The sequence below is a fragment of the Populus euphratica genome, unplaced genomic scaffold (genome assembly GCF_000495115.2).
Source record: "Populus euphratica unplaced genomic scaffold, PopEup_1.0 scaffold25.1, whole genome shotgun sequence".
In the NCBI taxonomy this organism is placed as follows: Eukaryota; Viridiplantae; Streptophyta; class Magnoliopsida; order Malpighiales; family Salicaceae; genus Populus; species Populus euphratica.
The window spans coordinates 1,385,794-1,450,611 of record NW_011499851.1 but is presented as its reverse complement, the minus strand read 5'-3'; the positions used below and the strand labels follow the sequence as shown (position 1 = coordinate 1,450,611).

Sequence of the window (64,818 nt, the reverse complement as noted above, 5' to 3'; positions counted from 1 at the left end):
AAAAAAAAGAAGGTTTATATTAACTTTTTAAATTTCAACAAGTTATCAAAGAAATTCTAGAACGTAGATGGCCAACCGATCCTCTGTCCCCAACCAGATTCACAGGTGTATTATTTTGTGTTCCCACATGACGGGAAAAGGAGCAGTGCAGGATTTTATAAGGTTTTGTTGACAAAGTTGCAGACATTTTATGTTGAATAAATGGTCGTCCAGTATCCACAAACTCACCTTGTTTGCCAGCGCCACCGGAACCAATATTAATTACTAACAAAAATTAAGGGGCTTGTCCATATTCATTGTGTTTTATTTTTATTTTTTTTTGTTATTGAATTTTTTCTATGTTTTTTTCTAAATTTGTTACTTAGTAGTAGCTTAAGAGAAAAATGTTATTAAATTTAACAAAATTCACGTACCTATTAACATGTTTGGTTATTTGATCTACATGCCCTTAAGAATTTAATTTTTTTAATTATTTTTTAATTTTATCATTACATATTTGGTTAATTGAAAATTTAATTTTATATTTAATTTTTTTTATTTTTTATAAAGTTATCATAATTTAAAAAAAAATCTAGGTATTTGGTTGATGTTTGAATTTATAATCGTCTATTTTTGTTATTAGATAATTAAATAAAAAAATAATTTTAAAAATATATTATAATCTCAGTGGAGTTAATAACCTGATTTATAGGTTTGATGTACTAACTTGGGCTACTCAATTCATAGGTTTGACGAGCTTACCCGCTAACCGGATATGAGTTTTTTGTTTTTGGTTTTTTAATTGTTTTTTCTTTGATTTTATTTTTAATTTTATCCTTTAATATTGGATTGGTTGTAAAATAAACTACATGGTTTATTTTTGTTTAATTTCTATAGGGTTATTGTTATCTCAAATAAGTGTTTATTTCAAGTCATTGCTCAATTTTTATAAGCATGTATTTTTATTATATAATTAGATAAAAAAAATTATTTAACTTAACAGATCAAGATTGTAGGGGACCGATATCGATCTAATCTATAATTGTTTCAATATTTTTAAAAAAATATAAGTTTTTTAAAAGGTTAAGTTCTATAATTATTTCAATATTTTTTAAAAAATATAAGTTTTTTAAAAGGTTAAGTTATCTGAATTCATGAAATTAATTAATTTAAATTAGTTAAATTTTACATGACTTAATTAAAAACTTGAATTAATTAAAGAAGTAAATTTAAAAATTTGATGAAGTTTAATAATATTATTAAAAAAAAAACCTTTTAACGCGCTTAATATTTTTTTTTTGACATTTTAAAAAAAGTAATTAGAGTACTTCAGAGCGCGGTACATGGTAGTAGTATATTTGCTAAATTATAGATCGGTGAGAGACAAGTTAAGCACTTACTATCAATGGTCAGGGAACAGGCAAGAACGTAGTTGGTGGTCTTCTACATGTGAAACCGAGGAAAGTTAAGTCGGTCATACTGTCCTGTATTTTCCAAGCAGAATCATTGAATCTTTCTGACAAGTATCTGATCTAGTGTTTTTCGAGTTCTAGAAAATGGGCACTTTAATTTTTCCTCCATTTATAGTTGAACCAACTGTCTTGTTATTATAATCATATTTCTATTCTCGAGATCAGATTTTCTTCCATGTGTAATACTTGCAGATCTCTTGCTGTCGACTCGAGTTTAGAGATCTATTTTCTAGATTGTTCTGAGTCGGCACAATAATAGTAGTGGAGAAATGCTGTCATCAGATGAATTGGTAGGTTCACCGACTAATTATATGTGGAGCAAAAACCTTCCAGTAAAAAATATTTTAAAAAATAATAAATACTACAAAATCAAGGAAACAGCTCGCCGGTGTATTGCCGTTTCTTTTAATTGTCTTCTCGAAGGCGGTGGGAGGGGAATCATGCTTGGTACGAACGAGAAGACGGAAAATAAAAATGCGGTGGATACTGTGGTGGCCGGTAAGGTTAAGGTTTGAGACTTAAGAAACCAAGACTATGGCCATTAAGCCAAGTTTACTATTAGCTGCTCTACAATGCAATACATAACAAGGCAGTGCTTAGTAAGCAACGCCAACGGTGTATATCAATTTCTTTTCAATTAATGTATAGGATAAGAAACTACGCATTAATATTCACATTTAACAGCCTAGATTCGGCAATAAGGCGTAAGAAATTAAAAATTTTTAATTTGGAAAATCATATGAGATATATATTTTATTGTTAGGAATATAATCAAGCAAGCTGCCTGCCCTTCAGCTCAAATGTTGGTTAATGAACCTAAAAAGACAGGAATATACACACAAAGAGAGAGAAATATTACTCATCAATATTTTATTTTATTTTTTTAAAAAATAAAAGATATGATGTACTCACAATGCATCATATTATGAAATATTATTCATTGCAATAACTTTTTTCTTTTTATCTTTGGTTTTTTTCTTCAAGAAAAATTATATTTTTTATTTTATTTTATCTCGTAGCATTTGATTTATTAGAAATGAAATATCATAATTTATTGAGATATGTTTTTTATGTAATTATTTTAGTTTCATGATCCATATTGCAGGTTTAGCAATTTGATCACATGACTCAATTTTTCTAAAATTATTTTTTAATTTTATTTTTGAATATTAGATTGATTAAAGATTAACTTCATAATTTGTTTTAGTTTATTTTTTATAATGTTATCTTTGTCTTCTTATCTAGATCACAAGTTTTACAGGTTAACCTAGATTTACTTGAGTTATTTTATTATGTTATTTTTTGAATTGAGAATTTTTTCAATTTCACTATTCAAAAATTGGTTGATTGAGAATTGTGCTTAATAATTTATATTAGTTTGTTTTATATAAAGTTATTTCAGTCTCATAACTCGAGTCGTGAGTTTAATAGGATAATTCAGGTTAAATCAGGTTATTTCTTTTGTTGCTTTTTAAAAGGTTATTCTAATCTTATATGAATTTGGTGAGTTAACCTTAACTGATTTAGATCTTTTTTTTTTAATATGATTTTTTTCTAGTTTTATTCTTTAACATTAGGTTGATTGAAAATTAAACTTTTTAATCTATTTATATTTATTTTTTTATGGGGCTAACTTGATCTTATGACTTGGTTCATAGATTTGACAAGTTAACTCAAATTGACTCTAGTTATTTTTTTTTTTCAATTATATCCTTCAACATTTAATTGATTGAGAATATGATTTAATAATTTATATGTATTTATTTCATATAGGGTCATCATAATCTCATGATCAAGGTAATGAATTTGACTAGTTAATCTAAATTAACTCGAGTTGATTTAGTATGTTGTCGTCTTTATACTTTTTTAAAAAAGATTTTATCTTAAGATTTTTTTAACCAAACTATAATTTTATTAGTTATTCGAGTTGTTTTTAGATTTATCAAGTCCATCTAATTATATCATAATAATCCCTATATGATTTAAATTTTTGTTATTGACTAGAAAAAATATTAATAATATTTAAATATTTTTTAATATTAAAAAAATATTATTTCATCCACAGCGAAATTAGCAGGATATCGATCTAAAGATTCACTAAATAGAATAAAAAAAAAAAAGGCATTGGAAAGGCTTGGTTTGGCATATTGAACTGCATATTTCAAAGATGCACAAGTGAATTGAGGATAGCACTTGGCTGTTGAAACGAACGCGTACAAAAGGATGACACAAATTAATATATCTCATTAATTTTTTTTTTAATATAAATGCGTACAAAAGGATGACACAAATTAATATATGTCATTAATTTTTTTTTTAATATAAATGGACTTCTTCCTCTAGCTTGCTAGAGACCAAAGAGTTGTTGGGTATCCCCAGTTAATATGAGATCTCTAGCTTATTTTTTAAGAGAAGCAACCTCTATATACTATTAAATAAATCCTTATAGAATTTTTATTATTATTATTTTTGTGAGGAAAAGTTACCTCCCAAGCTAAACTAGGAAGCAACGGTAACCTCATGTTTGTTTAAAACATATCTGCTTGGACTCAAGGCTGCTATATAATGGCATGAGGGAGGGTCATGTATTCCATCCCACGAGACAGAGATCAGGTAGAGATAGAGAGAGATCAGATGGAGAGCAAAAGCAAAGTGCTCGTTGTAGGGGGGACTGGGTACCTGGGAATGAGGCTGGTGAAGGCAAGTTTAGGTCAGGGTCATGAAACATACGTATTGTATAGGCCAGAGATAGGTGTTGATATTGATAAGGTTCAAATGTTACTGTCATTCAAGGAGCAAGGAGCCCGTCTTGTGCAAGGTTCCTTCAATGATCAGCGAAGCCTTGTCGACGCGGTTAAGTTAGTTGATGTAGTTATCTGTGCAGTTTCCGGTGTCCATATCAGGAGCCACCAAATCCTCCTCCAACTCAAGCTTGTTGATGCTATCAAAGAGGCTGGAAATGTTAAGGTAGATCAACTTGTATGTATACATGAATCGCCTGTTCTTTCTTTAATGATAGTAGTGTATTATCTTTTGTTATTTCCAACTTGTATGTATACATGAATCCTAATTTCCTTCTCTCTGTGTGGCTTGACCACTTCTCAATCATCATTAATGTTGTATAATTAAGCACAAACATTAAATTGAAGGGTGAAATGTGTCGCAGAGATTTTTGCCCTCCGAATTTGGCACTGACCCTGCAAAAATGGAGAATGCTATGGAACCTGGACGGGTTACATTTGACGATAAAATGGTAGTTAGGAAAGCAATTGAAGATGCTGGAATTCCTTTTACATATGTTTCTGCAAACTGCTTTGCTGGATACTTTCTTGGAGGTTTATGTCAACCTGGACACATCATCCCTTCAAGGGAACAAGTATCCATACTGGGAAACGGGGAAGAAAAAGGTACCTTGATAAAAAGGATGGTTAATTACTACATAGCTAGGTTGTTTTCTCTTATAATTTGTGCTTAATAGAAAAGAAAATTATGTTCTAATCTCTTTTCCTACGTGTATTTGATTCGACAGCAATTTATGTTGATGAAGATGACATAGCCACGTACACTATCAAGACCGTAGATGACCCTCGGACCCTGAACAAGACATTATACATTAGGCCACCCAAAAACATACTGTCTCAAAGAGAAGTAGTTCAGATATGGGAGAAACTCATTGGGAAAGAGCTGCGTAAATCTACAATTTCCTCGGAAGAGTTCCTGGCTGCCATGAGAGGTAGGGGTGTTTGTTTGTGTGGTTTTTCGTGATTTTTTAGAATTTTTTTATTTTTTTAAATTATTTTGATATATCGGTGTTTTATTTTTTAAAATTATTTTGATATATAGGTGTTAAAAATATTTATTAAAAAAATTATTTTTGTATATTTAACTAAAGGTAACAATCAGTAATTCGAATAAATTATCCTTGTATGATTAATGCCTAATCAACTTGCTTGTTTTGTCTCCTTGAAACAAAAATGAAGAACAAGATTATGCTGAGCAAGTTGGATTGACACATTACTACCATGTTTGTTACGAGGGATGCCTTACAAATTTTGAAATTGGTGGTGAAGGAGAGGAAGCTTCGGAGCTTTATCCAGAAGTCAAGTACACCACAGTGGAGCAGTACATGAAACGCTATTTATAATTCTCCAATTTGTATATTCGTAATTCTGTGTTTTTTACTTCTTAAGATGACGAGAGCAGGATTCAAACTCAAGGCCTGCTTCTTCTTCTTCTTCTTCCATGCTTTTCAAGAGTGAACAACCATAATTGGAAACCTGTGTAATTTATTGCTATAATTAACGCAAAGTACCTTTGTTTTGTGTGTTTGGAAGACATGGTGACTAGAAGGCGACTTGCTACTTGTGTTCCCAATTTTAAGTTAAAGATACTGTTTGAGAAGAAATCTCACTAATGAAGCAACAACATTTGATTTCTGTTTGTTGAAGGTGACACGATCACCTTTTCTTTTTCTTTTTCTTTTTTTTTCTGTTTTTTTAATACCAAGGTATCCTATCCTCATTCTAGTTTTTGGACATTGATGGTGTGTTTTATTTACGTGGCTATACCGTGTATTTAAAAAAAAAATTAAGTTTTTTAATTATTTTTTTATTTTAAAATTATTTTAATTTATTCATATAAAAAAAATTAAAAATTAAAAATATTATTTTAATATATTTTTAAATAAAAAACTTTAAAAAACAACCATTACTACAATAATAAATACTACCCAGTAAAATTTCCAAGCATATTCTAGTTAGTTTTTTCATGCTCATGTTTAAATAATTAATTTGATTATGTTGCAGGGGATTTGTGTGTATATCTTCACATATATCTATATGTTGGTGCAAAAAAAAAAAAATACAAGGAAGTGAGGGATAAAAATGAGAGGATTAAAAACAAATTAAAGAGCTTAAATAAAAAAATATTCTTTATCATTCTTTTATGGGACCAAATGCGATTTTCTAGTACTTATCGGATTTTAATTATCATTGTTTTTAATGAGCTGTGCTGAATATGTTTTTATTTATTTATTTTTTGTGTATTCTTAGCTAGTGTTGTGTTAAATTATTTTCCATCTATTTTGTTTAGTTTGAGAATTTTAAAATATTTATATATAAACAAAATTATAATTTAGATCAACTTAAAATAATCTCAATGGTGAATAAACTCAGTTAGCAATAAATTCTCACAGAAACATATGGTGATATATATATATATATATATATATATATATATATCTTAAGTATAATAATTAGAGATGACAAATGAGTATTTGCTTGTTAGGTTTTTGCTATACTCATACAATATTTATTATTAACTAGATAAGAAACTTAGATATTTATATCTTATTCATTGAATTTCTTGAATCTATATGAGCATCAATTACTCGAGTATTATTTATCATTTAAAAAGTAATATATATTTAGGGTTTGTGTATCATAACAGAAATAAAAAAGTAATATATATTTAGGGTGCGTGTATCATAACAGGAGTTTGTTTTGGAATTCATATTGAATTTAACAATATTTATATTATATTTATTATTTATTAGATAAGTAATTACCTATCATCTCGATCAGGGTATGAGTCGATTAAGTTTGGGTTAATAATAATTTGCAAAAGGCAGGTTTTGATCACCATGGATTTGCAAAATCTTCACTTTGTCCCTTTTAACACATCGCTTACCATCCAATTAAGTATTGCTATTGTTATTTACTTTCATACATACATTGTTCAATTGTAAGGTTACTAGCCATGTGCTCGTGCTGAAATAGATAAGTATTTTTATTTTATTTTCTTTTATTAATCGCTAGTGTTATGTTTAGATTATTTCCAATTTATCTTGTTTAGTTTGAGAATTTATTTTAAGATATTTATATATGAATGAAATTATAATTTAGATCAACTAAAAATTACTTAAGTTTGGTAATTAGGAATGACAATCAATACTTATGCGTCAGTTCTCTAGTAAATCCATACCCTATATTTATCAATTAGATAAAAAATTTAGATATTTATATTGTATTCTTTAGGTTTTAGATATCTATTCAAGTATCCATTACTCAACTATTTTTAATCATTTAATATAATATAAAAGAATACACACACACTTTCAATAGCAAATAACCTAAGTTAGCAACAAATTCTTACATTGCACAAGCATGTGCTGATTGCTTAAGTAAACTAATTAGAAATGACAATGAGTATATACGAATCGGGTTTCTAGTATATTTTTACCCTTATTAGTTGGATAGAAAAACATAAATATTCATATTCTATTCATTGGATTTTAGTTATTCATTTGAGTATTATTAGTCAAGCAATATTTATCATTTAATATAAAACAAAAGAGTAATATGCAAACACACATTTGCGCACACCTTGATTATTTATTTTATTCATACATGTATGTTACTTCAAAGCAATTTTTGGTCAAGCAATATTTATCATTTAATATAAAATAAAAGAGTAATATGCAAACACACATATGCACACACCTTGATTATTTATTTTATACATACACGTACGTTATTGCAAAGTCATTTTTAAAATCTATTTTAATTTAATTCAATAACAATCAAAACAAGTATTTATAAGAATTTTGATGATTTTAATTATAAAAAAAATATTTATTCCATCTCAATAAACTAATTATGATTAATAGAATAGATTAAAAAAAGTTATTATTTGATTTTATAATAACTAAAAATCTTATCTAGTATTTAAGAAATTCAGATAAAATGTTAATTATGCTAAAAAAGGTATGAAAATATCCTAAAATATTTAATCTAAGATAAATTCCTTCGTACTAATAACATGTTATTAGGATCTAAGGAAATGATTTGGAATTTAATTCCGATAATAAAGCCTAATCCAAATATGGGAATTAGAATGAGCGGATGGTAAAAAATAAAATTAATTGGGTTTGGCCCATTCTTGATCATTTTCAAAACGAATTTAAAGTACATCACTCATACTTGATGGGCTTATATGGCTTGGTATAGATCCAACCCAAATTTGCTTGCTGCATCATAAAAGGATATTTCAAAATAAACACCTAAAGATAAATTCACACATGTCATTAACATTAAAAAACCAAATTCAAATAATAAATAAATATATGTTTTTGTATTTGTTTAAATATAGTAAAATCAAATCCACTCATGTTAGCTAGCTAGGCAGGCAAGTACAAGTTGCAAACTGAGGGCTTCGAACTTTGCAGTCACAGTCTACATCTCAATAATTCCTCCAGTCCCGTCACCATTCATTAGCTCTGGCTTCTATTCTCCTCTCCTCTCCTCTCCGATAGCATGCATTAGGTATCTAGATTCCCAACAAAACAAAACCAGACAGCTTTCACTAAATAAAACATGGGAATGGGACGTGATATCTATGCACCTCTGCAACCTCCTCAATAAACGCAATTACCACACTACCCTCGTTCTCTCTTCTACCCTCTCCTCTGCCATTCCTCCCTCTTTCGGTCAAAACCCACTGGCCACCATCGCCCAAATCGCACCCTCATCTCGACCATTACCTGGATCCGACCTCTTAAGCCACAAGCTGCCGAGGACCTCCGTGCCCACCTCTCCAACAGGTGCGGGGTTCCTGATTTGCCCCTGCCAATCTGTGCCATCATTGATTTCCAGTTGGGCTGGACGGGACAAGTTTTCCGGAAATTCAGTGTTCCGGTAATTGGGTTGTTTACTTTTGGCGCGAGTGCTGCTGCCATGGAGTGGGGTGCGTGGAAGGTCCAGGCTGGTGAGACCCGTCTAGTTCCCGGGCTACCGGAAGAAATGGCCATCACTTATTGGGATCTCAAAAGAAAAGCACTTGGGCCCACAGGCGGGCTGGGCCGGATACCTGGTGGAGGCGGCCCCCCAGAGCCGGGTGACAAACCTCCATGGGTCTCAGAAGTTGAAGGGTCGGTGGGTTTGATGTTTAACACGTGCGATGATCTTGATGGTCCATTTATTAAATACATGGAGAGTCAAATGGGGATGCGGACATGGGGTGTGGGCCCACTGTTACCCGAGAAGTATTGGCAATCGTCATAGTATGATCAGCGATCCTGTGATTAGAGAGCAAGAGGGTGGGTCAAATTTGAGGGAACAAGAAGTGATCCAATGGCTGGATACAAAGCCACGTGGGTCAGTTGATGAATTTAAGCAACTGGCAGATGCTTTAGAAGATTGGAGCCGACCGTTTATTTGGGTTGTTCAACACGACAAGGACCATCGTCCCGATCCGGGTTTGCAGAAAAGAGTTGGAAATAGAGGTTTGATAATATATGGGTGGGCACCACAATTGATGATACTGAGTCATGAATCAACGGGTGGGTTTTTATCACACTGTGGATGGAATTCCACGATGGAAGCGATCGGACGGGGGTTCCCTCTTTTGGCATGGCCCATTAGAGGCGACCAATACTACAATGCCAAGCTGGTAGTTAATTATCTGAAGATGGGGGTATAGAGTGGCTGATGATTTGTCAGAAATGGTCAAAAGGGATGATATAGTCAAGGGATTGGAGAGACTTATGGGTGATGAAGAGATGCGTGATCGGATGGCAGGAATGAAGTCAATATTTGAGAATGCAACCCCGAGGCAGCGTTCGATTCCTTCGGTGACTTGGTTAACCAGAAATTAAAGCCTGTTTGATTTTGCATGTTTTAAAAAAAATTCGAATATATTTTTTATAGCAAAGCTTGTTGTTATTTTGATGTTAAAATAAATTTCGTAATACTGAACGCTATAAATAATTGATAGGTGAACTTTAGCCGTAAATAAGCTTGTTATATTTTGTATTTGGATTCCTCGTAACTTGTTCTTCCAATTTATTAACGATTATTTACCCCCCCACTCCTCTTGTTGTAACTTGATAATAAGGGTGGCATTGCTTTTGAAGACATAAGAATGTTCAGCAAATATTGCTAATATTATGTTTTATTTTTTAAATATCCACTGATATTCAATTATTCAATATTTTTCAAAAAATATTTCGAAAATAAATAAATAAATTATTATTATATAAAATTATCATTAATTTGTTAACTTCCCAGTTTATCAGCATTTCTCCTAGTAGCCAAATAATAGCTAATTGTTAATATAATATTTTTAATAATTTATAAATATAGTTTTTTATCTTTTTATATACAATTTAATAATAAAAATTATTTATAAAAACTAATTATATTTTAATATATTTGATACATAATTATTGTAGTAATAATATAATATGGTTTGATTTTTAATTAACATGGTATTAAAGAATAAAATAAAAAAATAATTTAAATTAATATGAATAAAATTGTCAAACTCATTATAACATTAAGATAATTTTATATAAAACAAAAAAAATATAACTCTAAAAATATTAAATATATATATATATATATTACACTAAATAATATTTTAATATCTTTTAAAAATAATATTTTTACAAGAAAAATAATAAAATAACATTTTAATATCTAGATATACTCGCGCAAGTGAAAACTATTGTCCGAAAGTTGATCTTGTCTGATCCACCCTTCCTTGCTCGTGAATTGATCTAGCTAGCCACGATCGTACGATTACACCTTAGAAAATTAAAACTACCTTGTCTGAAATTTTTCAACCAAAACACCGACACGGTTGGCTTCTGAGAAACCTCAGGTAGACAGTCAGCCTCGTTCCCAACTACCATGTTTTAACTAACAGTCAAAACAATCCTTTGTTAGTCCATTTCTTTCTGATTAAGTCTTCTTCTCCTTCTTCCTCTATAAAAAGCTAGCTGCGAAGGAGTTAGATTTTCAGGTAAACAAAAGAAACCAGGATTATCAGTCATGACTCAAGAGATATGGGTTGTTCCATTTTTTGGGCAGGGCCATCTCCTACCAAGTATGGAACTTTGCAAACACGTGGCATCAAGAAACTTCAGAACCACCCTTATCATTCCCTCTAACTTCTCCTCCGCTGTCCCCTCCTCTATTCACCAATATCCATTACTTGAAGTAGCTGAATTACTCTCTTCTCCACCACCTTTGCAGCAGCATCCAGGACCCGACCCGCTTCTCCCTCCCCACAAGCATCACAACCAGATGGCACAAAGCCTTGAAAACCTCATTTCAACCCGATCACTGAACCCGGTGTCAAGACAACCCGCTTGTGTTATTGTTGATGTTATGATGAGCTGGACTGCTGAAGTTTTTGCAAAGTTTGAGGTTCCAACCATTGGGTTCTTTACATCTGGTGCGTGCTCGGCAGCCATGGAGTATGCCATGTGGAAGGCCCACCTGGATGACTTGAAGCCTGGAGAGATCCGTTTACTTCATGGTTTACCGGAGGAAATGGCTCTTACACACTCCGACCTTAAGAGGAGGCCCCACGGGCCTCCGGGTGGTAGAGGAGGTCCACCTGGCTTGGGCGGACCACCCGGTCCAATGGGTGGTTTTCCTAGACCACCAGGTGATGTGGGCCCTTCTAAAATGATGGGTCCACCCAAACCCGGTGCACCACCACCATGGTTGGAGGAAGTGAAGGGCTCGATTGCATATATGATCAATACATGTGATGATCTTGAGCACCCATTTATTCAATATCTAGTTGATCAAGTTAAGAAACCAGTTTGGGATATTGGTCCATTATTACCCGAGCTATATTGGAAATCGTCTGGTTCACTTCTTCATGACCACGAAATTCGAACCAGCCGGCGGTGTAATGTCACCGAAGAGGAAGTGATAGCATGGTTGGATTCAAAACCACCTGGTTCGGCAGTATATGTGTCATTCGGAAGTGAAGTGGGTCTTGAAATGGAGGAGAATCGGCATTTGGCAAACGCACTGGAAGCATTAAACCGGCCATTTATTTGGGTGATCCAACCTGGTTCGGGGAGACCAGGTCCACCACCAGGATTACCTAGTGCTGATACTGAAGAAGATTATTTTCCTCGTGATCTAGACAAAAGAGTAGGTCAAAGAGGCATGATAATACGTGGATGGGCACCACAGCTGTTGATACTAAGCCATCCATCAGTCGGTGGATTTTTATCGCATTGTGGATGGAATTCTACCATGGAAGCTATTGGACTTGGTATCCCAATTTTAGCATGGCCTATCAGAGGTGACCAGGACTATAATGCCAAACTGATAGTGAAGCATCTCAAGGTTGGGTGCATGATTTCTGATGATTTCTCACAATCGATCGAGAAAGATGATATAATCAAGGGAATAGAGTGTCTAATGACAGACGAAGATGTCAAGAAGAGAGCAGCTTTGCTTAGTGCTAAATTCAAGCATGGGTTTCCAGCGAGCTCAGTGGATTCTCTAGATGCCTTCAGAGATTTCATAAACCAAAGGGGCAGTCGTTTGAGCTCAGCAACTTGATCTGGCTATGGTTAATAACCTTATCCGCCATGTGCTGTACAGAACATGGCTGGCATGCGTGTCTGCTACATAGAAAAGAGTTCAAGAATTGTTGATCGGTACTTCCGCTGTGCAGAAATATGCTTATAGTTTTTTCCTTCTTTCAGTTGAATGCCTTCATATTGAATCTCCATTCTGTTTTATAGCCTTTTTACTTCCATTATTAAATTTATTTATTTTTCCAGTACTTTTCCATCGACAATTGTCCAAATCTGAATGAGGAATTTGGACAGTGCAATCTTTGAGCTTTAAGCACGTAAAGGAATGTGATGGTATAAGCAGAGCTGCAGGTGCACGGATGATCCAACGTTACTAAAATGCTAGACCGCTTTTGTTTTTCACTTTTAAATTGTATTCCAATCTATTGTGAAATTTGTCTAGGAATACAGTAATATTATCTATATATACTTTTTATTTTTTAATTTTTAAAGCTTTACTTGAAGGGAGAATGTTTTTGAATGCCCCTAATTTATTGTTCTTCATTTATTTGGGGCAATACTATCTTCTTCTTTTTTTAAAATAATAGTGTCATTATTATATTGTGGTGTATAATAATTTTAATTTCATCATAAATAATTAAATTACAGAAATATTTTTACTATGCAAATTTATTAGACTTGATTTCAAGGGGTAGATTTTTATTTTTTAATGTTTTTTTATTATTGTTATTTATTCCTATGAGTATTTCTTTTTTATAATCTTAGGAATAGTTGAATTGCTTCGTTACTCTTGCTATTGAAGTTTTCTAGACTTTTTATAATAACTTGGTTGTAATTATATAAGAATATTTATTTTTATTATTATTATTTAGTTATAGAGGTATTTTTTATTTTATACACACAAAAAAATTATTGTCAGTCATTTCACCTTTTTTGACGGCGCGTGTAGCTAGCAATGGTTGAAATCAAATTTCTATCATATTATTTTATACATCTAGATTCTCTTTTTCTCCCTTGGTATAGTAATGTGGTTTGCTTTAGTGCTAATTGATTTTTTTTCTTTTTCCTATTCTTTTCCTTATTTCTCATTCTTATATTGCGTATTGATCATATAAAAAATTATATCAGTCTTTAATTTTTTTTTATTTTGATTCGATCTTTTTTTTTAATTATAATTTTTTTATTTATATTGATTGTTTCTAATTGAATTTTATTTTTGATTTTATCTCTGATTATTTGATTTTGTTAGTTTTTTTATTAAATTTAATCATCTTTTTTTTAATTGTTATTTTTTTAATTATTTTCTTGATTTATTTGTTTTTTTTTTCAATTTCATCCTTGATCATTTTTTTTCATTGGAATTTTAAGTCAAGTTTGATGCTAATTCTCTTAATTATTATTTTTTTAATCATTTTATTCATTGATGTTTTTTCAATTTCATTAATAAATATTTAATTTCATTTAAATTTCCCCATAACATTTAGTTTTATTTGGTTTGTTTCAAATATTTTTGAAAAAAAATATTTGCTTCAAATTAATTTTTTTAATATTTTCAAATTGTTTGGATGTAATGATGTGAAAAATAAATTTAAAAAAATATTATTTTAATATGTTTTTATATAAAAAATATTTTAAAAAATAACTATGAATATATAACATGATTTTTTTATATCACTTTTTCAAAACAAAAAATTACACATGACTTGAAAGTGCCAATGGAACTCAAACACGAAAGGCAACACAAATTAAGACCCCACCAAATTGCTTATAGATAAAGTTGACCTTCATATTGGGGAATAGCTCTCAAAATTACTGCTTTAGATAAAGTTGACCTTCATACTGGGGAACAGCTCTCAAAATTGCTGCTTCGTTTGTATCAATTTAACGAATAAACGCTTATAAATCTTAATCTACGTTTGCAAAATTTAATATATTCAACAAAATTGGATTAAATTTCTTCAAATTGTAAGATGATTGGCAATTATTCAAATAAGTTTAAGAAATAATAATTTTCCCAAGGAAATCTTCGAAAATGTTTATGGAATAAAAAATAGAAAATTCTCTTACATTTTTTATAATTTTTAAGGAAAAAAATTAATTTTATAGGATATTTTAAAATCATTTAAGAAATAAAAATATTCTTATGCTTTTATACAGATTTTATAATATAAAAATTTAGCAATCCAATTCGGGGTTGAATCAACATTTTACAAATGCATGATGAAGTTTGAACAAAGGCTTCCCTGGCAAATTGATACAAACAAGGGCATTTGTGACTTTTAATAATGACATTGATTCCATTACTAAATATAATTACAGCTTCGCAACATGAAAATACAATGAAGCAGAGAGTACTCGGCAGCAAAAATAAGAACCGATATTTTATACATCTAGATTCTCTTTTTCTCCCTTGGTATAGTAATGTGGTTTGCTTTAGTGCTAATTGATTTTTTTTCTTTTTCCTATTCTTTTCCTTATTTCTCATTCTTATATTGCGTATTGATCATATAAAAAATTATATCAGTCTTTAATTTTTTTTTATTTTGATTCGATCTTTTTTTTTAATTATAATTTTTTTATTTATATTGATTGTTTCTAATTGAATTTTATTTTTGATTTTATCTCTGATTATTTGATTTTGTTAGTTTTTTTATTAAATTTAATCATCTTTTTTTTAATTGTTATTTTTTTAATTATTTTCTTGATTTATTTGTTTTTTTTTTCAATTTCATCCTTGATCATTTTTTTTCATTGGAATTTTAAGTCAAGTTTGATGCTAATTCTCTTAATTATTATTTTTTTAATCATTTTATTCATTGATGTTTTTTCAATTTCATTAATAAATATTTAATTTCATTTAAATTTCCCCATAACATTTAGTTTTATTTGGTTTGTTTCAAATATTTTTGAAAAAAAATATTTGCTTCAAATTAATTTTTTTAATATTTTCAAATTGTTTGGATGTAATGATGTGAAAAATAAATTTAAAAAAATATTATTTTAATATGTTTTTATATAAAAAATATTTTAAAAAATAACTATTAGTATATAACATGATTTTTTTATATCACTTTTTCAAAACAAAAAATTACACATGACTTGAAAGTCCCAATGGAACTCAAACACGAAGGGCAACACAAATTAAGACCCCACCAAGTTGCTTATAGATAAAGTTGACCTTCATACTGGGGAACAGCTCTCAAAATTGCTGCTTCGTTTGTATCAATTTAACGAATAAACGCTTATAAATCTTAATCTACGTTTGCAAAATTTAATATATTCAACAAAATTGGATTAAATTTCTTCAAATTGTAAGATGATTGGCAATTATTCAAATAAGTTTAAGAAATAATAATTTTCCCAAGGAAATCTTCGAAAATGTTTATGGAATAAAAAATAGAAAATTCTCTTACATTTTTTATAATTTTTAAGGAAAAAAATTAATTTTATAGGATATTTTAAAATCATTTAAGAAATAAAAATATTCTTATGCTTTTATACAGATTTTATAATATAAAAATTTAGCAATCCAATTCGGGGTTGAATCAACATTTTACAAATGCATGATGAAGTTTGAACAAAGGCTTCCCTGGCAAATTGATACAAACAAGGGCATTTGTGACTTTTAATAATGACATTGATTCCATTACTAAATATAATCACAGCTTCGCAACATGAAAATACAATGAAGCAGAGAGTACTCGGCAGCGAAAATAAGAACCGAACCGCCACCGCTAGGCCAAGCCCCTCGGTGCGAACCGAATCAAACTTAAAATCTATTGACATGGACTAACACGAACCAATAGCAAATAATAGATTGATGGATGCTATGCTGCAGGCTAGATAAATTTTTTAAATTTTAAAATAGTAAATTTAGGTGACGATAATGTTTTTAAAAAACTATGTGAAATTCAAAATTTAAATTATTAACTTAACATAATCTAATAAGCTTGATTTAATTTGATAATATAAAAAAATAATAACAATAGTACACTAATCAAAAACAAATTTAACAATAATTAACTATAAAAAAATAGTTATTAGTAGAAAGGAAAAGAAAGAAAACTCGTCAAAAACTCAATGTTGCTTCGCATTGAACTCGCCAAAGTTATAAAAGAGAAGAAAAGAAAGGAAGCTTGTCGTAGACTCATCGTTGCTCCATCTTAGATATCACCCCACCATCCAAAAAAACTCATTAAGATGGTCTTACCGCTGCAAAAGGTTGCATAAATGACATTAAAAGAGTTTGTACACGCCATAAAAGCAACGAAACAGAAAGCAAACCAAACAAAATATCATGAAGTGAACATTTCATATCTATATTCAATCAATTAATTTAATTTAAAGAATTTATTTTATAAAAGTTAAATCTAACATAAAATGACAAATAAAAAGACTCAAGATAACCCATTTTATTTTTAAAATTAGTGAAAATCCTATATAAAGCAAATAAAAAAGATAGGGCTCAATCAGCAATAAAAAAACATGAGCTTTGACAAAAAGGAAAAACATCAAGCAAACTTGGTAAATTTTTTAAACCAGAGTTAAACTCCAAAACTTACAGTCTATGAAATCCTACACTTTAGAATCAAAAAAAATTAATCCACAACCAATTTAATATTTAAAGATGAAATTAAAAAAAAAACTTCAATCTAAAAACTTTAGCAAAGTAAAAAAAATAAAGATTATATCTAATAGATTAAAAATTTGAAGGAGGATGAAATTGAAAAAAAATTCTGATTATATAGATTATTTCAAATAAAATAAATAGCCATCAAAAGAATATAAATCAAAATCAAGAGAAAAAAATTGAAGGGTTACCTTGAAAAATTTGGGGGAGCATTTATGAAATTCAAAGAGAAGAGAGAAAACAATATGACAAAAAAAAAAAAAGTAAACGCCAAATTAGAGGTCATACAGGCATCACACATGTCATCCTAGGATGGAGGACCCACTGATAAAGGTCTTTTATTGATGTTAGACTAAGATACACGCAAAGCGACTAACACATGTAATGCACGTGTTGACAATCTTTTTTTTTAATGTTTTATATTTATTAAAATATAAACATGCCCCTTATTCCACCAAATTATAACATAAAAACCGTGATAAGAATACAAAAAGGCCCTTTTTAACCCAAATTTTTTTAAAATGATTTCAAGGATAATAAGATAATTTTATTGTTCAACATAAGGGTAATCATTTTCAGTTTGGTTCGGTTTTTACCCATAAAAAACAATCAAAGCAAAAAAAACCCGAAATCGAAACTGAACCTAAACTAGCCCAAACTGACTGGTTTTGGTTCTGTTTTGATTTGGTTTTTGCTGGACAAAACCAAAAAAACCTATATGTTATTTTTTGGCTTTGTAATGGGCTTTGTGATGGGCTTTTAATGGATTTCTGATTGGCTTGCAATTAATGTTGATATTGTCTAATTTTCTTTAAAGATTTCAAAGCATGTTTAATTTCTTTACCATGAAATATTAATTTGTATTAAATTGTTATTGTCAATGTTATGTTTATTAAGTATTTTTTCCATTGAATATTCATTTATATGAAATTATCAATGTCAATCTTGTGTTCAATATATTTTTTACCTTCCTAATATTTTTATGCTTTCAAAAAGTTTAAATAACACACATTCACAAACACACACCAATAAGTTAAAGTCCAAATTACAAATTATTGCCTTTAAAGGGCTTAAAGAAAAAACAACAAATAATATTATCATAAAACACTCAAAGCCAAAAAAAAAAATCTTTACTTGTATATCTTCTCAATAAAAAAGCACTTCAAGAACATTGTACTTTGATTCCTGAAATTTATAATCTAGAATTATAATATAATAATTTAAATTAAAAGATATATAAATTAAAAAAAATAGTATTTTTACCATTCATTTTCAATGAATGCATCATAATTTGTGAACTAATTATCATCCATTGCTATATGTAACTTTCCACCAAATTCTATAAAATAAAAAATTAAACATGTCAGAATAAAAATGTGTTAATTAATAAATAATAAAATAAAATATGTAAGTTTTTAAAAAACATTACCTGATTCAAGGTTTTCATAAGTTTCAAAATCATTCATCAAGATTGTATTATCAGTTGGAATCATACCATAATGCAACCAATGATGACAATAAATAAGTGCTTAAATTATTGCTAAAGATAGAGAACTTTAAAATTGATCAAGTATATGACCGCCTATGTTAAAGGTTGATTTAGAAGCCACAGTAAATATAGAAATAGTTAGAACACGTTGTGAAACTTTTAAAAGTATCTTATATTTTGAAGCATTAATCTTCCACCAACCTAAAATATCTAATTTATCATTATTAGGATCCTTACAACCATCAACCAAATACCTCTCAACCTTATTTCTATTTTCCACATTATCTTCCTTTTATAAGTGCCTTTTGAATTGAGCTAAAGTGTTAACATCCATCTCTACATCATCAATAGCATCATTAACATCTTGTTTATGCCTATTATCATTCACCACTTCATCAGCTTTCAAATAAGACTTATATAAAAACTCATACAAGCTCATCAAATTATCTTCTTTTTTTTTGTTAACAATTGTGCTTTGTTATAATCATACAACTCATCAAAGTAAAATTTCACATATTTCAACTTAAGATGTGGATCCAAAACTTAGCTACATACAATAAAAAATCTTGATTTGCTTCACAACCCTAATTCTTCTCAAATTTACCTATCATGTTCATCATCATTCCACTCAGAATATTATCTCTACTTTTACATAATAGCAACAAGGTTGTATGCATATAAATTAATTCTTTAAAGTAAGAATTTGATGTGACATGCAATAAGCCAAAAAATTTCAATGTAACATGTAAAAGATCTTTAAAAACTTCAGCAAAATTCTAACATTTTTTCAATCTTCCAAACTAGTTGAACCTATGTTTTTTTAATTCCCCTTTAAATCAACATCCAAAAAGTAACTCATATACCTAAGTTCACTTTGACCTAACCTCATAAAGACCTTTTCAATCCAAAAAGTAACTCATATACCTAAGTTCATTTTGACCTAACCTCATAAAGACCTTTTCAACAGCTTTTAACATAAGATAAGTTGAATTCTATCAAGTTACAATATCCAAACACAATAATTTTTTACAATCTATATGCAACTTTTCTGCATAATTCTTAAATGCAAGTAGCCTAGAAGGTGAACATCTTATAAACCTAATTGCATTTCGAATCTTAACAATCAAAACATTAATCTCTTTCAAACCATCGCACACAATGAGGTTTACAATGTGTGCACAACATCTAGCATGCAAATGTTCATTTAACAATATATTAATTGGCCAATCTTTCATCATATTCTTTAAATATGAAATAATAACACTATTAGAATTTGTATTGTCTACTGTAATAGTTAAAAGTTTATCAATCCCCCAATCTAACAAATAATTTTCAATAACTTGACTAATTGTCTCACCCATATGATTGGAAACTTTACAAAAATTCAAAATTCTTTTATGCAAATTCCACTCATTATAAATCTAATGAGTCGTTAAGGACATTTAGTTAAAATGAGTCGTTAAGGACATTTAGTTAATGTTTTGGATTGATGTCCACATATATATTGTTAAGTATAATCGTTGATCCTTAAGAGCTCTATTCAATCTTTCCTTCTTTTCAACATAAAGTTTCAAATAATCTTTCATAACAGTGAAATGAGAAGGAATGTTAAATCTAGGCTGCAAGTTTCTACAAAATAACCTAAATCCCTTACCTTCTATAAAATTAAAAGGCAACTCATCAATTATAACCATTTTTACTAGTGTATGTCTGTATTTATTATAATCATATCCTATTGCCTTAAGAGTTCCCACACTTTGATCTCCTAATTCACCCCCTACTTTATTAAGTTCTAATATCAAAATTTTTTGCTTCTTATTAACCGCAAAAGAAAGCTTTTTGCATACTTTTAAATGACTCCACATATTACTTGTCTCATTAATAATAGTATGACATGCATAATCCTTTCCACAATAATTACATTTAGCTCTAGGGGTTGTAGGATCACCATCAAGTTTGGTAAAATGATCCTAAATTTGTGATTTTTTTTATCATCAACATTTTTTTCTTGATATAAGGACTTGAAGTTGTTTACCTTTATTATCCATAATGGATCCTACAGTAGTTGATGTTAGGTTAGTGTTTGAAGTTAGGGCATTGGTTGATGTTGAGATAGTACTAGTAGATGAAGCATTTTGATTTTGAAGATTTTCCATTTGTAATTACCAGATATAAACATGTTAATATTTATGCATGTTGCAATATACAGTATATATTATATAGCAATGATGCAACAGCCAACTATAGGTAAAAAAAAAAAAACACCTATTAGATTTCTATGTTATACTTATTTTAGGTTTTAACTTGTATCATAGGTTCTTTAGGCAGCAAGTACAAATTGTTGAAAGAAATGTTTCACTCAATAACTATTTGTATTCATGTATTAATTTGTTTGGCAAATACTTGTTTACACTGCAAGGAATGTGCCCTTTGTTGACTTAATGGTATGTAAATTTAAAACTCAATCTAATCTCGAAATTCTCCAAGACTTCAACTAAATTTTGACATTTCTAGCTTCTTTGAATTCATCCAAATATAACCAAACTATATTAAAAAAATCCCATAAATTTTAACATACATAAAGCAGCAAGCATAATGCCTTCAACAAGAATGATCCCACCAAGTCCTGACCAAGCTAGAAGAAAGGCACTCTATAATCAATACAGCAATTGTATCTTTATTCTTTGACCTTTGTATTGAAAAAAAAAAAGCAAATACAATAAATTAAATAAATGATAAACAAATAAATCTAGGCAAAATATGAGCAGTCATTAGTTAATTGATTAATTAATTAGAACAAAAAAACAAAATTAAAAATCACTATTATAGAACTGATTCAGTTTCGGAGTAATGGAGACTATGAAGTAAAATGTGACCTTGTGTAGATGAAGAGAAATGTCGATATGTTTTTGAAAGGCTTGACTAGTTTCAAACGATGGAAACACAAACTATTTTGGATCTCTGTATTTCTATTTTCTAAGTCTAAAGAGACTGGAGAGAAAAAGATAGAGAGGCAAGAGAGGGCAAGTGCTCTAGTACAAGGGCGGGTACACTAGTTAGGGTTAGCAACGAGGGAGAAGGGGGATAACAGGTGCTCTAGTTACTACCAATAATAGTCTATTACTCTATTAGGGAATTAGGGTTAACGAAAAGAGGCAAGAGCGGGCAACATTTTTTATTTATACCAGTGGTAGTTAGAAATTTTTTTTTAACCAATTCAGTTTGGTTTAGTCTAGGTTAACTAGTTCCTGCATTACAAAACTAAAAACCAAACCGAATCAAGTTTTTCAATTAATTTTTTAGTTTTCTCAATGTATTCAATTTTTCAATTTTTTTCAACGCCCCTAATTCAACATAGATTTCCATCGTATAACATCCAAATAATCCTTCTGAAATAACTTTATCCTTGTGAAATAACTTTATTGCCTCCAAAAACAAGCCTTATAGTTTCATTTTTCTTTTTTTTCTTTAGCCTAAGGACAAAAAAATAAATATATCATTCTCCTCCGCATTGTGCATGGCATTGGCATACAATGAATTCACCACGGGACGCAGTTTTTCCTTGCAATGCTTCCTGACGTGTGCCATGACGTAAACTCAAATTTTCCCAACTTTTTTTTGTATTTTTTCAACTCAAATTGATAATCCCTAATACAGACCCGAATGTGGTTCACAGTTTCCTAGAAGAGGCCCGCTTCTGGTCCAGAGTAGAGTCTCAACCTCTTCAATGGAGGAGCAACACTGGAAGTTGGAACAATTAACTGAACAAATTTCCTTCCACTATTTTTTCCATACAAAATTCCATTTGAAAACACCAATTGACCATTCCAGTAAATGATACAAGAAAAAATGAAATTGGAAATGGGATGCAAGCATATATCTAAACAAATGATTGTGTAAAATCAGTGGAGAATAATGGTTTCTGTCAGTCACGAGGGATCTGGATCCAGTTTAGGAACGATAGCAGACGAGAGCTCTATATGAGAAACACGGACGGCACCTATCGACCTCTCTGGCAACTCTTCTGTAGTATTAGCCTGCAGAAAAGGGAAATTAAGAGAAGATGGACGACGATAAAACTTGTACAGGCCAAGAAAACAGGAAGTTGCAAATCTCTATCCACGCCTTTATGCATAAATCTCAAAGCACGAGAATAGATGACACAAACATATCATCTGAACAGCTATTCAAAGCAATACTCCCATCTCTCATATTCTTAGCAACTACTTTTTCCTCCACTTGAATGCTGAGAGAGGGAGCATTACACCAACTATAGTAAAAAATCTCTGCTCTGATGCCAAATATAACGGAATTCACAAACTGTTGCCGTGCCTTTAGACACCCTACCCCTACTACTGCAGTTGCACCGCAACTTGCTAATCATTAAAAACAAATACCTGTACAAGGAAAGCCATGTCAACCACCAATGTTGTAATTACACCAATTACAAGTCCCAAGACTCCATTTGCAACAGTAGAAGAACCAATATCAACATCAACCTACAGTTACATAAACCATGTTAGACCAAACAATTGGTGTTGGCGGCCAAGTATCTTAGGTCCTATCAGGAACTAAAGAAATTTGAATGGTATTTACCTCTAGGTACTTAGGACCACGGATATAGTTGCAATCAACTGCTTTTCCCAATAAGCACGGGGTGCTTCCGACACTCTGCCGCACAATCCATGAACCCTGCATGATTCATTACAGAAAGCAACTCGGTCATTTTGGCTCAATCAAATCTTAAAAATGTAGTCAACTGTGTTCCAAAAATTTCTCCAACATGGTTCCAGTCTATTCATACAGAAAACATCAGTCTCGATGTGCTAATCTGCTAGCATGTTAGGCAATCAAAGGGTAGTTCCTGAGGGCTGACCAACAATGCTGATCATGCATAATTATCTAGCTACAGCAATCACAGCTTCTGATGGCCCTGGCATCCTGACAAAAACACTTAAAAAAACACGAGGATCAGAAAGATAAGTACCTTGGGAACTGATGGAATAAGCTTAAACCTACTGTTGCGGAATTCATCGTCACCATCAACAAACCGTTGCAAGAGAGATCCAGGTAGTAATTCCTTTGTCACGAAATAAAATACCATACTGTAGTGTGTTGAACCAGGTACCTGTCAAAAGAAAAACAGAGTTATCCTTATACAGTCCAAATGATAAAATTGAAATTCACACCAAGTTAAATAAACTTACTTGCAGATTAAAAACCACAGAGAAAAGCCCTTTCTCTGAAGCAACCTACAGAAACATTTAAAAGTCCATAAACATGTTACAGTCTTAACAGAATTAAGAACCATAGACTTGCTAAAAATTACACTATCAACAAAAACATAGTTGACCAAGTTGTTTGATCTCTTAGGACTACAGATACATTGATGACTGTAAACAGCTTTGAACCACACATAAACTGACTGCATCTTGATGAATAATAATTTTATTTAACAAGGTTCATTAACTGGCAAAACGTTGGTGAACTATAGATGATCCACCTTTTAGGGAATATCATGTTTTGAAAAAAATTGCAATTTCCTGAAATGGAATAAATTTTAATATTTTGCAGCACAGATTGGAGCTGTGCATGGTAAAAGCACACAAGGCTCCTGACATGACAACTACACACAAAAATAAAAGACTGTTTTACCAGTCAATTTGAAAGTCTGAAATGAACAGCACAAAATGAGGAGGGGAGAGGTAGGCCAGAGAGGATCTCACTTGTGCAGCACATCCTTGACGCCTGGCAACATGATCCATTCTTTTTGTATCTTTGAACCAATCAACAGCAACAAGATCCATTAAATGTTTTCCTGCAGGGACCTTCATATGCAAATTGCATGGAATGCAACAAGAGTGAGCCTAGCAAGTTCATAAGATGGTGAATTTATAACTCCAGAGCATGTACTTTTAAAGGAAATATGAAGTAAATATCAGAGAACCTTTGATTTGTCAAAACAAAATCGCTTGCTACGAACTCTGAAGTTGTTTCCATCAGATATTTGCCAGCAGTCACGGGCATTGTCGCGGTCATCACGGCGTAGATTACCCGAAAAACAGGATAAATCGATTTGATCAACTGGTTCTTCTTCCAAGGCTGTTAACAAGATTGTTATTAAATCCAAATGGTGCATCAAAAGATTGAACTTATTGAAATAAATAAAACAATGTAATATTGCAGACTTGCAGTTGTCATCCACCTGTTCTCTTTGCATCATTCTCATGCTTGGCTCGGAAAGCCTGAAAATTGAGGAAAAAACAAGTGTTTACAAGACAATGCGAAAATCAGATAGGGAACAAGCGTGAAACGCACCTCTTGTTCTTCTTCAGCCATTGGAAATTCTTCATCATCATCGGTGTCTTCGTCCATTACAGAGTGTCTGCTAGCAGCATTTGTCTGATCGAGAGGTGGAGTAGGATGAACAGAAGATTCTGGCAGCTTTACATTTTTCTTTGATGGAGCAGAAGCTGATGCCATATTGGCCATAACAGCAATTCTTGGAGGAGCACCTCTCTCATCTGTTTGGGAAAACAATTCACGTAGTCCTGCCAGAAAACGCAAATTATAAACCAGAAAAAGTAGCACATTCAGATTGGATTCAGATCGGAGTGCTTGCATATTTGACCAACACAAACTACAAAAATTGAACTAAAAAATACAATAGAACTGTTACAAGTTCTTGTACTCCTTTCTTGTCTGATAATTTGAACACTGTGCTTTTGGCATCAACACTATTTAACCAACATCAATGACCAAAAAAACAAACACGCTGAATTGGGGGACCCCACAAAGGATCATATCAATGAACGGGTCAATGATCAGCAAAAACAAAGAAAAGAAAAGGCTTGATAGACCAACTACAGTTGCTTTGACCAGGGAAACAAAGAAAAGGAAATGCCGAATAAACTACTACATTAGCTTGGGTGCTAAAAGAATGTGAGTATAGAAAAATAGAATTTCAAGCCATTCCTCCAACCCCAATGGCTTGAATAAATAAAATATTTGCAATACAATAGCCATAAGAAAATTAGAGATGATGTTTTATTTTATAGTCTATTTTAATTAGAAATTCTACTTATTTTAAGCTCTTATAATCTTTAAGAGTATCTAGAGATTTTGTTGTATTTCTTATTTTATTTAGCGTTTTGTTAGAGTTCAGTGTCTATATAAGGACTCCTGCTATCATGTTTAACCATAGTTCAACTACTATGGGGACTTGCAACTTCTGCTTTCATACAGCTCTTCTTTCTCTCCTTCATATCTTCCCCGGTCTTACTCCACCCCTCTGCCCTTTCTTCCCTCTTCTCTACCCTATTTCCTCTCTAGTATTCTGCTTTTCCCATCTCTTCTCTGCTCTGTATCACCCTATACAAGCTTCTTAACTAAGTGCCTGTTTGGCACTGTGACAGCGGCAATGGCAGAAAGCAAAAGCTGAATCACAGTGTTTAGTTAATCCAAACTACACATTCTTTTCACATGGATCCCACCTAATAACTGAGGTCAAACCTCAGCTCATGAGAAGTAAGTTTTATCTGCTTCTCCTACGTTCTTCTCCTACGGTCCTGCATGCATCTTCTCATGTGGAGAGTTCCTCCACTGTTCATTTGAACAGTGAAAACCGGCCCCGATCCAAAGCTATAAAAATGTATTGAACAAGTCCGACCCGGTAAAAAAAAATATTTTTTATTTTTAATTGTGTTTTATTCGAAAAATTAGTGTTTCATATTATTCAATAACACTATATAAACTAGAAGGAGATCGCTTTATGACGTAATATTTGAAGAATTTGATCACAATTTCAATTTTATTTCTGATGATATTTTACGTGATATTGTTGTACGCTTACGAAACCAATGAAACTGTGGTCCTTATTGGATGTATTTCATACGTGATAAAATTGTAAATGTTTAATTAAACAATATAAAATATTTTATATAAAGTATTATTTATTTCATGATGTAATAACAATAGTTAAATCTATAATATTTAAATTAAAAGCAATCAATATATATATATATATATATATATATATTATAACCTCAATTTGAAAAGCATTTTTTTAACCAAACACATTAAACTACATTTTACTCAACCTCAGTTTCAATCACAGTTTTAACCAAACATATATTTTTCCAAACCAACCTCATCTAAAAGTACTTTTTATAAAACAACTTTTTTCAAACCACGACCACAACAACAACCGCAATACCAAACACACCCTCAAGGATGTACACACTACACAAAGCATGTACCCATGGCAACACAAAGTGTTTCAAAATTTTAGCAAACAAGAGTGACATCAATTCCTTACAACAATGGAAGATTTGAGTGAGAAGAATTGTAGAAGAAGTAACTCACCAGCAACACTATTTAACATCTGAAGAAGACAATGTTGCTGAAATGATGAAACATAACCCACACCCCATCCTTTTAGATCAATCTGCATGAGGTGCTGCACCTGTGTTCTGGGTTTCTCATTACAAGGTTTCAAAGGGGAAATAATGAAACCTCCACCTGTAAAAGCAGAATATAGCCAAAAACTAAATATCTAAATTCTGATCTCAGATTTCTAAGCATAAACTGAAGGCACAAATGGAACTCACTCTCGATATGGGCCCGCACATAACCTGGTTGTGGATCACACTTCTCATGCACTCTAGAACGAAATAGCACAACTGCACAAATAACAAGAAGGAAATTTCTAAAGCTTGTGACAAGTTAGAAGATCAAATAAGGTGTAGACAGCCAAACAATTTACCATAGCTACCGTCATCATTTCGCCGCCAATATCTCACATAGCAAAGGTCACGCGGCCACACAAATCTGCAACCTATTCATTTGTAAGTACTAGAGAACAAATGAATGCCTCATTTCCGCAAGCAAGGGAACTTCCACCTTGAATTAGGACAGACTATAGTTTTCTCAAGCATATTGTTTGGTTTGCATAGATAATGAGAAACCCTGCGCATCTTTGTGCATGCTAACATGAAGACCAATTATTTCAGGCCCACCATATTTAAATTATATAATCTTGTTTGAGCAAGTTAATCATTAAAAACTGATTTATGCCATAAGTCAGACATGATTATTTTCCTATGGTGTTATAATGCACAGCCACTCTTTTTAAGATGATGTAATGATAAATTTTGTTAAATTCAAGGCGAACTTATTTCCTAGTCTAACAGAATTACAAACTTAACACTTGTTTCTTATCCATTAGCTTAGAGTTCTTACTCAGCTTTGTGAACTTGTAATCGTAAGCCATTGTTTACGGTTAAAAATAAAATAATGCAATGGCAATACATAAAATACATATTTATCAGCATATTCCCATTGTATCATATCTCAATTTTTTTTTAGATCAGCATGTATCCAGTATTCGTATTCATGCTTCTTAGTTAAAAAACAAACAAATTTGGGTAATACCTATTAAGGTTGTGACACAATCAATTCCACTGCAAGGTGCAGGCTTACTTTGAGTTTGATAAGACTATTTAATATTTCACATCCAAAACAAGACCAAATTACATTCTAGTATGAAATACTTCCATTCTGATCATAATATATGCAAGAGTGTGATTTATTTGGGAGAGATATTACATAGGAAACCAGTCCAGCTGAAGCCTATGATAGAGAATTGCTGTATGTCCATCCACCTCTTCAACTAAACTACCATGCTGGAAGCTGCAATCCCACCTGCATATGGCATGGAAAAAATGACTCTCATGAATTGTGTAAGCACATGCATCGTGGGCAAAGCATGAGAACAAAAGTGAAAACCCTAGAACACCATTCAAGTAATTACACTAGTGCTTCATGAATAAGTCTTACATAACTAGCCAGGGTGAGGTTTGACCACTAACCCACTCCCCCACCACCCTCCACCCCAAAACAAGGTTCAGATCATAATTTGATAATATTTTCTTCCATCAATAATGGGTGATACATGTTGAACAAGGCAAGAAAAAGGAATATGATGGGGATGGATTGCTGATATAAGTTCTCAGCCTTTCAGAAAAGTACATACGACACTCAAAATGTTTAATATAAAACATCTGTGATATCAGATGTCTTGATTATAAGCTTTTCAAAGTTTTTTCAAATCAAGTTTTGCATGTGCACTTTTGTCTAAGCAACTTTAACATGATTAAAGTTTCCAAACCATCTTGAGAGGAAACAGCTTCTTGATGCACGCCTGAAATACACACAAAAGCAGAGGAGGGGGGGTTGGGGGGGTTGTGCATGTAGAGAGTATAATTTTTGTAGCGTAAACAATGCTTCTAGAGCCATGCTATTAAAAGTAGGATGAAAGAGGAAAACACCTACTCAAACCGTTTAGCATCCATGCTCATTATAAGTTCAAATATATCTTCACAGCTAGCCTCAACAACACCTACAGCCTTCATTGCTCGACTACAGCTCCTTGGCTGCATCATGAAACAAGAAGTGGTGAAAAAAACAAATAACAGCCTAATACATAGCATTCAAAGTCATTCACTTAATGCAAATGACTACATAGTTCCTTACAAGGTACTCGACTTCAAGTAGCTCTTCAAAAATGCGGAGTCCTGTCATATAAATGTATACATTGGAAGTAATCAAACCTGCTATGTTTCCTTGAATATCATCAATGTAATGAACTGTTAAATAATACAAAAGGCTAAGAAAAATAAATCACCGTTTTGACACTGTAAAAGGCGCCAATGCTTTCTGGAGAATGCTTGGTTGTTGGCATTCTGGTTTGTCAAATCTGAATCAAGTTGTGTCCAGTCAAATACTGAGGCAGGCGGACCTGCCAATAAAAAAAAATGAGACTTGCTTGAAGATTGCATCAAATTAACTTGAAGTCAGCACGAGAAGGAAAGCATGAGAACCATTTCCAATGGTTGTTCTCCGCAACAAATTTGTATGACTGTCATCTTCATCCTCCTGTGCAATGAACCTGCGATTAATCATTTGTCATCCAAGATTTCCACGTCAGAAATAATAACTGATAAAACTAGCTCCAACAGCAGTTCAAATGACTGATAAAACTGGCACTAACTCTTGGAATCAGTATATAACAGTACAAAATGATAGCTTAAAATATAATAAAAACTTTACAACATCAGGAAAGATTGAAAAAAAATCATATTTACACCTAGCAAAAATACAGGATAGGTTTTCCAGTATCTACTCCATCATACAATGGCGAGTAAAGAAAAAGTTCTAAAACAGGCGAAACTGAATTATAGCTAACACAAGCAGAGAAATAATGTTGAACAGGCACTCACTGAATTTCACAATCTGATGAAGAAGCAGTCCTCCCATTATCCATCCCAGATTTGTATTCGAATGAGGCATATTTGTTACCATTGGGAACTTGGGACTCCTGATGCTGCATATATATTAGCAAGCAATGAGTCTTATACAAATCATTTGATCCAGTTACCTAACACGTATATAGATGTATGGAATCGCAAAATGTTCAATATAGAGCCAAAAAACATTTTATAGTTCACCAGGAATACTTAACAATAGAATGGATAATCTAAGGAATCATCATGGAACCAACAACTTTTAAAGAAAATGTATAATAGTTATATTATCAGTGCCTTAAATTAAAAGCAAAGATTATAAAAGGGAGTTGGACAGGCAACACATTCTGAAGCATACTGACCTGATCAATTACAAATTCAATTTTTCCCTTCCAAATCAATTGTTCCTGGATGTTAAATGCTGCCATCTGGAATAAGAAAACAGCTCACAAAGGTCGTATTTTTCCACTATCAATTCTGATGCCACAACAAATGAGCAACTAATGAAGCACAGAAAGTTAATCATGTTGTAATCAGAGGAATATCTCATTTCTGCATATTTCTAAGGCAGATAACAACAAGAAGTGCTGTTATAATAACAAGGATAGATGAGGGTGAAGGAAAAGTAAGGGTCTCATAAATTTTTCTGCAGTTTCCAGGGTCCGATGATCTTAGGTGATCATTAATTGACAAAAAGAATCAGCTCAGTAGGATGAGTGAGAGAAAATTTGATTCAAGGCTCAATAGGAAACTGCCAGAATGTTATACCAAAATTCAAACTAATCTATCAGTGGCAAACTAAAGAGAATCTACCACTTCGAAGTCCAAAGGTCAACCTTAAGTGCAAGAGCAAATGAAACGGTAGTGCTATAGAACAGATACCAGCTTCTTAGTTTGATTTCTAAAACAGCAACACAAAAAAATTCCTGGAATAACAGGGGAAAATAAGAGACAGCATCTTAATTCACAAACTAAAAGCAAAAGGCACTTACTGTGATTCGATTATACTTGTCTTTCTTGTTATAAACAGATAGAACATAAACCATCTGCACGAAAAAGATTAAAAAAATCATTTAATCAACAAAAAATAAATTCCAGAGAATACACTATAGCATTCCCTCATTAGAAAAACAATGTTACAGCCTCCTAAGTAAGCAATCAACAAAAAGAATCCACTTTAGAGAAAGCAAAATCACCAGACAGACAGAAATCAGTAGAAAAGTAATAATTAAAACAATCCATGAATCACAATATTTGCTTAACCTTCAGTTCACAACGAGAGCACGTCCACATTAACATGAACAAGGATAGATAGGAGTAGCAGAAAAACCTATTCGATAACGACTCCTAATCGGATTCACTGACAAACAATGCACCATCACCATAATGCCAAGTAACTAGCAGGAACACAGAGAAAGCACAACTTACATGTCCATGCTGAGTCTTCAGGCCTCGATCCTCTACTCGACAATTCCCATCAATCAACAAGGTTTTGATTGGTACCTGAAATATTTAACATTCAGAAAACGCTTTACGATAACTCAATATTCCATTCCATTCCGTTTTTTCTTCCAAATAAACTAAAAAATTCACATAATCATAATAAAAAAGAAAAGACAAGAAAACAGTTACCTGATTATCTTCTGGTTTCTTCTTGTAATAAGCGAGAAGCGTAGGCTCCAAAACGAAATACCTCATGTGAATAAACGATCTCCCGATCTTCCTCCTTCCATACCTCACCATCCACCCTTCGTATATCACTTTCGACATTTATTTATTTATTTTGCCCTCTAAATCAACCTTATCTACACTAATACCAATCCAATTCTCTAAAAAAAATAAAAAAAGAATCTCGCAGAAGCGGAAGCTCGAATTGAGGAAAATATTAGCTTCCTGTTCCTGCGAGATCCAAAACACCGTTTAGAAATAAAACTAATTGACTTTATCTCGCATCGCTATAAGTGAATGCTGTGTACAACTGAGTCAAGGATTTCGATCCTCATTTTACAATTTCGCATTTTCGATGATTCCAAACGCGAATGTTTCACTGTAAACCAACTAACACACCAAAAGAGAATAGGGAGAAAAAAAATATTCAGAGAGAGAGAGAGAGAGAAAGGGTGGAAAAAAAGGAGTAATTATTATGCAGTTTTAAAAGTGTGAATTGGATTTTAAAAAGTAGAAGAAAAAAATTCAATAGAGACGGAGTCAAGCAAATACTTGAAGTTATTTTTATATTGTTTTTAGAGGGAGAGGAGAGAGAGTAAAACTGAAAATATATATTAAAACAAAAACAAAAAAAGATCTTAGAGCGAGAGAGTTTTTAGGTGGGTAGTGATATTAGCCGGAATCGGGGACGGAGGAGGAAAACGACGGCGTTTTTTTAGGTGCAATCTCAGGAAAGTGATCAAGCGATGGCTGTGTGTATTTTTGGTTTAATTTAGTTTTTATTAAAAAATAATTAAATTAAAATTTTTTAAAAAAATTAAAATTAAATTAAAATCAGTTTAAACTAATAATTTTAATTTAATTTGATTTAATTTTTAGCCGGTTTGAATTAATTTGATTTAAATTTTTTAATTTAGCTTTATTTTTGTTTTATTTAGTTAAGTTTTTTGGTATGGCTTTAATTTGGCTCGGTTTTTTTATTTAACTTAATTTTTTTTGTTTTTTCAATTTAGTTTTGATTTAATTTAATTTTTTTATTTTATACTTATAAAATCAAAACTAAATCAATTAAATTTTTAAAAAAAAAATAAAATCAAAACTAAATCAATTAAATTTTTTAAATTTTTTTTTTTATTGTTAAATTTTTTTCAGTTATTTTTTTAGTTTAATTAATTTTTTAGTTTTTTATTTTTTCACCCCAAAGTGACGATGGGATTTGGGAGAGATTTTCATCGACGGAGTTGAGAGATCCCACTTGGGTTGACGAAAGAGACCTGACACGTGTGATACTGTGATTGATGGTCAATTTGTAAGTATCCTAGCGCCGTCACGGTTTTTAAAAAAATTGGAAAGTAGGTGGGGTCTACGAGTTTTTTATCACTTTATATTTTACGGGCCGGATCTGAGACAACACTGCTTGAGGAGATCGTCAGTAGAAGAAAATCATGGATTGCATATTCGGCCGTAGTTATTGTTTACCTTCGACGGAGTTTTTTTTTAAATTGTTTTTCTGCAATATAAAAAGGAAAATTGTTTTCGTATAAAAACTGCTTTTGAAATTCTTTTTAAAAAAAATTTTCTAAATTAATTATTTTTATGATTTTATATTTTTTTAATATGGTGATATCAAAAACAAAATTTTTAAAATTAAAAAAATATTATTTTAATATATCTTCAATAAAAATTCATTAATAAAAAAAAATTAATATGATTAAAAAAATTAAAAGTGAATAAAATATCCAAATCTAAAAATTATTAGTTGATATATTTTTATAAAACTCGAAATTTTTTATCTCATGTATAAAATAAAAAAATTTAATTTATATAGTGACAATCAAAGATAAGTCTTAACAAGTAATTTATATATTAACATTATCTATATCTATTTATCCTTTCAAAAAAGATCTCGCAGGGTTTCTCTTTTTCAAATGTCATGCATTAAATATTTTAGATACTTTTTAAATTAGTTATTTATTTGTTATTTTTATAAAATTTTTATAATAAAATTTTAATACAGTCTTATCTATATAAATCCCTACTTAAATATTGTCTCGCTATAACCGGCATATAAACACTTCCCACTGTCTATTTCTATAAGGTAGTCTTAGGTGCAATACTAGTTCATTTATTAATTCATCAGGTCATTTCACATCACATTTCATCATTATTTGGTTTCATTCTCATTTTTCTTCTTATCAATATATACACATATTTATTAGATATATGTATAATCACACTCATGTACGACAGAAGATACTATGCATTAAATATTAAAAAAGTTATCACATGTTTAATGCATAAAAAAATAAAGTTTTGAACAGAAAGATTATAACCATATAGTCTATATAGAAATATTATATATAAAGTTAAAATAGCTTAGTGTTTCAGTGTGTTTTGCAGAATAAAATTACCACTTTACTCGTACACAATATAGCTATTGAGAGGTTGATTTGATAATTTTACAAGGGTATAGATATAATTGTTAAATTTATGAGGTTCATTGTAGCAATCTTATATCTTAATGGTATAATTAAATTACTTAATTGTCCTTAAAAGTTATTTTCATTAAATTATTTTTAGTGGTATTCTTGGTTTTCTATATTTTTTAAATACTAGAACCACAAAATTAATCCTACAATCAAATTTTATAAGTTTTGCATTAAATGAGTGTTTTTATCATTTCCTATAGTTTTTTCTATTTTTATTAAGTTGGGCTAGGAGCAATTCAATCTTTTTATATTTTCAAGAAAGCTCTGCGCTATTTCAGCGATGCATCAGCTATCGTTTAGTGGAAAAACTCCAGCTTCTATCATCGAGTTTAAAGCTATTTGACAACCTCTTCTACATGAGGCAGTGCGTGTGGTGTTTTGAATGATGATTTATCACTAATCATCCCTTTTTTTTCTTTTCATCTTCTTTCTCTCCTCAATACTGAATTTCATGCTAGCTGTTAAAAAATATTAATTTTGTCGTCTTATTCTATGACATTTTATATTTAACTCTTAATTTTTTTATTTTTAAATTTAGTTCTTAGCTCTTTATTGCATTTTAATTTGTTTTTAATTTTATCCTTGATCAAAATCTTGATTTTTAATTTCTTCAAGTTTGGTTATCATTCCCTTTATTTTTATTTTTATTTTGGGTTATTATGTGAATTTAATTTTTATTTTCAATTTTACCATTCAACCTAAATTTTAATGATATTTAATGTTAGGCCCTCAATGTTTTGATATTAGATTTTGATTGTTAACCCTTTTATCAAAAAAATGTTTTGATATTAGATTTTGATTGTTAACCTTTTTATTAAATTTTTTTTACAACTTTATCCTTGAATTTATAATCTTGGGTTTTTTTTAAAAAATTCGATCCTCATTCTCTTGTTTATTTTTTTTAGATTCTTTTGTTAATTTTATTTTTATTTTTAATTTTATTCTTCAACTCAAAATTCTATGACATTGAAAGTTTGGTTCTCAATGTTTTAATTTTAATTTTTTAATCTTAAACCTTTTATCAAAATTAAATTTGTTTTTAGTTTCATCATTTGGATTCATAATCTTAATTTTTTATTTCTTTAAGTTCCTTATTCTCTTGATTTGTTTTTTGGTTTTTCCATTTAATTAAAGATTTTATATTGTTCTTTTATTTTTTAGGAGTCGATTATGGGCAATTACCAGTCATTTATTAGGTGGATTGACTCCAATTAACTCGAGTTAAATGAATTTTTTTATTTTATAAAAAAATAAGGATGACATTATTTTAGGGGAAAAAAGGGAAGCAGTCAATAATTTTTTACTCGGTTTTGACTAGGTTTGCCACAGATTGACCAGGTCAGAAGTCAACCCATGTCTTTTTTTATTTATTTAACAATGACTCAATTCTCACTAAATCTTTTTTGAAACCTAATTTGCCTTAAGCCCCGGGTCATGGGGCAACTTACTATCTTGTCTTCTGCTAAGTTATTTTATTCACGCAATCCCTCTTGTGATTTTTGACAACCTTACCTGGAATTGTTGTTGCTTTGTTTTATTAGATTTTTTTTATTAGCTAATTTTTTTTTCAATTTTATCCTTATAAGTTTGGATTTTTTGAGATTGACAATCATATTTTTTAAAATTTTCTTTTTATAGCATCAAGTCATAAATTTTCTTTTTTTTTTCTTTAAAATACATTAATAATGCTTGAGCATTGCTTTTTTACATTATAAAAAATCCAGTCCAACCTGTAGCAAAGTGTGAGGTAGCTATTTAGTATTATACCTAACAATTGTACAATAATACAATTAAATTAATGATGTCATGTAGTATACAATAAACCTGCACAATTATAATATTATAAGATACATTAGTTAAACATAATATATGCTTATATTGTTCATAAAAAAAATCAACATATTTATCACAACTTTTATCTTAATTTCTCAATACACTAAAATTTAACTCAATAATCATATTATATTTTTTCACTTATAATTTCAAAGATATTCCACTTGCATTGTTAATTAAAAAAACATCACTCAAATAATTGGTTTTAGTATAATCATGTTCATAAAACTTTTATCAAGTTGTCTTATTATATTCTAAAGTACTCATTTTGATCATCCATCACATAACCAATTAAAAAACAATTCATAACTCTAGTCTCCCAAAAACTAACTAAAATCCCTAAATTTAGTCCTAATCCCTTGGTGGCTAAGTAAATTCTATAACCTTAGTCTCGATCTCTGACAAATCATGTAAATCTTATCTTCCCACTATTAAAATATTTATTTCTTAAATTCAAACATAACATGTATTATATTTATTTTATTCTTATACATTCATTCTTTTTGTTACATATATATTTGACCATTAAAAATACAATAATTAAAGAAATATTTATAAGAATTTAATAACTTTAAAAAGTTAAGGTATTAGATAACCGCATGGTCCTTTAGCCACTTAAGCTTGTTTTATAGTAGATAAAATTGCTTTTAAAGCCTCTCCTGATTTAATAAGAAAATATTATTTTTATTATATTATCAATCTCATCACATATATAAATATTCTTAATGTTTTAATTTCAACCATACAATTTCATCAACATCATCACCATTCCTTTCAACTTTAATATATAAATATAATATCAATATTTTATCCCTTATTTATTATTTCAGGATAATTTACATAACCCACATAATTTAATTTAAACCTTTAATGATTATCTTTTGACCATATTGCTCATTTAATCTCACATATATATCTACTATCTTTTTTTTTACTACTCATTATAATCTATTTATCTATTTTATATGTATAAGGTTATGTTATACCACATTTTAGAATCATGTGATCTTTTTAATTAATTTCCAAGTATTACTAACATACATACCAATTATTTAATTTAAATAGATCAGCACTAACAACATTTCTTTCACTTTTCTCAATACATGTTAAATCCAAAATCACTACAATATATACCCATAAAAATATAGTTCTTTTATTATTAATGCATATATTTTCAACTTACTTCACATTTCATCAATGTGTTTAACTACAAAATAATTTAATTTATAAAATTTATTATTTTCTTCTAAAAGGTAGTTAAATCATTTTAGACCCTTTAACATCAATTATTCATATTCAAATCTCACCACTTAACTTTCTAACAATTTAATTTAACATAGCCCAAAACCAAAATTTACAACTTCTTATTATATTTTCAACAAAGAATTACCATAATTTACAATATATACATGTTACACATGACTCTTTCCCAGCATTTAAATATTCTTACAAATAAATTCAATACATGAATCTTTTCAAGATCATTAAATCTTCTATAGTATCCTCATATTTTTTTTATTTGGCCAAATCTACAAATTTGTTTCCTTTCAAAATTTTAAGTTAACTTCATTCTTTTTCAACCTCTTTATTCTCATTTATACTAACTTCATGTCAATTTGGATAATTCATTATCACTTATCTATTTTTTAACTTTTCTACTTATAACCCTTACTTAGAGTATAATTCATTGAACAATGTCAACCAATACCCTTCCAAACATTGTCATATCAACAATACACATAAATTAATCACAATTCATAAGGATTCTCATTAATTTATTCAATTCTCTAAATTTCTCCCTATGGTCGGCCCTATGCTCTTCATTAATGTCATGTTTTCTTTTTTAATCTTATCAAATTTTCACTGTAATCACCTTATATTCCACACTAATGAACCTATTTAAAACAAATTTTGCATTTCTCCTGGCTCTGACTAAAAACCTTTATTAAAAAAAAATAAGAATTTTACTTACAATTTTCCTAAACCTCACTTAGAAATAAAATAATTGGTAAAGAACACTTTGACATTCAATTTTAAGCTTAAAATATGTTATCATGAATTCTTCCATTCTTTCTTTCTTTTTTTCTAAATTTTTTTTTTAAACTTTTCTACTTATAACCCTTACTTAGAAATATAATTCATTGAACAATGTCAATCAATACCCTTCCAAACATTGTCATATCAACAATACACATAAATTAATCACAATTCATAAGGATTCTCATTAATTTATTCAATTCTCTAAATTTCTCCCTATGGTCGGCCCTATGCTCTTCATTAATGTCATGTTTTCTTTTTTAATCTTATCAAATTTTCACTGTAATCACCTTATATTCCACACTAATGAACCTATTTAAAACAAATTTTGCATTTCTCCTAGCTCTGACTAAGAACCTTTATTGAAAAAAATAGGGATTTTACTTACAATTTTCCTAAACCTCACTTAAAAATAAAATAATTGGTAAAGAACACTTTGACATTCAATTTTAAGCTCAAAAAATTTTATCATGAATTCTTCCCTTCTTTCTTCTTTCTTTTCTAAATTTTCTTATTTATCTATCTAACTCTCACATCCTATCACTTTAATCTCTTCTAAGACTTTTGTTTTTGTGTTTAAACTATACTAATCTCACCTATAATATCCCAAAGATTGATTTTACATGGGAGATTTGGAGGGAAAAGCAAGAAAAAAGAAGAAAGAAAAGGTTCTTTTCTATCTTTCGTGGCCAACAACTTGTTTTAACAAGGAGGGGCTGAAAATCTTATTTAAATTTTTAGTTTTTCCATTATCCCATGTTTCTTTGATAATTCTAGGTAATTTTTCCTATTTCTGATACAATTTGATATTGAATTCGATCAAATTCATCCATATCCCTCAACTAACCTTTAGAAAATATCTTATCTCTAATATCTTATTTATTTATTTATTTATTTGTCTTTCATCCAAAGCTTCACTATAATTGGAGATTCATACATAAATATTTTATTCTCAACCTTTAGTGTCCACATCTATCCTATAAAATTAAATATTTATTCAAACTTGCTTGAAATATATTCTACCTCGATATTTTTTAAAAATCTTAACTCGAGAGTTTACAGAATTCTTTTGGTTATTTGACTTTTAAAGTAAATGCTACTTTAAAAAAGTAGTAGTTGAAATCCTTAAATGTTGATTGCATACATTCATTTGTACCAAGTGATGAACAATAAAACCTTAAAAATAAATAATTTATTTTTTATAACAACAACTCGTCAACTTTTGTTTTTATGCGTTTCTTTAATAAGTAAGTTCTATAATTTCTGTACTTTTAGTTTATATTAAATAGGTGACTTGTGCATTGCCATGATTCAAGCTATTTTTATAACATATAAAAATGATACTCTGGCACAATTTAAAAGAAAAATCAACAACTCAAATCATAAACCTTATTAAGTCCAATAAGATAGTTTCATTCAGTTATATGATAAAAAAAGCAACAAAGTAAATGGAATGATTTTTTTTTTTTAAAAAAAAGAGTAGATAATGATAATTAAAAGTAAAAGAATGTTTGTTGAAGAAAAGAAACTATAGAGATAAATTTAAAGATAACTCAATGTTAAATAATAAAATTGAAAAAAAATAACAAAATAAAATGCTTTGAGTTAACTCGAGCTAGCATGGAAAACTCACAACTTAAGTCGCTACTCTAGGCCAACCTCAAAGAAAGGGAAAAAAAGAGAGGATCAATCTCCAACAATCCAAATGTAAAAAAAAAAAAAAAAAACCCAGCCAATTAACAAAAAAAAACCTAAAAAAATAAAACACTTGCAAGCTCATTTAAGGCTAGTTACGAGCCAAATTATGAAAACAGGATAACTTAACAAGGGGAAAACAAGAAAAATGATGAAGCTTAATTTTAAAAAAAATTCAATTTTAAAGAATGAAACTTAATATTGTATAAAAAAGTGATAAAAAAAACTTAAGTTATTAAACTAAACTTATTACTCAAGTCATGAGATCATAATAACCTGATTGAAAGAAAACTAAAGAAAATCACAAATTCTATTTTAAAAAATAAAGAACATTGAATCATGAATAAAAAAAATAAAAAAAACAATATCAATTTATATTAACTTTTCAAACTTGTAATCCGAGGCACTAAAATAAAAACACCCAATCGAAAAAACCCTAAAATCTAACTCTCAATAAATTAAATATTAAAAAATAAAATTAATATATATATATATATCCAAAACAAAAATAAATAATAAAAGATTTTATACAAAAATTGCTTTTCACTAGACAAACTAAAAAATTCTATTTTTTAAAAAGTATAAGAATCAATTATCAAACATTTTTTGTTACTCGTATACTATAACAACCAGTTATCAAATAGTCATTTTACTAGTGAATGACACGGTATATTAGCCCAAGTACATCAAGATAAGACAAGAGCAAAACAGACCCTAAGCAATATTTTCAAACCTTTTGTCGATTACTTTCTTGAATCCAAACTTCAAAGTGGAGATGGCTAACGTGAACAGTAAGCACAACGACCATGAACGCCATACCTCGAAGACAGTTCCGTGCTTTGGTTTGATTTTTCAAATTTGACTTTTACTCGATGACTTTTTGGTTGTCTTCTTATTGGTGCATGCCATGAACCAGTGCGCCGAGAAATGATTGTTAACGCGTCACACGAGAAGCGCAAAATTGTCGTCTTAGGAGAAAGGACAAAAATCCTTACTAAAATATTAGGGTGAAGACGAACCTGGGTCCATTACAAATGGGCTTTCTCGGCATGTAAGGAATTGTAAAAGCCTAGAAAGCAGGGTCCATTATGCGTAAGGCACGCCTTCCCCATGGGGCAACTGTATTTCTTGCCTCGTTGCATGCTCTCCTGTAGTACGGTAGTCATATAAATTAATTTAAAAGTATTCTTTATTATAAATAAATAAATAAAAAATAAGGGATAAAGATAACATCTTTTGGTTTTGGGAAGAATTTGGTCTCTTGATAAATGTCATTAAAAATTGGTTTGACGGTATAATTGTTGTTTTCATCTTTCCAGTATAGTAAAAATAATATAATTACCTAAAATCAAAAAATTATAAACTTAGAAAAGAGGGTTAAATAAGTCTTTTTCTTTAATGTGTTTAGAATAAAAATAGAAAACATAGGTGAATGGGGCATTTAAGTATTCTTACTTTTGTTTGAATTGCTAGGGTTATTAAATGTATATATGTTATTTTGTATTAATTAAATAGTATTTAATTTTAAAAGATTATTGACACGTAAAAAGTGTTTTTGTAGTTTAAACTATCCATGTAGTATCTTCTAGTGATATAAAAATGTTTTTTTATTATATTATTGGATGCACTATCGAATTCACTTTTTTTTAATGCAGTGTGTGCCAATAATTATTGGACGGTTTTTATGCACTATCGAATTCACTTTTTTTTAATGTGGTGTGTGCCAATAATTATTGGACAGTTGTTTGCCTATCAACCTTCCCTTTTTTTTTTCTCCCGTACCTAAAAAATATAAGCCAGTCTTTTTTGTTCTTAGAATTTTAACATTAATCTTTATTATTTTTTATTTTTCATCTTAGTTTTATCCCATATTTTTTTGTGTTAAAGTTTCATTTATTTTCAATTTAATTCTCAATTCTAATTTATCATATATAATATTTTTCAATTTGGTCCTTCTTTTAATTTTAAATATTTTCCTTGGCCCTTTTATCAAGATTTTAATTTTTTTTTTCAATTTTATCACTCAATCCAAGCTTATAGTGTTTTGTTGTTTCTAATTTGACCCTCATTCTTTTAATTTTTTATTGTTTAGTTATTTTTTTCAACCTAACTCTCGATCAAATAGTTGTTCTTGCCCTCTAATTTATTTTTTATTTTAATTTTCACTATCATTCTTTTAATTGCTATTTTTATACATCTTTTTGTATAGTTATTTTTTCTTGATGTTATCATTCAACATTTAATTTATTGAGAATTAAACTTATCTTTTTTACATGTAAGGTGCTTTCAATTTAATAATTAATATCACAGTTTAAGAAGTCGTTTATTACATAGTCTTGAAACTCGATCCAGAAGTCGCCCCAGGAAAGTCCTTAGTCACATGTTAGGTTGATTAACTCAGGTCAACCCAATTTTTTTTTTTTATAAAAACATAAAAATGTTATTATTTTGAAAAAAATAAAAAAAAATCAATGAGTTTTAACTATGTTTTTGTAGGGCTAATTGGGTTACAAGTCATCGTGTTTTTTTAATCAAATCATACCAGGTCATTTCTCTCTTTATTTTTGTTGAAACTTGGCCATATCTAAACCCTATATCACTTGGGTCATGAGCTAAACTATAAGGTTATGTCAGTTTTTAAAACAATAATTTGTAAGGTTATCTTAATCTAATTATTTGAACTAAAGGTTTTGATGGTTAACTCAAGTTGGCTCGTCACTTGTTACTTAAGTTACATGTTTATTATACAACTTCAAGTTACTTGAGCTGAGTTTTTTTTTTCTCTCTTTTATCAAATTACATAGTTTTAGAGGTCTTTTTCTCTAGGTTATTAGATTCATTTTTTTAAAAAAAAAATTGTTCACTTACTATCGTTGTTAAATTTTTTTATTATCTCATTAAAATAAAACCAGCTTATTTAACATGATCGAGGCTATATTCTGAGCCTTTTTTAAAAAAAAAATGCATAGGCGACGCTTTAGATATTACTTTTTATGCAAAAAATACAGACTCGTGATGGAACACTCTTCATATCTAATGTATCCACAAACACCATATTGTTGTAATACAACTTCTTATGATTAAATGAATTTATATGATCTTCATAATGAATATTTAATCAATCCCTAATATTTTTTAGCAAAGAAGTCTTTTAACAACTTTCCCCTAAAAGAAAAAAAAAAGATTTGTTAAAACAAAAACTTCAACATATCCAATAATGACTAGATGCTATGCCCGTGTGATGCTGCATGCTTGTGGCATGTTTATGTGTTGTCGTGGATTTGTAAACAAAATCATAAAAAAAAAAAAATTATACAGAGAAAAACTGTTGCAATTTATAATGTTTTCAAAGAAAAATTACAAAGTTAAATTCCCAACCAGTTTAATATTAAAAAAATTAAATCGACAAAAATAATTTTGAAAAAATCATAACAAAAAAATAATAGCAATCTATAATGTTTCATGAAGAAATCTACAATTATAATTCTCAACTAGCTTAATATTTAAAATAATAAAATCAACAAAGATAATTTTAAAAAAATCATAAAAAAATAAAAGGAAAAAAAACATGTTGGGAAATACTATAGCAATCTCTAATGTTTAATGAGGAAATCTACAATTATAATTTTCAACTAGCTTAACATTAAAAATAATAAAAATAATTTTGAAACATTTCCTCATAAAATCAATAAAAATAAATTTTTTCAATAACTCAACTTTGAAAAAAATCATACGGGGGAATATTATAGTAATTCATAGTATTTTTTTTAAAAAAATATAAAACTAAATTCTCAACTAGCTCAATATAAAAAAATAAAATCAACAATTAAAATCAATAAAAATTAATTTTTTCAAAATATTGTAGTAATCCCTAGTGTTTTTTAAAAAATATAAAACTAAATTCTCAACTAGTTCAATATAAAAAAATAAAATTGATAAAAATAATTTAAAAAAATCATTAAAAAAATTATGTGGGAAAATACTATAGCAATTCACAATATTTAAAAAAAAAACTACAAATTTAAATTATAAATCCACTCAATATTAAAAATATAAAATTGACAAAAACAATTCTTTAATAAAAACACATTAAAATAAAAAAAAGCAGATAATTTTTGAAAAAGAAAAGAAAAGAAAAAAAATGGTAAAAATACTAAACCATTAAGAAAACAAAACTTGTTAGCGTTAAACCATCAAGAAAACAATGTCAGAATCATTAAAAAAAATGGTTTTTGATAACAAATTATGAATGTTAAGTCTATCTTTCTTTGATCCTAATCCGTAGTTTCTATAAGGTAATTTTGCCTCGAGAGCATCACTTGGTTTTCAAGTGACGACCCCTTCATTCACTCTTCATGCATGCTTCTAGCAAATCCATGAGTGTTGTCTTCGTTTGGTGGAGGGACATGTTATTCTCAAATAGAATCCGAAAAACCATTAGATGGAGTGATTTGCAAGATTACAGAGATTCAAATGTATCAGAATTTAGAAAATATCAGTTTTATGGAACTAGACAGTAAGGAGAGGTTTGATTAGGCAAAAAATTGATGAACAAATCTAGGAGTTCTGATAGCATCGAGGAGAATTACAATTGAAGGGATATAGACAGCTCCCTGATTTATGAAATAATTACTTCTTTTGTGATATGTTTATATTAGGCCTTATTTGTTAAAAAATAAATTTTAAAAAATTAAATTATTTTTTGATATTGGTAATGTAATAAAAAATAAGTTGAAAAATAATTTTTAAATTTGGTTATATCATGAAAAATGAACTGAAAAATAATTTATTTTTTTCAAGTTTATTGAAATAATAAGGAATAAATCTTATAAATTAAAAAGTTTAATAAGAATGAAATTAAAAAATATATAATTTATAAATTATCTTAAATAAAATAAATAACAATTAAAATAATAGAGATCAAATCTAACAAATAAAAAAATTGAAAGATGAAGAAATTAAAATAATAACAATTACCAGGTCATAAATTATTTCAAATAAAATAAATAACAATCAAGGAAATAAAATGAAATTTGAATAATAAATTTTTTTAATTAAAACTTATACGAAAAAAGTAAATAACAATTATAAAAATAAGAATCCAAGTTAATATAAAAATTAAATTCTAAATTATGAAATTAAAAAAATTAAATTCTAAATGATGAAATTAAATATATGTATATATGTATATACATACATACATACATATATATATATATATGTATGTATGTATGTATAACAATCAAAAGTTTGAAATAAATTTAATATAATCAACAAATAAAATAACATTTTTAATTTTTTAACAATTTCTAGAAAGTATTTTTTGTTTAAAATAAAAAAAACACTTTCTTATAAACTAAATACAAATTTTTTTGATTAAAAAATATTTTTTATCAACCAAATTTTTTAATAATAAACAAATATAATAAAATTTTAAAAATAATTTTTAACAAATTTATTACTTTTCATCGAACAAATAAACAAGCCTCTTGGATGAAAACAGGGGAAAACGGAAAAGATTACAAAGAAAGGCAGAGCAACTAATGTCGCTGGGCTAGCAAAAACTGAAGGTGTTGAATAGTCATGTGGATATCTACCATAGCTAGATGCAGGTTTGCCATAAATAAAATACACAGCCCAGTAGATGATTTCATAGATTAATGGTATGGTATTCAATTCAAGAGAAACTCTGATCGAGTTAAACAAACATAGAATTAATAAGAGATCATAACTTAACAATACAAAATTACAACTTTTCATTTAGTTATTTGCTGGGCTCATATATTTTCATGAGATTTTTTAGACCCAATTGAATAAACGAATGCTCTGAAGATGTTGTTTGAACAATTTTGTTGTTTTTCCTTGATTATTTTTGAATTTCTTGTTTAATTTTGAATTTTTTATTATTTATAAATTTTGATTTTTAGTACCTAGCAGGGATCAAGGAGTTTCATAGTTATAGCGAAAAACATAATTCGAAAACACCATCTTATTTTAGTTTTTGTTAATTTTGGTATTTTAGTTCATGATAGTCTGCGTGGCAATGTTTTTTCTCATGCATTTGCAGGCGTGTGGGAGAACAAAACCATTTTCTAATTTTTATTTTATTTTTTGTTTCCTGATAAAAGCATTCATTAAATCAGTTTAAATTAATTTTTTTTAACAATTTTAGCATACACACATTTTAAAAATAAATTCTTTTAAATATTAGTTTCATAATTTAAACTAAAAAAAAAATTCACTATTTCAAGTTGTTTAAATTCACATTTATGGAAAATTTCTTGATATGTTGGGCACATTTACATACTTTCTGCAGTCATGTGAGGCCCATCTCAGTTATTACCGGTAATAAATTTTAATTAATATGGAAAAGGTATGCCTACAGTTATTTCTCCTGTATCACCCACTTATTTAGCTAATACTAATTATTTGACCTGTATTTTATTGCAAATTAGACAAATATTTTTATAAAAAAAATATGTAAGCTTTTCAAATATATGTTTTTTATAAAAAAATATTCTAATTCTAAATTAAATAAATTAAAATTTATATATGTCAATAAATATATATAACAAAATACTAACACGTTTGTTTATTTAACTAGTTTAGTTATAAATCAAATAATTTTTTTAATGTAAAATAATTAATATATAGATATTATTAATATGTTTTTTGATATCAAGTAAAAACTATAATCATGAATTAAAAAATTGATAAATATATATAATAAAATATAATAAATATCATATTTGTTAATAAAAACATGCAACATATTAAGTTAAATTTTAACACAATAAAAAAAATAGGATAATGTTACCATTACTATAGTAAAATATCATTTTTTTGTTTTTGTATAATAATTTTTTTTGTTAAAAAAAGGTAAAAGTGTAAAGAAAAAATAAAACACAAGTTACAAAAGAATAAAAAAGAAGAAAAAAAAAGAATGGTATAAATAGATAAATGTAAAGTAATAAATACTCAAAGTGTAAATAATAAAAAAATATTTTTTAATTAAAAATCATGTAAAGGAAAAACTATATATATATATACTCAAAATATTTTTTAAGTTAAGAGTAAAATGATAAAAAAAAAAAATAAGAAGAATATATATATATATATATATATAATTTTTATGTAAAAAGAAAAAAATTAAAAATTTAGCACTGCTACAGTACCGTTACAATAACAGAATTGAAGAAAATTACAATTTTGTCTTTTCTACCGTGCAAATAGAATATTTTTAGTGCATGTATAATTTTTATTTTAAAAAATGGACTAAAAACTTTAAGTACACTAGCGCTATGCCACGTGACGCGACGTGGCCTAGACCTCAGTTGATAGAAATTAGCTTTACCTCGTAAGTATGAAAGGTGGGGAATGGGAATGAGCCACGGGGGCAAGTGAACTGTGGGGCAACATTTTTTAAAATAAAAATCTTATTTTTTTATTTTTTAATAAATTTTATATGTTAATGTTAAAAATAATTTTTTATTTTAATATATATTAAAATAAAAAAATTTTAAATCTTCATTATTATTACAATCCCAAATACACTATAACTTAAAGTTGAGGTTCGAGAATGGTTATAACGCGTGAAGTGAGCAATTCTTACTTTAGAGACTAAGTCAGCAATGAATGAGTAATTGAGGGACCAATTTAAAACAAAAAATAAAAAAAGAGGCCAGTCAGTAATATGCTATTCATCATACTTATTAATCTCGTCTAGAAATTGACTCGATGAAAGGGTTAAGTCCCAATTCAATATATATATAGACCGGGTCTTTTCCAGATTATACTAGCCACCTGAGTTTGAATTAACCCGGCAAATTATCCAAGTTTAACTTGTTCTATTAAAAACCCAGATTTTTCTTATTTACAACCCGGTTAAGATCTCGAATGCTCGGGTCTGAGTTGAATCCACCAGGCTGGGTTGGATTTGACAACCATGGTATACAGTGCGGTGATGGGGTCACGTGTACATACAGACTAGCATCCAGTCAAAGGCAGCATCATGGAGGGACAAATTTGATACGCGGACATGGGTAGATAGTGATAACAAGTTGACGATCCATTTCAAATGATTCCTTCATTATTTCCATCTCTTTTTGCTGGCTTTCCCAATTTCCCTTTCAGATCCCCCCCCACCCACCAGGGCCACCACCACCACCTCTCTCTCGCTCTAAATAACAATAGTATCTACTTGGAGAAGGGAGCTCAAGCAAGCAATAACCTTTTTTGGATCCTAATTATGCTCTTCTCAACAACAGAACCATAGCTTTTGTTCTTGAAATCAATCATACCATCATCATGTAAGTACGTAAAAATTATATAATCCAATATACTACTGCACTTTTATAGTTCATGTACCAACTTGGTAACAAACAATTCAGTACATGTTCTTTTTACTCTCTCTCTCTCTCTCTCTTTCATTTTTCTATTTTCATGTTATGGGGAAATGCTAGATTTTGATATGGACTTTTTGCCAGAAGAAAGAAAGACGATTTTGTTTCCTGTTTTAATTTTGACTTTTAAAGCGGGATTGACCTTACCTAAAATCTGATTGTTTCCTGAGAAAATTTCTTCCATGAGTTATTGACAGGCTTTGCAACAATTTTTGTTAAGACTCGCGTCGACAGATCTGCAATGAGCTGCCGTTTCTGTTTTCTCTTTGTTTATTTTGTCAAAAAAAGAAAAAATAAAATTATTTTGCTTGATTTTCTCGTCAACAAAATGGAGCAGACACGGAAACCCATTTTTATTTATCTACCGTGAAGAAGCTTCCTTTGCTTTGAAAAAGTCTTCTACGATGAAAATACTGTCATAGAAATAAACTGGGAAAAAGCCTGCTTTATTCCAAAAATACTCAAAAGTCTAAAACTCTTCTTTCTTTTCCCTCATTTTGAATCAGAACCCATTTTTTGAATCAAGAAGACAAACAAGTTGCAAAGGATTTCAGTGTAGTAGCTGAATAAGGAGAGTGGAGTGGGAGTAGCATTATTACACAAAAAGGATGGGTTCTTTCAAGGGTCATGCTTTACCAGGAACGTTGTTTTTATTGGTTGGTGTATGGCATATATGGAGCTCTTTGGTTAGATATGTATCGAATCCAGAGTCATTTAGAGTCAGGGTTTGGAACCCTGTGCCTGGTTTTGATGGGAAGCTTAAGTACTTAGAGCTGTATCTGGTGGCGGGCGGTGCCTTTATTGATATGTGTATTGAGCTTTTGTACTCTACACACCTCAAGTTTTTCGTCAATGGAGTCTTGAATCCTCATCATATGAATGATTTTGAGCACGGCGGAATGCTTCTCATGTTCTTTATTTTTGGGGCTGTCGGTTTGCTATCAGAGAAAACAAGGTTGGTCATTTATAATTTCAGTGTTTGTGGATTGTTTTTCACTTTATTAAAAAAATATTAATAGCTATCTGATTAATCGAGGCAAAAGAGATTTAAAATTTTCATATCTGGGATTGGTTGGTTTCATTCAATTGAATCCGAGGCCGAATAGCATAGGACTTCAATTTTTATTTTCTATGCATAAGAAAATGGTGTTGCATAAGGCCAAATCATATGATTGCTGTGCCTGCAACATAATTAACATTTGACTTCGTCATCCTCGTTCTGCATGCCCTAGACCATAGTGTTCTTGTAAGTCTGGTCTATACTCTGCAGCCATCGTGATCATTCATGTTGACTTGTCCTGAAGTTTGGACAGTCTGAACTTTGAAACGGTACATCCTGCTGGAGGCAAAACAAGGTCTAGATAAGAGCTTATTTGCACGAAGCAACTACTTTGTGAAAGCTAAATGTGTGGTTAGCAATAGTTCGATTACTTACCCGTGAAGAGTTAAAGTGGATAATAAAGATGCTTTTGAATTATATAGCAATCATAAGCTCACAAGAACTTTAAACTTTATGAATTTCTCATGATGTTTGTTATAACTCTCACGGTTTTGTTCATAGGATCATGAACACAGAAATACATTTCCTTGGTAGGTTGCAGTTACGGATAATGCAATAATGGCAAAAAACTTGTGCTTAACATTTTCTACACGGTTAATTTAGGTACATGGAAGACCGCTTACAACTATACTTAAGAGAGATTAGTTCTGAATGCATAGTTGCACACTGACATACACACCAGAAATTTAATTTCTGTTATAGTTCTCAAAGAGGAAAAAAAAAAAAAGATGTTCAGCAGACTTCTCTGAAGGAGCTTTCTTGCTGATTTAACTGTTTGCTCAGATTTCTACCCTTGCCAGAAGGAGTCCTCTGTTTGGTTGCTGCAGCAGCATTTTCTGCAGAGTATCTATTGTTTTACTTTCACTCAACAACCCATAAAGGTCTTGAAGGGCACTACCATCTCCTCCTTGTCCTCCTGATTGGCCTCTGTGTTTTATCCATTGTCATGGGGGTTCTCCTCCCAACCAACTTTCCGGTTGATTTATCTAGTGGCATTGCAATGACTCTGCAAGGCCTCTGGTTTTACCAGACTGCCTTCTGTCTCTATGGTCCCATGATGCCGGATGGATGTCAGCTTAAGGGCAATCAGATTATGTGTCGATCATCGGAAAGTCAGATTCGAGGCGAGCTGCTTGCAACCTTTCAGCTCTTTTCCTTGGTCTTTGGTGTCCTAGTTGCAGTTGCGGTGGCATATGGTTTCGCAGCTTCAAGATATGGGCATTCTGATCTTAATAGCTCTCGTGTGCTTCAAGATGGATTAGACTGAGGTAAAAATATGGGCTTCAATCTCACCCCCTTTCCACTTCCTTTTATTTTTCTGCTATAGTTGTACTGCTAATCATTGTTTTATCTGCTTCACGAGTAATGTGGATCTTCTGTGAAATGAAAGCACACTATTTCCGCTCTTATAATTTGAAGGAACATTTTATATTTCTAATTTGCTTGTACCCTTGAAGGTACATATCTGTCATTCAGAATCCCATCAATGGAAACTAAGCTGTTTTTTTTTTTTTGAAAAAAAAGTCTTCTTTAATGCAATGTCAAAATGCTACACAATGCAGCCTGGACAGGCGTTGGAAACAGATTCTCTTTGGATAAAAGGTTCTTGTGTTTAATCAGATAACAAAATGTATGCATCTATCATTGATTAAAGGGATCAATTCTGTGGCTTTACAGGTTTCTAGTATGAGTGCTACCGGAGGTTAGTATGGTTGGAGGGTCTCTAAAAAGTGCATAGCACCTTTTGAAGCCTTGGTTTTGGCTTAGAAGGAAGCATCGCGAGCTCTAGTCTGCAAGCTCTGTACGTGACTTAGCATTTGGTGCATCAAAATCAGTGGTTAGAAAGGCAAAAAACAAATAGATTGAAATGGGGAGCATGGTGGTTCCAAGGAAGCACAACAACGACCCATCAACTTGAATATGTATTTTTTACAGTTTTGCTTACCCTGCATCTTCTTCAGTTCGTGCATCATTTGATTTTGAAAATTCAAGAATAACCTTGTGCAAATTAAGTTCAATGCATTTGTCTCCTCCCTTCCCTTTGCAGGAGAGAGTGGAGGGAGTTGAAAATTAACTGGAAAGACAGGTTGCATCCAAGAGAAGGGGTCAACATGATGTGTCGAAATGGCATTTTTCTAAAATAGATGACAAATCTTGATTTACTATATGTTGACCTAAGTGGATAACATATCGTCAAAATAAAATTTTCAAAAACTAAAAGGACAAAAAAAAAAAAAAATATGTGAACTAAAAAGTACCTTTTCACTTGAATATAAGATTGGCCACACTATTTTCTGGTTTAATCTCTTTTCTTTTTATTATGTATTTTTACTGTAAATTTAAATCTTATGTCATTAAATTTTTCATTGACAAATGGTAATGGAAATGTAGGCATAAAATATTCCATCAATACTTTCTAAAATAAATATAAATGAAATTGTTTTGTCAATAATTGCTGATGTAAATTTCAATGGAATAGAGAAAATAGTAAAAATTGTGGTAACTCCATTTTTAAATATGAAACGTTAATATTTTTCAATAGAATTGTCAATGGGCATTCTATTAAAAATAATATTTAAGTGATTATTGAATTATGCCAATGTTTTAAAGAAGATAAGAGCTTGTTATGATTATGATGATACTAACATTTTTTTATGAATAATTATATATTAGCCTAATATACCTCATTTTTTAAATAATTTGTTCATTAACACTGAATGAGAATAAAATATCTATTATTTTTTTATTTCTTATTATAAACTTATTTATATAATTTTATCTATTATTTTTTTATTTCTTATTATAAATTTATTTATATAATTTTCTTATTTTTATTTTTCTCATATAGGTGTGTAAAAATTATCTAATAATGATTTTTTTTTCAATTGAAACTTCCTTTCAGGGTCATAATAAGTTTTTACTTGAAAGAGAAAAATGCTTCTCATGAAAAGCATGTTTCCATCAAAACAAAAAAGAAATACATGAATAAGAAAATATTTTTTTGACTAAAAATATACATTTTTCCTTCTAATTTTTTGCAAATATTTTTGTGTAGTTGAACCATTATAATTTTTGCAAATAATTTTTTCTAGTTGCCATTACTTTTTTATTCAATAAACTATGTTGCTAAAAAAAACATATTATCAAAAAAAAAATCATGAATAAGAAAAGACAATTTTGACAAAAAAAAAAAATATCTTCCGTTATTTTATTCGTAGTCTTGCTATATATATATATATATATAGATTTTAGAGAAATATCTCGAGCATGAGAAATATCAATAATTATATTACAATTATAAAATAAAATAAGAGATTTGGTTTTCTTATTGTTCACCTACTATGGCTTCTCTGTCATTTTACTATTCACATTAATATTTATAGATAATTTTCCAGGTTCCTGAAGTTCTAAGCTTCTTTCATTTTAATCATTGAACTTCATTTATTTTCAATTACATCTTTATAAGCTACATTGACATAATACAATTGTGTTATTATATGTTTTGATTTGCATGCTCAACATGTCGATAAATACTCTAATATTGGATTAAAGATCAATTTTATAAAATTGAATTTCAATTTGTTCTTAAAACTAAAAATAAAAGATCAAAATTGATATTTCAAAAAAAGTAAAACCTTTTCACATGTTGGCATGGAAAAGTTAATTTTGGTTCATCCAAATTTTTTTTTCATAGTTGGTCTCTGTTGTTTAGGCTTTTTATAGTTTGATCCTTAAATTCTTTATATATATATATATATATATATATATATATATATATATATATCAGTCTCTGAATATACGAAGAAGAAAGGAAAGTTATCGAGAAAAAAAGAGATAGAACTATCATATGATTTCGATTACTAATAACTATGATTATAATGTTTTTAAACTTGTTTTATAGATAGAACTTAATAAAAATAATTTTTATTTTTAATTATGTGTTATAAGATGATCAACTCAAATAAATTTTAAAATTTAATTTAATTTTGAGTTTTTTATCTAATTAAAATATGTTTTAGTATTAGGAATGGAGTTTATAGAGGTTTACACAATGATGTGTCCATGTATTTGAATTAAAAAAAAGAGAGTTAAAATTTAGATTGTTTAGGTCCAAACACTTGTACCTTGATTTTTCAATCATCAAAGCAACCTTTGATGATTGAAAAATATTGATAATGAATAAAGTGCTGTCCATCCTATTTAAAAAAATATAAAAATAAATAATATATCATCAATTCTTTTTGGAGGAAAAAAAAAAAAAAACTAGATGCACATACTTAACTTCCCAAGCCTAGACACCCTTGGACTTCATAATATTGTATCAACAGCGCTGGCCAATCTCTCCAATCAATGCATGCCTAGCCCAAAAAAAACAATGACCTTAATTTTTTGTACATTTTATAACAAGATTGACTTTTAATAAATTTATTTAAATACTTATTTAATTGTGTCATAGTTTTAAAATAATTGCTTAGCTTTTTGTAATAATATTAATAATTACTTCTTAATAATTATATATGAATCAAATGTGTTGACATAACTAAAAAATATCTATTTCATGATTTAAATGATTAAAAAAAAAGAATTCAAAATCATTTAATGAAAATAAAATATCTTTTTTTCTTATTGTAAGTTTTTTTGTTGTTTTTTCTAGATTTTATAATTTTTGATATTTAATGTATAAATTATCTTTTAAGATATGATAATTTTTAATTTTAAAACAAGTATTTTTATAAATAAAAAACACTGGAATAAAACAAAGAAAAACAGTTTTGCTTTTTCTTAAAAATATATGGACAAGAAGAGAGAATTTTAACTGAAAAATACATTTATTCCTTAAAATTTAAATTGTTATTTTTTTTACGGATATCTATTTTTATTGTTACTCAATTGAATAAAAAATCGAAACATTACATTAAATTCCCACCTTAATATTCAATAATAACTAACAACTATTACTGTGAATTATGTTCAGTTCTCAAATTAAAAATTAAAAACATCCATGATAGCAAAAGAAAGATCCAAAACAGAATTTATGACAGCTCCGCAGGTCGACATTTAAAGCCAACAAAATCATCCCGTGCCATGAAGTAACCTCGAAATAAACCAGAAAGTTAGAAACTGCTGTTTGCAGCTCTCCTGAATTTAAAAGGTGCCAATTGCCGGCAATAGAAGCTCGAACCAGTAATGCCTTTCTGGCTGGAAATCCACCTCATCACAAGATGGGGCCTATACAATTTTACCAGTCCCCTTCAGACAAAGGTTCTTTAAACAGTTTTCATATTGTACCAAAAAAGAGAGAACAGTTTTTCATGATACAGCCAAGAAGAGCTACTATGGAAACACTTGAAATATATAAGCATGTGGCACATGCAATGCACAATACTTGATTATTCAAAGCAGCAAGGAGACTGTTACATCAATTTCTGATTAGCAGTACTTATTTGGTTTTACCATGCATCCTTGTGATAAAATCTAACAGACACCTTTTAGTATGGTACGATAATGGATTCTATAAGCTCTTGAAGGGGAGCAAGCTCCTTCTTGTCTATTAGCCCAAATTCCTGCATAAAAACAGTATAATGTAATATAAGAACAACTGCCTGACAACAAAGTTCTGCATGAAACTGGATTGCAGCTTTTTTCAAGAACAAATAGAACGGCAACTTGACAGACACAGTGATGCAGACAAAACAAGTAGAATTATTGTATTTTGCAGTAATTGTCAAAGATAGGGATATTTCTATGATTTCCAGATATGTTGGAAATTGTGTAGGTCTAGGTTTTTATTTCATGTTTCAGTGTTTTATTTGTCCTTAATCAAGTAGGTTTAATGCAGGAATAAGTAATACTTTTATTTTTTATAAAAGAGTCTGTATCCTTGTTGTTTAGGATCTAACTACCTAAAGCTTTAGGAATATGTTTAGTCTATAAATTACCTCCATTTATGATGCTTTATTTTAGAGAGTCGGGTGTTTGAATAGATTCTCCAGCTTCTATGCTTTTAAGGCTGTGCTTAGATGTGACTCCTGAGAAACCTATGTGTGATGCTTAAATTTTTCTTCCTCCATGTGTGATTCCTAGAAAACCTACTAGTATGAAGCTAGTAGCCTTGGACTTTCATCCTCAAATCAAATTCCAAACCGTAAATCCCTTTTTTTTTTTTTTTACTTTAAAATCTTAACCCTTACAACCCCCAATTTCCATGCTCTGATCCTCCATAGAACCTAGTAGGGCAGACGTCTCAAATTTTAGCTGCGTCACTAAGGAAGAGCAAGAGGGGAAAAACAGTACTATGCAAACAGTAAATAACGTTTTTTCAGGAAAGGAAATAAGATTTTTTTTAATAAAGAGGTTTAGATTATGTGCTGCATGAAAAATATAATATCACATCAAGTTAATTGAGCTTGAAAAAAAAAAAAGTCCCTCTTGATTAACAGAGCAATATAAAATTATTAGAAATATGCAGCAAGGAACTTACATGGGTAAATAGGATGAAATGCTTGAAGCACGTGTTCAGATGGGCTTCCTCTTTGAGGCTCACAATTTTCTGAAAATGAGAGTGATAAATATGGGCATATACACGAAATAGTCGTTTGAAGATCGTCTTAACAACCTCCTTGAAGTTGGGAGGAAATGGTGCACCTGCAAAATTGAAATTAGGAGAAGTGCTCCTTTTTAGGACAGCAGCGAATTAATTACACATACAGACTTCTACAGTTTACGATCATCCATGGCCCAATAACACCATAAAATTATTAAATATAGTAGTTGTAGACTTTCAATTACAGAGGCAATGGTGATGATGACAGATCTGTAATGTTAATTAAACCAGCATCCCCAAAATCATTACCCTTGCTTACAATATCATGCATGAAAAACTCCAACCATTCTTATATTTATTATTAGCGAAGATTTGAACCCAATCCCCAACACAACCACAGCCTAACAATTTGTCACTGACCTGAATGTGTCCTAGGGCCAAACAAGTCAACTACCTTACCTTCATTTCGCAATAGTTTGGAAAAAAGTACAAGTCTAATGATTAATTACCAAGTCTTTGAGGAAATATGGATTCATCGTCAAGCTGAGCTTCAATCCAGTCCATTAAATATTCAACATATTTTGGAGCAGAAACCTCAATAGGTTTCTTGATCTGTACCCCATCGGCCCATCTATACTCGTACCTGTAAAATTTCATACGCATCAAATCACATTTGAAATACAAACACATAAGGCTAAAACTGTTTGAATACATTTGGAATTAGCTTAATATGGATAGAAGCCAAATCCATAATAATCAGCTTGGTCAATTATCCTTTGTAAGCAATCTGGAAAAAGGTTGAAGAGAACTCTCGCCTTTTTATTTCAATAAAGAAAAATCAATGGTCTAATGTGCTATTTGCACATTCATTTGATTTATGGGAGCCCAAGTTGTAAAATTTAATATGCACCGGTGATCTCAAAACTTAGAACTTAATCCATTGAAGATGAATAGTTTGAAAATACATAAGTAGAATCCATGTGGAAGACTAGGTGATGTGGGAGCACTGGTGATAGAAAACATCAGGACTATTAATTCAAGAAATTTAAATATCCAATTATTTTAGATATTTTGAATAAACATCCTTGTTTGGCAATATTCAAAAATAACTATCACACTATTTTTTAATGAACTGCACAGTGACTGTGAATGGAAAATCACTTAACTGGTTTTTCAAAATGTTGAAAATACTATATTTCCTGAAGTGCTAAAATAGAGGGGGTTTGGGTGTCATATAATTCTGGTCGTGTGAAACATGAACCTCTTATGGTAACTTCCTAGGTTGTTAGTCTTAAATTTATTTGCTGCCTGACAGAAAAGGAATTCCAGGAACCAGAAATGGCAGGGAATTCTTCCCAAATACCTATCCAAGATGATATTTTGGAACATCATCAATACACATATAAGCAAAACTATAAATAAGGAAGTACAAAAAATCCATACTTGGGCCCAGCACTCATAGTAGAACAGTTCTCAGGAGTACAGAACTCTGTGAGGGTACCAAAGAGAAGATTCACTTGGTTGAAGAAATCCACAGCTGAAATCAGAAAGCCAAAAACTTTTCAGATTTGAATTTACATAGAAGCTTGCACTAAATTAGCTCTCTAAAGAAAGAATAACACAACAGTTCAACTCAATATTGCAGTGCTTCAAATACCACGCAATTTCATTATCAACACTATAATAACTGATTGATGATGCAAAAAAGAAGGTGCCAGAACTTGTTATTCTAAGATCACAAACAGGTAGAGAGAGAGAGAGAGAGTGCAATTACTGTTGACAGCAAGCCATTCATTCAAATCCTCTCCAGGAGGAAGTCTCACTGCTTCCCTCAGGTTTCCACTGCCCAAGGTCGCATCAATGTGCTTCCTAAGTTGAGCACCCTGCATCATGACAAGTTAGAGATTCAACAAGAATATTGCCACTGAGGAGTCTGTTTATCCAAGGCCTAATATTATAAATAAGGGATAGAGGCTCAGGCCAGACCTATCTGCGCTGTATATTAATCATTTCAGTTCTTAAATTGGTATGTGGCCTTGCCATTTTTTTTGAGCAACTGGATATAGATGATATTAAACGAATGTGTTTCGATGTCTGGGATGCTCTTGCTATTATGTTAACTTTCTAAGGAAAGTTTGGTGTAGACATTAACTTTCCAGTCTAAAGATTGGTTTTGCTAATCATATACAGAAAATGCATTGTCATGTCCCAAAATACCTTCCATAAAACTTCTATTGCTGTCTTTGTTATTAATGAATACCACGTGTTGAGACATACGTAAATAAATTTCCCTACATGCATGTCTATGAATCACTTTACATTCTCAATTTATTTCCTTTTTAAAGTTTCCCAGCCCTGGGAACAACCTAAATCACTAATTCATTGTAATCCTACTCGTTCATATCAATTATTTTAGTACCAAGTAACAATTGCTTAAGTTATAAAATTCCTCGTTTTACTCTAAAATCATAATTATTTGGTAAAACGAAAAATATCTCCTAAACTTGCTATTTTGCACATTTTAGAATTGGAGTATGCTCTTATGTCTCAAATCTCTTTGAAATTGTTAATTTTCTTAAAGTTCTAGATTTCTCATTGATGACAGAAAGGAAACGTTCATTGACCAGAATACACTCTTCAAAAATTCATGTGCCTGTATTATATGCTATGTCTATTCTAGTCATGATATAGTTCATTTATTTAAGTATAAGATAGTGTTCCTTCGCTGTTGCTCTCCCATTCCTTCTTTAGCTCTTGTGAACTCCTCTCAACTGATTTGGAGGGCTCATACCTTTCAAGTTTCAACTCTGTCTTCTACTGTATATGCAGATAACATAACTCGGACCCATTGTTCTTTCTAAATCATATTTTGCATATAATATAATTTCTATGCATCTTTACTACTCAATTAATCTTGAATTTTCATATTTGTTTAAAAGGCCTGGATCTAGTAAAGACACCGTGGGATTGCCAAAACAAATAAAATCTAATAAGTGTCCCCATGTCATAAACGTTTAACAAGATATTCATCATATTCTGATGTGGAAGTATCAAATTCTAAACAACAATTTTTCCCCGCTGTCAAATGATCAGAAAGTAGAAGTTGAAAAAGACTACGCATCTCAAAAGACTGAACGGTGAAAATATCCTAGGAGCCAAATGTTCCCTCAACATCCGGTCGTCAAAGACATCTAAAGGCCATAGAGATTCAATATACCCTGGTATGAGGTCATACAGTCATCACATTCAAAGACCATATTAAATATAAGCAGAATTATAAATCAAATGAAGAAAGGCAACCTTACTCCCTGATGGTGCGCTCTTCTTTGGTCGGAATGTCCTTTGATTTCTGTTTTCAGGCAGCTTATTAGACAGATTAACCAGTAGAAAATGTAACAACGAAATTCCAATGAAATAAACAACAGCTTTAAATCCACGCAAAGAAACACTTTTTTTCACATAATTGGCATGTATATCAATCAATTATCAGCTAAAATCTGTCAATTAAAAAAGATCCATCCTTTTTTCACATTTCAATGCACACTCCATGCAGCAAGTGACCAAAAAAATACATTCTTGTATTGATAGCTAAACTAACTTGTAAGCTATCAAGGTTGATGCTAGAAGAGAAAACGAGTGCTAAGAGTCCAAAAAAATGGTGTCTTGATAACTAAAGTTAGGTCAATACAGAAAGATAAGAACACGACAGATCTAATTAATTAAAAGCGATCAAGAAAAATAAGAGGAACGAGTTAAAATGAACCCACCACAGTAAAAAGGTTTTCACATACCTGCCCAAACCAAAGAGACTGCTCATGGCTAGAGAGAGAGATCGTTTTTCTTTCTTCAGGGGTGTTTGGGCAATCAACGAAGAAGTAAAATATGGTTCTCCTTTGTTTTATAGCCTTTTGGGTTGGGGTTTCTTCTCAATTATTAAATTATTACGGTGCTATGGAGTAATTGGGAGGTGAGAGATGATGGCATAGAGAGGAAATACGAAGGAAAAAGAACTTGTACCTTACCTCCTTCCTGTAGATGTATGGTACCTTTCATTTATGTGTATGGGAATGGAAAGTTCTATTAAAGTTTTTCCGAGATTTTAATATGCTTTTTATCCATTCTCTTGTGTTTTTCATTGTTAACAATGATTATGATTATTGTTGTTATCACTGCCTCTCATTTGGGTTTGGAAATGGTGGGGTGGATTGATGATGAGTGGGGAAATCATTCTCGTTTGCCATCATCAACCCTAACAGGATTTTTTAAAAATTATATGAATAAAATCGAGTTAATAAAATATATCCCAGAGAGAGCTTATACTTCATTTTGTTTTATATACTATGATGAATAGGTTTGAGATTTATATATATATATATAGATGATTTAATATATATATATATATATATATAGATGATTTGCCTATAATTCTAACACCCAAAAATCAACTACTAGAGAAAACATAATATTAAATCTTATAATTAGAAACGATAAAAAAAAATGATGGTGTTTTAAAATAGAATACGCTCAATAAAAAGGTTTTTTTGAGTGTTTGGATAAAAAATAATCATATGTTTATGTTAATGTTTTCTTGTCAAAAAAAAAATGATGGTGTTTTAAAATATAATACGCTCAATAAAAAGGTTTTTTTGAGTGTTTGGATAAAAAATAATCATATGTTTATGTTAATGTTTTCTTGTCTAGAGTTCAAGAAGTTGATGATTGGTGATACAAGATCTAATACCTGTAAAATAATCTTTTTTAATAGGATTTAGAGATTATTTAATGATAAAGTTAGTGATTTTAAAAAATGCAATAAATAAGATAATAAACTTTAAATTATTGAGAACAAAGGTGTTTTTTATCGGTTATACACAATAAATACTCAATAAAATAAAATAAGAGTATGAATAGAGAATAGAAAAGGTGTGGCTCATTTACCTAAGTAGTTTAGAAAATATATATAGTCTCTAAACTTTGTTATGTTGCTTGAATAAAAGGGTTAGAGCTTTATTTTCTCCTAATAGCATTAATGAAAGCATAACATCAATGACAGATAGATATTCCTAACATGAAATTAATATTGATGGAAATGTGGTTAGTCATTTGAAGATTTTTATACATCCAGGGATATAGAGAGACAATCATTATTGACTTTTAATATTTTATGTTAAAAAACATGAGAATAAATAAACAAATCCATGTGACCTAACATGAGGCTTAAAAAAATTATCAACTTTATATGTATTTAAAGGGTGTTTGGCTTGGAGGTATGGTGACTTTTTTTGTGAGACTTACATAAAAAAACATGTATTTTTTTTTCACGAGGTGTGGTGCTTTTTTTCAATAGTACAACTCTCTTAAAGCACAAACCACGCCTCATGAAAATAAAAATACATGATTTTTTATATGGGTCTTGTAAAAAAAAGTCAACTACTTCTCCAAACCAAACACACCCCTAATTTTGAATGATTCCAAACCTAAAAGTTATGGGCCTGATATCTTGCATGACCCACATCTATTTGGGCTCAACGTGTAGTTGAGCCCGAAACAGTTGAGCATAACATCTAGTTAGATCTACATATATTTGGGCTCAATGCATGGTTGAACCAAATGATATTTAGATATAACATCTTCATGTACCCACATGTACTCGAACTCAACACGTGGCTGAACTTAAAGATATTTGGGTTTAGTATCTTATTAAATTCACATGCACTTGAGCTCAGCGCATAGCTGAACCTAGGGGTGTTAAATTTGACATCTTGTCAAACTTACTTGTACTTGAGTTTGACATATAGTTAAATCTAAAGATGTTGAATTGGATATCTTGTCAAATCCACATATACTTGAGCTTAGCATGTAGTTAAATATAAAGATGCTGGGTTCGGTATCTTAACAAACCCATATATACTTGGGTTTAGCATGTAACTAAATTCAATGATGTTGGGTCTAAAAGTAAATTGAGGATATGTTATATGGGCTTGACATTTTGCCAAAACTAAGTGCATTGAGTTATTACCCTGTATTTGGCTCTTATCATCATTAACTTTTAAGCAAATATAAAAATATATTAATTCATAAAAAAAAATAAAGAAGAAAATAGACAAAACATTTATTTTTCTTCAACTTTGACCAATTCAGGCCTTAGAAAAGCCAAGTCTTAGGTCATTGTCATGGCGATATAGGTTTTATGACTATATTTGTGAGGGTATACAATCCAATGGTATTTTAAAAGATTTTTTTATTACAAATTATATAAAATCATATCCTAAAAAATAAAACATAAAGGGAAATAAATCTCAATTTTAAATCACAATACCATATGATGAATTTCCTTGATAAAACATAAAATAAAATAAAGTTATGAGTATAACAACATACATGAAATTTTATAAAAAGATCAATAATTTTAAAAATTTAGCCTAATGAGTCAACATTAAAATCTTTTAACCCAACTCTTTGTATAATTTGAGTTTTAAATTAAATTATATAAGAATTATCATGACATAACATGTTTGTTTGAGAATGTCCAAAAATGATCATTAAAAACATGATTTGAGTTAAAAATTCAAGTTGACATATTTTCAAAGAAAATACACAGACAATGAAAATACTAGATCAACCCAGGTTTCGCAGTTTGACATGCCAAGCTCACGACTTAAATGATAGACTCCACTAGTTTTTTTATACTATTTTTTATTTAATTATATAATAACAAAAACATATGTTTGTAAAATTAAATATCAACTCAATGTTAGGATATTTGTTTAAGACTACGATAACCTCATGGAAGCAAACTGAAACATATTATAAAGCTCAGTTTCCAATGAACTCAGGTTAACTCATCAAACATGTGATTAGGTTTGTAGACTCTATTAGATTTAATAACTTTTATTTTTTAAAGACTATTTTTTATTTTAATATATGATAACATAATAGATACTCGTGAAATTCAGTATTAACTTAATATCAGGTTGGTTGTTTGAGATTGCAACAATCTAATAAAAAGAAAAAAAATAAAAAATATACAACTCAATTTTCAATTAACCAAGTTAATCCATTAAACATGTGATCTGAGCCATGAACTCCTGTAAGTTTTAATAACATTGTGTTTTTTTTTTAACTTTTTTATTTAATAATACAATAACAAAAATAAATACAAGCAAAATTGAGCATCAACTAAATATGAGATAATTTGTTTAATACCATAATAAACCTACAAAAAAACCAAAATAAATTACAAATTCTATTCAAAATCAACCAAATGTTAAATAACGAGAATGAAAAAAAAATAATAAAGAAAAATTAATAAAAACTCAATATTGAATAATATAATTAAAAAAATTAAAGAAAAAAAAGGTTACGTGCACGTGTCTAGGGGACCAAAGAGGCTTGGGGCAAGGTTTACATACTGAGGACTTTTTTAATTTTTTAATTTTTAATAGACAAATAACATGTCATCCGCCCTTTTTTTTTTTGAAAATGTAAAAATACATTAGCCAACACATCACCTATTGTTCCATGTTTTCCTTACCGTAAAGGCACATGCGATCTAAAAAATTATTTTTAACTCAAAACATAATCCCAAATCATAAAATCAATTTGAAAAAAAAATCTCTCCCATTCTTGATTTACATTCTCTGAAAAGACAAAGGTTTAAAAACATCTTAATAAAACCCCTTATTGAAAGGAACCTTTTGAAACCAATATTGATCTATTTTGTTGTCAGAAATATAACTAGCTAATGATTTTCTTTTTTATTCACCATTATTCGATGATTTTATCTTTTCTCCAGATTTTAAGAATGTATATTTTATATTTAAATTAAAATTACAAAAACTAAAAGGATTGTAAAAAAAAGAAGTAAGTGAATTAAACATAAATTTTAATATATCATTTATCATCTAGAAAAATACAAGATATGTTGCATATTTATTATGGCATTTTTAACTTATTGGGTATTATTATGGTATTTAAGAAAGTGTGGTTCTTCTAAATAACCAAAAAAAAAAAGGAGTCCGTTACATTGAAGAAGTAGATTTTTATTATATTAGTGGCTTGCATGATGCTCCGGGTTAGGTCAAATTTTTATCAATACAAAGAATGAATGTTGATGCAATGCTAATATTTTTTTAAAAAATAATATAAAAAACTCGGGTAATTGGATCAAGTTAGTTTAATAAACAAAATTAACTTAATAACATGATTAAGAAAATAAGTGATAACAGTAAATAAATTAAACTAAAATAATATATAATAATCAACTTTAAAAATAAATGTTTGTTAATATTATAGAAATATATTATCTTAATATTTAATAATAAAATTAAAAATTAAATAAAAATATAATAATCTTATAAAAAATAAAATAAAAAAACTTAAAATTTAATTTTTAGAAAATTAAATATAAAATAACGTATTATATTATATAGTGCGTATATAAATTACATGACATTTTCATATGTGCATCTCAAAATTGTACAAGTGTACTAAGGATCCAATGAGTGTCTAGTTACGAGTGTGTTTGGCTTGGAGATGTGGTGGTTTTTTATTAAAAATATAATATTTTTTAAGTATAAATCACACCTTTAAAAACTATAAAAACATGTTTGTTTTTTTTTAGAAAAACTACTTTTTATTCAAACATCCTCGTATTACTCAAAAAAATCTTATGCATTCCTCTTAGTGAATCCTTATAACAAGTGGGGAAAAAATTATACCAATTTTAATATTACATTAATGAATAAAACTTAAATACATTGAATATTGTTGAAGAATGTTGTTGAATTGCACTTTTCTAAAATTTTGAATTTATTTTAAAATTTAAATTAATATTTTTTATAATTCAATATTCTATATTAAAACTAAAA

General features: G+C 29.6%; 5 protein-coding genes, 1 long non-coding RNA gene and 1 pseudogene across 8 annotated transcripts; 4 read left to right on the top strand and 3 right to left on the bottom strand.

Annotated features, from left to right (window-relative positions):
- Window positions 1–3,893: 3,893 nt before the first annotated feature.
- Window positions 3,894–5,794, top strand: LOC105121482 (bifunctional pinoresinol-lariciresinol reductase 2-like). Its single transcript, XM_011020135.1, has 4 exons — window positions 3,894–4,418; window positions 4,618–4,858; window positions 4,981–5,184; window positions 5,432–5,794. The coding sequence occupies exons 1-4, from the start codon at window positions 4,035–4,037 to the stop codon at window positions 5,593–5,595; spliced, it is 993 nt and encodes a 330-aa protein (XP_011018437.1). The 5' UTR covers window positions 3,894–4,034; the 3' UTR covers window positions 5,596–5,794.
- A 2,819-nt stretch (window positions 5,795–8,613) lies between these two features.
- LOC105121481 (UDP-glycosyltransferase 73C3-like) lies at window positions 8,614–10,165 on the top strand (annotated as a pseudogene).
- Window positions 10,166–11,023: 858 nt separating this feature from the next.
- LOC105121480 (scopoletin glucosyltransferase-like) lies at window positions 11,024–13,301 on the top strand. 2 transcript variants are annotated; one of them, XM_011020134.1, is made up of 3 exons: window positions 11,024–12,872; window positions 13,122–13,176; window positions 13,209–13,301. In XM_011020134.1, exon 1 carries the CDS (start codon window positions 11,282–11,284, stop codon window positions 12,818–12,820), a length of 1,539 nt encoding a protein of 512 aa, XP_011018436.1. In that variant the 5' UTR covers window positions 11,024–11,281; the 3' UTR covers window positions 12,821–12,872; window positions 13,122–13,176; window positions 13,209–13,301. The 2 variants fall into 2 exon arrangements, with proteins under 2 accessions (XP_011018436.1, XP_011018435.1); XM_011020133.1 differs by having other exon boundaries at window positions 11,024–12,918; window positions 13,045–13,176.
- A 5,302-nt stretch (window positions 13,302–18,603) lies between these two features.
- Window positions 18,604–18,873, bottom strand: LOC105121479 (uncharacterized). Its single transcript, XR_841555.1, has 3 exons — window positions 18,858–18,873; window positions 18,692–18,767; window positions 18,604–18,613 (listed from the first exon to the last, which is right to left on the bottom strand). It is a non-coding gene; the product is annotated as an uncharacterized LOC105121479 (long non-coding RNA).
- A 3,792-nt stretch (window positions 18,874–22,665) lies between these two features.
- Window positions 22,666–32,607, bottom strand: EDR2 (ENHANCED DISEASE RESISTANCE 2). The gene is made up of 22 exons (XM_011020132.1): window positions 31,853–32,607; window positions 31,649–31,723; window positions 31,213–31,266; window positions 30,583–30,648; window positions 30,197–30,300; window positions 29,798–29,865; window positions 29,602–29,715; window positions 29,451–29,491; window positions 29,250–29,350; window positions 28,524–28,619; window positions 27,682–27,746; window positions 27,527–27,598; window positions 27,282–27,437; window positions 25,236–25,468; window positions 25,123–25,162; window positions 24,865–25,019; window positions 24,644–24,745; window positions 24,125–24,169; window positions 23,905–24,045; window positions 23,514–23,609; window positions 23,315–23,416; window positions 22,666–22,954 (listed from the first exon to the last, which is right to left on the bottom strand). The coding sequence occupies exons 1-22, from the start codon at window positions 31,988–31,990 to the stop codon at window positions 22,847–22,849; spliced, it is 2,172 nt and encodes a 723-aa protein (XP_011018434.1). The 5' UTR covers window positions 31,991–32,607; the 3' UTR covers window positions 22,666–22,846.
- A 15,355-nt stretch (window positions 32,608–47,962) lies between these two features.
- LOC105121477 (transmembrane protein 45B-like) lies at window positions 47,963–51,516 on the top strand. Of its 2 annotated transcripts, none has more exons than XM_011020130.1 (4): window positions 47,963–48,255; window positions 48,851–49,299; window positions 50,188–50,672; window positions 51,082–51,516. In XM_011020130.1, the coding sequence occupies exons 2-3, from the start codon at window positions 48,953–48,955 to the stop codon at window positions 50,669–50,671; spliced, it is 831 nt and encodes a 276-aa protein (XP_011018432.1). In that variant the 5' UTR covers window positions 47,963–48,255; window positions 48,851–48,952; the 3' UTR covers window position 50,672; window positions 51,082–51,516. The 2 variants fall into 2 exon arrangements, with proteins under 2 accessions (XP_011018432.1, XP_011018431.1); XM_011020129.1 differs by having other exon boundaries at window positions 47,965–48,251.
- Window positions 51,517–54,461: 2,945 nt separating this feature from the next.
- On the bottom strand, window positions 54,462–60,012 carry LOC105121476 (Mob1/phocein family protein). Its single transcript, XM_011020128.1, has 7 exons — window positions 59,740–60,012; window positions 59,249–59,297; window positions 57,723–57,831; window positions 57,392–57,485; window positions 56,458–56,591; window positions 55,886–56,049; window positions 54,462–54,968 (listed from the first exon to the last, which is right to left on the bottom strand). Exons 1-7 carry the CDS (start codon window positions 59,763–59,765, stop codon window positions 54,894–54,896), a joined length of 651 nt encoding a protein of 216 aa, XP_011018430.1. The 5' UTR covers window positions 59,766–60,012; the 3' UTR covers window positions 54,462–54,893.
- Window positions 60,013–64,818: the final 4,806 nt, after the last annotated feature.

Coding starts and splice junctions, on each gene's coding strand:
- LOC105121482 (XM_011020135.1), top strand. CDS start 4,035: ATGTATTCCATCCCACGAGACAGAGATCAGGTAGAGATAGAGAGAGAT. Junction 4,419..4,617: donor AAGAGGCTGGAAATGTTAAG/GTAGATCAACTT, acceptor AATGTGTCGCAG/AGATTTTTGCCCTCCGAATT. Junction 5,185..5,431: donor GTTCCTGGCTGCCATGAGAG/GTAGGGGTGTTT, acceptor ACAAAAATGAAG/AACAAGATTATGCTGAGCAA.
- LOC105121480 (XM_011020134.1), top strand. CDS start 11,282: ATGACTCAAGAGATATGGGTTGTTCCATTTTTTGGGCAGGGCCATCTC.
- EDR2 (XM_011020132.1), bottom strand. CDS start 31,990: ATGTCGAAAGTGATATACGAAGGGTGGATGGTGAGGTATGGAAGGAGG. Junction 30,301..30,582: donor TTGAATTTGTAATTGATCAG/GTCAGTATGCTT, acceptor ATATATATGCAG/CATCAGGAGTCCCAAGTTCC. Junction 27,747..28,523: donor CAGCTGGACTGGTTTCCTAT/GTAATATCTCTC, acceptor AATAGGTTGCAG/ATTTGTGTGGCCGCGTGACC.
- LOC105121477 (XM_011020130.1), top strand. CDS start 48,953: ATGGGTTCTTTCAAGGGTCATGCTTTACCAGGAACGTTGTTTTTATTG. Junction 49,300..50,187: donor TTGCTATCAGAGAAAACAAG/GTTGGTCATTTA, acceptor CTGTTTGCTCAG/ATTTCTACCCTTGCCAGAAG.
- LOC105121476 (XM_011020128.1), bottom strand. CDS start 59,765: ATGAGCAGTCTCTTTGGTTTGGGCAG. Junction 57,486..57,722: donor TGAATGGCTTGCTGTCAACA/GTAATTGCACTC, acceptor TTCTGATTTCAG/CTGTGGATTTCTTCAACCAA. Junction 54,969..55,885: donor ATTTCATCCTATTTACCCAT/GTAAGTTCCTTG, acceptor GTTTTTATGCAG/GAATTTGGGCTAATAGACAA.